Source organism: Hemicordylus capensis, chromosome 8 (genome assembly GCF_027244095.1).
Source record: "Hemicordylus capensis ecotype Gifberg chromosome 8, rHemCap1.1.pri, whole genome shotgun sequence".
Taxonomy (NCBI): domain Eukaryota; kingdom Metazoa; phylum Chordata; class Lepidosauria; order Squamata; family Cordylidae; genus Hemicordylus; species Hemicordylus capensis.
The window spans coordinates 14,041,137-14,099,719 of NC_069664.1; the positions used below are offsets into that span (position 1 = coordinate 14,041,137).

The following is a 58,583-nucleotide window of genomic DNA, read 5'->3' on the forward strand; positions in this document are numbered from 1 at the left end:
ATTTGGAGTACTGTGTTCATTTCTGGTCACCATATCTTAAGAAGGACATTGTAGAACTGGGGAAAGTGCAGAAGAGGGCAACCAATGTGATCAGGGGCCTGGAGCATCTTCCTTATGTGGGAAGGCTATAGCATCTGGGGCTCTTTAGTTTGGAAAAGGGGCAACTATGGGGAGACGTGATCGAGGTCTATAAAATGATCCATGGAGTGGAGAGAGTGAGCAGAGATAATTTTTTCTCCTTTTCTCACAACACTAGAACCAGGGGTCATCCCTTGAAACATATGCGGCTGCGCTGTAAGGCTCTCTATACAATGCACAGCCAGCATTTCACAGTGCAGTTGCAAAGGTATCTTTGACCTGATAAGAAAATACAAACAATTATTTTCCAAGTATAGTATATATTTAACCAGAAGAACAAACACTCCCTTGGCATTTAAATCAATGAAGAACAGACTGTTGTAGAATAAATGAACTCTGCGCAGAGCAGAGTCTTCAGAGATACACAGTAGGGAGTTCAGGAAGGGATTTTTGCTAGGACAGCAGTGAGTTGCACTAAGTCAGAGCTGCACAACTGTACTTCAACTCCCATCATCCCCCAACACAATGGCCAATAGCAAGGGGTGATGGAATTTGTAGTCCAGCATAATGGGGGGGGGTGGAGCCACAGTTGTGAAGTCCTGCATTCCTAGATTCCCAGAACCAGCATCCCAGCTTGATTGAATGAGTTGCCTTTCTGTAGACCCCACCCTGCCAAAAAAGGCAAAGAAGCTCCAGATTCTCAGACACACACACAAACACACCTCTTCTTCTTCTTCTTCTTCTTCTTCTTCTTCTTCTTCGAACCATTTTTAGTAGCCAAAACATGGTATAAGAAGACACCAGAGTCACAGCCTCAACCTTGGATCAGGGCTGCAAAACTTCGACCCTCCAACTGTGGTTGGACTACAACTTCCATCATCCTCAGCCACAGTCAGGGATGTCAGCTGTCAAACAACAGCTGGCAGGCTCAAGTACTTCACCCCTGATCTAGGGGTAGGCAGCGTGTGTGGCTCGGAAACCCAGGACTACAACTCCCATCATCCCCAGCTGTGATACATTGAGGCTGGGGCTGATGGGCGTTGTAGTTCCAGGCGGCAACCTCTGTAGATCCTGCAGCGGCTTTGCAACACAGGGGCGCCCTTTCCAAGGAGGAGGCGATTCCTCGCAAAAAAGACCTTCCAGCTACTCTACCAGTTTTAGCGTGCGCAACTCCTTCCTTTTGCAAGGGGGGGGGGCAGAGCAAGGGCAGGCCACGCCCCCGTCACCTAAACCCCCCCCAATCGGGGGCGGGGTCTGGGGAGGCCGGAGTGCGGCGTGTAGCTGCCGCAGCGCAGACACGGAGGATGCGGCGGGTCCCGCGGGCGGGGCTGGCGCTGGCGTTGGAAGTGGGGGTGCGCGTGCTGCTGCTGGGACTCTTTTTGTGAGTGCGGAGGGGTCGTGGTCGGGGGTCGTCGTGGTCCCTGGGCGGGATCGTAAAGCATTGAATACGCGGGCCCCGCATCCCTCCGCGGAAGCGGGAGATCCCCAACTGCCAGTGCCAATCTGCTCGTTACCGTAATGCGTGTAACCATCGGCCCCTGTCGAAAGGGGGTGCCCTGCCGCGGTGAATAGAAGATACAGGGGGGCCTTCCGGGATGCTCGTTGGCAATGTCCTTATTCTTCTTGCCTAGAATGGAAGCCCGCCTCTGCCGTATTGCATCTCATATACGGGCCGTATGCCACGTATGTGTCCTATTAATCTGAAGCCAAGGCTAGGTTTCCCCCCAGGTTCTTTGATGTAAGAAAGCGGGCGCGGGGGTGGGGGGGAGCACTCTTCCCTATAACAGGGATTCCCAGATGTTGTTGACTACAACTCCCATAATCCCCAAGCAGAAGCCATTGCAGCTGGGGGTTCTGGGAGTTGTAGTAAAGAACAGCTGGAAATCCCTGTTAGAGGGAACACTGGTGGGGCGTGGGGATGTCTGTCAAATCCAGAGTCCTCTCTTCCTTTTGGGTGAATACAGGTATAATCTTTTATTTTAAAGGGGCCGTTTTAAATTCATACTTCTATTTGGGTAAATAGGGTAGATTCCTCCCACCCCCACTCACCCCATTGAATGCACTATATGAGCCGGTTGGGAGAGTCGAGAATGACCTCGTGCATTGCATACAAGAGATGCCTGTCTCTGATGTATGGAATATCTGGGTTAAGATGGACTACCTAGGTGCTGCCATCTTGGGAAATTCCTTTCTGCTTCTGGTTCCTGGGCACTCCTCTGTGCATTGTACTTCCACAGTGCAAAGGAAATGCTGGATCTTTTAAGCGCCCGGAGAGGACTGTAACACAGTCAGATTGTATTTGTATCCAACACACCCCTTTGCACCTGGTGCTCTCGTTGTGCATGTCAGGTGAGGTCTACTCCGTCTAGCTTGGGGGGTTTCCAACCTTGGCTGGGTCCCTGTATGTTCTTGGGACTACATTTCCCATCATTCCCTGCCACAAAGTGGGGGCCATTGTGGCGGGGGTGATGGGAATCATAGTCCAACATCTGGGGACCTAAGGTTTGGAACCCCTAATCTACTCCCTGGGCCTTTCATAGATGGGCCTTTGTGTCTGGTTCCTTAAAAGGATGCACATCTTAGAAGGTTGCCCCCTAGCTGGCTGACGCTTCTATGAGATTAAAGCATAGGAACATAGGAAGCGGCCTTATACCGAGTCAGACCCTTGGTCCATTTAGCTCAGTGTGGTCTACACTGACTGGCAGCAGCTCTCCAAGGCTTCAGGCAGGAGTCTCTCCCGGCCCTACCTGGAGATGCTGCCAGGGATTGAACCTGCTGCCTTCTGTGTGCAGAGCAGATGCTCTATCACTGAACGATGGCCCCATTCCCAAAGCACCTGATCACTGTCCCTGTCCTGTGTGTTACCATAATGAAGGTAATAGATGCGCTGGTCTTCCTACAGTGCTGACGTTGTGCTAGCCATCTCAGCTGGACAGACTGAGGGCAGAATCCAAGGCGGATTCAGATTACGTGTGTCTCTTTTGTCTTCAGCTCCAAAAAAGCAGGCCTTGCCAAGGGGAGGACCTCCCTGTCTCTCTCCACCCGATCTTTTCTCTCCAGCTAGGCTGGTGAAAATGGAAACCAAATACCGATTCCTCTTGTAAATGTCTTGTGCTGTTAATCATTCTACTAAACTGCAAACATCTGTGGAGGTTTTATTGCATGCCCGGAGCACTGAAATGAGAGAAAGGTAGTTTATCACAGACGGGAGAGCAGAGATCAGCCAAAGTGTGGATCTTCTCTCTTATCAGGGGTTCCCAACCTGTGGAACTCCAGATGTTGCTGAACTACAGCTCTCATAATCCCCAGCTACAGTTTATTGTCGCTGGAAGTGATGGGAGTTGTAGTTCATCAACATCTGGAGTGCCACAGGTTTAGAACCCCTGCCTTACATGATCCTCCCCGCCCCCCTCCAAAAAAAAAAAGCCCACAGCTTGCAGGCCTGTTGGCGTGCCATGGCTGAAGGTACAGGGGAACAGCCACGCTGTGGTTTCCTCTCAGAAAACAGGCTGTATAGCAAGAAGCAGCTCGTGGAGATTCAATCGGAATAAGTCGCTGCGTCTACACAGGAGAGGGGAGTATACAGCTTGCCAAAGGCTCACTTGAAACAGAAGTTCACAAAATACCTGGGTGGGGGCGGTGGGAGAACTGCTATGTTAGTTACATCCTGCCAGTTAATTGTACAATGAGACCAGTGTTCCCTGTAACAGGAAATCCCAGATGTTGTTGACTACAGTTCCCAGCATCCTCAGCCCACTGCAGCTAGGGATTCTGGGAGCTGTAGTCAACAATATCGGGGATTCCCTCCTACAGGGAACACTGAATGAGACACCAACTGGGGTGGTCAGTACCATCTGTTGGGACAAATGCTCGCTGGGATTTTTTGACACGGTCCACAACCCTAGAGATGGGGGAAAGGTGATAGCAATGCAGTACTTTCAGTTTTCAGTGTGCTCTCACGTTTTTATTGTCCTGACCATTGGGCCAAATTTGCAATGGTGCTTTATTTATTTAACATTTATTTTTACATTTTTTATCCCGCTCTTCCTCCAAGGAGCCCAGAGCGGTGTACTACATACTTAGGTTTAAAGCTTTAAAAGCTTTTTTAAAAAAATTAAAAGCACAAAAAACTGCTATAAAGAATTAATGGTGTCAGAGGAATGAAATTGAAAATTGGGAGGAACGTTCTCCAAAGATTACTCCATGGAGAGAGTACTGTGCAACCATTTGTTCACTGTTGCCCTATCCCTTTCCTCTGTGCAAAAATGATTACAGTTTTACCCTAATCCAGGAATGCACAATTTAGGCCCCCCACAGCTGTTTTTGGACTACAGCTTCCACAATCCCCAGCCACAGTGGCCAATAGCTAGGGATGATGGGAGTTGTAGGCCAACATCTGCAGGAGGGCCGAAGTTGAGCAGCCCTGTCGGTTGGGAGTAAGGATAAAGAAGAGAGTCCCAGATGTTGTTGAATACAACCCCATAATCCCCAAGCAAAAGTCATTGCAGCTGGGGATTCTGGGAGCTGTAGTCAACAACATATGGGCATCTCTGTTAGAGGGAACCCTGAAGATAACCCTGAGAAAGTTGTAAGTTCAGCAATGGTCCTAGCTCATGGACTGCTTTCAGACTGTTATTATTATTATTTAGCATGGGATCGGGGGAGCAACAGTATCCCTGCATTGGCTGCTGGTGTGTGTGTGTTTCGATTGTGAGTCCTTTGGGGACAGGGGACAGTTTTCTTAATGGCTGTGTAAACTATTTTCTGCTTATTGTTCTGGCATGCCCAGCTCTTGGTCACTAGACTGTGCTTTTCCTAGGATCACCGAACTCCTGCCTCCATTCCAGCGGGTTATTCAGCCTGAAGAAATGTGGCTCTATAAAAACCCTTATGTAGAGTCTGACCATGTACCTGCCAAGCCTATGTTTGTAAGTACTCCTTCATTGTAGGGATGTCCTCGAAACGTGAGTTGTCCAAATCACAGCACAATCTCCGAATCGCAGCACCACCTCTTTAAAACCCAGGGCTTACACAGTCCCTTTATCATGGAGGAGAGCTTTATTTTGCTCAATAAAGAGAATTGCCCCTTTAAAAAGGTGCCTCTTTGCTCAGTTAGCAGAAGACACCTTTGGTGTCCTGGGCTTCATACTCAGGATGCTGGATTGTTCTAGGAGGACTTTTCCATTATGTAAGCCTTTGCAACAGGACTGCACAACATTGGCCTTCCAGTTGTGGTTGGACTACAACTCCCACCATCCCTGGCCACAATGGGCAATAGGGATGACGGGAGTTGTAGTCCAACAACAACTGGAAGGCCAAAGTTGTGTAGCCCTGCTTTACAAGGAGGGGGAGCTGGAATACCTACAGTGCTTGCTACTAAATATTTAGCCATTAGTAACCCAGCAAACAGTTACATTTTAGTTAGCTAATACAGGTAAAAACTTCACTGGAAAAGTGGCTTGATTTGCCTTTGAGGCTGTGAGCATTTGGTAGATATATTTCCAGCAAATGGCATAAATTATTCTCAAGACAACTGAACGTGTACCTGTTTCTTTGGTGAAACCTGTGGTTTTATTATGACCTGTGGCTGGACACCCTTGATCTCAGCCTGAAGTCCAAAAAGCAATGACTTAGGATTATCAAGGACACTTTGACAGACTTGGCTACAAATGCGTAGTGCTGGTGAACCAAATCAGTGGGAGTGATCTAGAAAAATAATTTTTAAAAACCTTAGGGAAAGAGTGTACTCATTATTCCTGATGTGTTTCCAGATTTGCTGTCTTCCCCTGCTGCCAAATATGTCTACATTCCTTGGACTCAAAAGATGGAAATTGTCAGAATACTGGCTGACAAGTTGACTGAATTGCTAGAGTTTATTGAAATGTATTTGTCTACGTTTTGAAATGTAGTTGCCTTTTTGAGTAACTCCTGAGAAGTACCATTGAGTAAGCTAGTCTGGATTCAGTGTTCCCTCTAACAGGGATTCCCAGATGTTGTTCACTACAACTCCCAGCATCCCCAGCTGCAGTGGCCTTTGGCTGGGGTTTATGGGAGCTGTAGTCAATAACATCCCTCCCTGTTAGAGAGAACACTGGTCTGGATGTAAGCCCGTCTTTTCCCATGTAGCTGAGGCTTTGCCTTTCTTGCAGTGCTGCTGATTCTAGTTTGTTTGTTTTATTTAGGCTGCATTCTCACAATCGCCAGGATCCTAATTAAAACGTTCATCAGGATTAGTGTGCCTGGTGGAGCTATTTGTGACAACGCGGAGAGGTCATTCACACAATCAAAAACTGTTCTGCCTGGATTTGGGAGCTGTGTGTTTTCCCCCAATTTCCAGTTGTGTGGAAGCAAGGTAGGAGGAAAACCTGGGTAGAAGTGATTATATGAAAACAAGGTAGGAGGAAAAGCTACCACACAACTGGAAATTGGGAGTGCACACAGCTCCCAAACTCAGGCAAAACACAGTTTTTGATTATGTGAATGACCTCAGAATTTCAGGACAATCTTGGTTATCAAACCACTCTAGTTAATCAGCATTTAACCAAGACAGATAACTAGAGTTCCTAGCAGTCTTCTCTCTATTTTCCCCCCCATCTGTGTGTGGAATGAGTTTTGTTCTGGGCGGCAGTATCAAGGCAGTGTGCGCGCACAGGCATTCAGAGTGGGGCCCTCCTGATTCAACCTGATTGAGATCTAAAATTAACTGAGCAGACATCAAAAAATGTGTGAGCACATGCACACTCATTAGAGGGAACAGTGGTTCCTAGTTATCTATCCTGGTTAAATGATGGTTAGTTGGATTCATTTGACCAGGATTGCCTTGAGATTCTGCATTCTCACAATCAACTCCACATGGCTCACTTGTCCTGCTGAACGTTTGAATCAGGATCCTGGTGATTGTGAGAACACAAGCTTATTTTAAAATACGTCTGTCCTGCCTTTTAGACCAAAGTCTCACAAGGCGGCTGACAATCATAAAGTAAAATAACAACCACGAATCTGTAAAACAATCTGTGAAACAGCAAGCTGTCAATTGCTTCTGGTACAAACCTCACCCACCACAGCCTCTTCTTTTATGCCGTGTATTATCGTTTGCTTAATGCCAGTGGGAGACAATAGCACCCCCCAAAACTGCGGTTCATATAATATGTGTTCTGAGCTTTGATGCACGGCACGCTAAATTTAGGCTGCTTTTTCCTCCGTGCGCGTTTACCACTTCATGAATTGCTCTCTTTCGTCTTGTTCCAGTTCATTTCCTTTTTGTCTCCTCTGGTCCTGATTCTGCTGGCCAAATTCTTCATGAACACGGACCAAGATGACACACGGGAGGCCTGCTTAGGTAAGCTAAATAGCCAAAGTAGCAGGAGTTTAGATTGCCACAGCCGTTGCTGTCGTGCTAGCTGGCGGTGTTGAGAATGACGTGTTTATCATTATTAATCACATGTGTATCCACCTCCCACCATATATTACATCTGTTATCTTAATTCTCCTGGGTGTGCCTTGGGATGTGCGTCCAAGAGCCCAGCTGATTGGCTGGGTGACAGACGTGCCTGATTGGCTGAGGCGCACCCAGGAGGATGGGTTGCCGCTGTAGAGGCCAGAGGTGGTGGGCCCGGCCCGGCCGTGGAGGCAAGGCCTGGGTGGGGGGGAGAAAGTGGGGGGGGAGGGCAGAAGTGGCAGTGGGGAGGAGAGGTGGCTGGGCCCGGAAGAAGAGACTGGGGCAGAAAGTTGGGGGGAAAGGTAACCGCTGGCCCGAAAGAGCGCACAGATGCTCTGTGCGGGGTTGGCTAGTCAAGTTAAATAGCTTTAAATATCTAGCGATCTGTGTTTAGGCTCTGGCTTAAAGGGTGGTAATGATTCCCCACCCTTTAAGGCCGCCTCGCCCTAAAATTTCTGGATATGGGTTTGACCGGGATTGGCTCCGTAATGATGCTGAGGATGGTCTCCTTTGCTCTGTGGTCTTCTCTCTCCAGCTGCCAGTTTGGCTCTTACCCTGAACGGAGTCTTCACCAACGCTGTGAAGCTGGCAGTGGGCAGGTGAGAAATCTGATGAGCGATTTATTCCACCTCTGCCATTTTTATTCCTGTTTTCTTTTTCTAATGAGCCCTGCTCAGGCATACAGATCATGTAGCTACAGAACAGGTCTATATCAGAGGAGGGGACATGATCTGTGTGCATGTTCATCCAAGCTTCTGAAAGGAGCCCCAGATGTGCAGCTGAAGATGTGGAGTACTCTTTCCATGCAATCGGGAATCTTACCCTTGTGTCCCAATGTGAGCTCAGATATAGAGAGGTTAGAGCTTCCTCTGCTGATCTAGGTATTTTCAGTATTCACACGATCTGATTGTGTTAAGGCAGGGCTTCTCAAACTTGGGTCCCTAGATGTTGCTGGGACTGCAGCCAGTTTAATGTAAAGTTGTGCCGTCGAGTGGGTGTCGACTCCTGGTGACCACAGAGCCCTGTGTTGGCTTTGGTAGAATACAGGAGGGGTTTACCATTGCCTCCTCCCACTCAGTATGAGATGATGCCTCTCAGCATCTTCCTGTATCCCTCTTGCCCGATGTAGGAGGGTCCCGTATTCTGGGAAACACACCAGCGGGGATTCGAACCAACAGCCTCATGCTTCCTAGGCATATTGCTTCCCCGCTGTGCCATGGCATGCCTCCTATCTTCTGCAAGGAACTTTTGCATAAGGGTGCAATTCTGAAAGTCTCTGTGACACAGTCTTCTTGCAGATGTGTAACTTTGTTCATTGTGCAAGCACTTCATTAATCGGGGTGTTGGGTGTGTCTGTTCTGGTATTTCTGCAGCCGGCTCACTATTACACGTTGCCGCCCGATTGCAGAGAGTCGGGCCTGGTCTTCCCACGCAGTAGAATGAGGTGGCAGAATCCTGAGAGCGATGGCAGAATGGATTAAACCACTTCAGACTGAGGGGGTTGCCATTTTTGTAGGCTCTCCCATGTAGAAACTTCCTGCAAATTAAAAGGGGGGTGGGGGCGGGATCTAGCCCAACCTTAGCCAGCTGTACTAGCTTTCTGTTTGCAGGAAGTTGAGTTTATAAATAAATAAATAAATAAATAAATAAATAAATGTTTTATGACCAACATGGCTGCCTAGACGCCACTTGACTTCACTGACTTCCTGCGGCATTATAGACAATACCATCATAATCTTCCCACAGTCTTCCGTTAGCCTTTTCTGGACCACCAGTAACCCGGAGGCGTTTTATTCTCTGAAGGTGTCCTCTTCTACAGAGTGAGTGTCCGTCAGCCAAACAAGACCCGAGGATAGAGTTGCCATACCCCCCGCCCCGAATTCCGCCTTTCACCTGGATTTTAAGCATCTGACCCAGATTGCTTAAGCCCATCCAGACTCGCCCAGATTTCATATTTCATTTTTTTAAAAAAAAACAGCTAAGCTCCAGCCCTTGTGGAAGCAGAGTTATGGAGCAAGACGCGCAGTCACGATTCTGCTCAGAAATGATTTTCAAGCCAGTTTACATAATATGCCAATTAGGCACCCGGATTGGGAAAGCCGGAATATGGCAACGCCACCCCAGGAAGGTCCCGTGCTTCCGGAGCCTGGGTGGAAGTTCTCCATCTCAGGCTGTGAGCCTAGGAGCAGAACCGAGGAGCCCACTTAACTCACTCCCCTTGTGGCCTCAGTCCCTTCCCCCCACGGATCTCACTGGCACTCTGGAGAGCCCTCCTTTGTTTCTCTTCCTCTCTCCATCCAGGCCTCGGCCTGATTTCTTCTACCGCTGCTTTCCGGACGGACAAGCCTCCCTTCCGCTCTTGTGCACGGGTGATGCACAAGTGGTGACCGAAGGACGCAAGAGCTTCCCCAGCGGACATTCCTCTTGTGAGCATGACCTTGATAGCTTGCAGCCAGGAATGGGAAGGACCTGGGTCAGTGTGGCAACCAGCTTGTGGGAAGATCCAGAGTTTGTTCCTTAGTCCTAGATCCGTGGTCAGATTATATCTGGAGAGCAGGGGGTGGAGGGGGCGGTGATGGTTCGCCCTGCCGACTCTCACCATGTTCCCTCCTCCCTTCCAGTTGCCTTTGCTGGCCTCGCCTTTGGCTCCTTCTACATCGCAGGGAAGCTCCACTGCTTTGCGCCCGGAGGCCGTGGACAGTCCTGGCGGCTCTGTGCCTTCTTAGCGCCGCTCTTTGTGGCGATGCTCATTGCTTTATCCCGCACCTGCGATTACAAGCACCACTGGCAAGGTGAGTGAGGCTTGAAGGAGCCAGAGGGTGGAGGGTGAGCAGAGCAAGGGTGTCCCTCATCCCCTTTGACCGCTGTGGCTGAGGGTGATGGGAGCTGGGAGTCCAGCACCATCATGCGTTGTTGCTGCCCAGCCCTGGCTGAAATGAACCCTGTCCTCTCTTCTCTTCCTAGATGTGCTGGTCGGCTCAGCTATGGGCTTTGTGTTTGCGTACCTATGCTACAGACAGCATTACCCTCCCTTGACAGACTCCGAATGCCATCAGCCACTGCAGCGGAAGTCCAGACTCTCGGGCCCAGAGAGGCAAAAGCTGACCCTCTCGGGCTTCAGCTTAGATGTATAAAGTCCTAGTAGGATCCTCTGCATGTGCCGTGACCTGGAAGAGAAAGGGGAGCACTTCCTCCTGTGTGACCTTGTTTGTGGCTGGAGGAGAAAGGAGCCCCGTATCTAAAGTGCCAGCTGCTTCGTCAAGACTTTGGACATCCTCCTCTTGTTTTCCTTTTGAGCCTATGGGCATGGAAGAGAGTATTTCATTTTGCTTGTGTTACCGTGATGGAAGTTGCCAGCCTGAAATGCAGGAACAGAGGAAGCTGGCTTATACTGAGTCAGACCTTGGGTTCATTCAGCTCAGTATTGTCCACTCTGACTGGCAGCAGCTCTCCAAGGTTTCAAGCTGGAGTCTTTCCCAGCCCGACCTGGAGATGCTGCCAGGAACTGAACCTGGGACCTTCCGCATGGAAAGCCAATGCCCTGCCATGGAGCTATGGCCTCATGCCCTAAATATTGCAGCTCGATGGGTAGGTGTCTTCTATAGAGTCAGACCATTGGTCCATTTTGCTCAGTATTGTCTACTCTGACTGGCAGCAGTTCTCCAAGGGTGCAGGCGGGAATATCTCTCAGCCCTATCTTGGAGACGCTGCCAGGGAGGGGACTTAGAATCTTCTGCTCTTCCCAAAGTGGCTCCATCCCCTAAGGGGAAGCTCTTACAGTGACACATCAAGTCTCCCTTTCAAATGCAACCAGTGCAGACCCTGCTTAGCTAATGGGACAAGTCACGCTTGCTAGCCACAAGACCAACTCTCCTCTTCTGCATGCAAGCAGGTGCTCTGCCACTGAGCTCCAGCCCAGTATGCATTTCTCCTCGAATCATGGCATCGTGATGGACCAAAGACAATCCAATCCAGTTCCTTGCTGCAAAAGCAGGTTGTCTGTGCTGCAGCTCACCATTCCACAAATCAGCCATAATGCAGTCTCGGCTGGCAGACATGAGCGGTGCACGGTAGAAAAGGTGCCGGTGATGCACTAGCTGCTGCTGATTTAAGCCAGACGCTAGCCACATGCTAGAAGGGTCATTGGAACAATGTAGATCTAACGTGGCTTTAGCACGTAGGTCAGAGTTCCTGTTCTGCATTGGCTGCCTCCTTAGCTAGATAGGAACATAGGAAGCTGCCATATACTGAGTCAGACCCTTGGTCCATCTAGCTCAGTATTGCCTACACAGGCTGGCAGCAGCTTCTCCAAGGTTGCAGGCAGGAATCTCTCTCAGCCTTATCTTGGAGAGGCTGCCAGGGAGGGAACTTGGAACCTTCTGCTCTTCCCAGAGCAGCTCCATCCCCTAAGGGGAATTTCTTACAGTACTCACGCATGTAGTCTCCCATTCAAATGCAACCAGGGTGGACCCCGCTTAGCTAAGGGGACAAGTCCTGCTTGCTACCACAAGACCAGCTCTTCTCTCCTCTCTTAGGGTCTCTAGATCCTAACCCTTTTCCACACCCAGCTCTATTCCCCTGCCCACTATCCACTCTCTTGCATGCACACATCTGCTGTTATTAAAGTCTAGCCTGCAGATGTCTCGCCATCAGAAAGAGCCTTGGAGTGATGCCCTAAAGACTTATGGAAGCATCAGCTTTGAGGGCTAGAGGCCACTACACCAGAATCATGAAGTGCCACTTGCAGCGCATATACCGCTGTGAGAGCACAGCTCTCTGGCCAAGGCATGTGCTTTTTTGACGTTCTGTTGCTATGCAGCCCGAAAACGCCATTCTTCATGGCAGAAAATTGATTGGTCCAAACAGTTTGGATGTATTCTATCCACGCTTCAGAAAAATCTGATGAATTGTGGCCATGTTGCGGTCCTTTTTAAAGTTTGCTTTCAGCTCCAGTTTTCACACTCTGAGAACATCGGAACGGCCCTGCTGGATCGGGCCCAAGGCCCATCTAGTCCAGCGTCCTGTTTCACATGTAGACGCCCCACAAAGTCTCTCCTATGCAGTCATATGGGAGGATAAGAATTGTGATTTGTACAGACCTGGAGCCTGATTTGTTCACCACTCCCGCTATCAAGGTACAGGAGCATAGTCTGGATTTTCACAGGGTTTAAAGGCATCTTAATCTGGTTTGGCCTTCATCTGTGTGCACAGCATATTGTGTGTATGTAAGGCAACAGTGGCTTAGATTGATTTGCGCCTGTGCTGTCATCGATGTTCCCTCTATTTTTCCCCCTCTGGACACGAAATGAGTTTTGTTCTGGATGGCAGTGTATATGCACGCGCAGTATCAAAGTAGTGTGTGCACACATGCATTCAGAGTGGGGCCTTCCTGATTCAACCTGAGCAGGATCTAAAATTAACTGAGCAGACTTTTAAAAAAAGTGTGTGCACACAGACATGCACAAGCCTTAGAGCAGGGTTTCTTAACCTTGGCCCCCCAGATGTTGTTGGACTACAACCCCCAGAATCCCCAGACATTCCCTAGTATAATCCCCTTATACTATAGGTTTGTATAAGGACATTAAAATATTAGCATTTTTTAATTTTTAGTCCCCTTCCTAATGAGCCCTAGCATGGAATTTGCCTTTTTCACAGCTGCCGCACACTGACTAGACACTTTCATCGAACTGTCCACCATAACCCCAAGATATCTCTCATGGTCCGTCACTGACAGCTCAGATCACATCAGTGTATATGTGAAGTTGGGGGTTTCTTGCCCCAATATACATCGCTTTATACCTGCTTCCATTGAACTGCATTTGTCATTTTGTCACTCACTCCCCCAGTTTGGAGAGATCCTTTTGAAGCTCCTCCTCACAAACCTTTGGATTTCACTTCCCTAAATAGTTTAATATCATCTGCAAATTTGGCCACCTCACTGCTTACCCCAACTTCTAGATCATTTGTGAACAATTAAAGAGCACCAATCCCAGTACAGATTCACGGGGGACCCCACATCTTACTTCCCTCCATTGTGAAAACTCTCCACTTATTCCTACTTTCTGTTTCCTGTCCTTCAACCAGTTACCAATCCACATATGAACCTGTTCTCTTATCTCATGACTGTTAAGTTTACTCAAGAGCCTTTGGTGGAGATCTTTGTCAAAAGCTTTTTGGAAGTCCAAGTATACTATCCTTTATCCACATGCCTGCTGCCAAAAAACTCCAAAAGGTTAGTGAGGCCAGACTTGCCCTTGCAGAAGCCATGCTGGTTTTCCTTCAGCATAGCCTCCTATAAGTTTAACCATTTTGCCCTTAAGAATGCTTTCCGTCAATTTATCCAGCACAGAAATTAAGCTAACTGGCCTGTGGTTTCTCGGATACCCCTGGATCCCGTTTTGAAAACCGGAGTTACATTAGTTATTTTCCAGTCCTCTGATACAAGAGTATGACTGTAGAGACAAGTTATATATTTTTGCTAGGAGATCAGCAATTTCACATTTGAGTTCCTTCAGAACTCTTGGGTGGATACCATCTGGCTCTGACAATTTGTTAATTTTTAGTTTTTCAGGACAGTTTAGATAATCTCTCATCGTCTCAGATTGGCTCAGTTCTTCAGCCTCCAAGCCTAGGTCTGAAGTGGGTATATGTTCAGTATCCTCTGCCATAAAGACAGATGCAAAGAACTCATTTGGCTTCACTGCAATCTTCTTATCCTCCTTAATAATCCCTTTCATGCCCTCATCATCTACCAGATTTTCTGGCAGATTTTCTGCTTCTGGTAGATTTTGAATAAGTTTTTGTTATGCCCCTTGACTCTTCTAGCTATATGCTCCTCAATCAGAGGGATTTTACTTTTGCATCCCTTCTTGTCTCCTTGCATTTCTTTTGCCAGAGTTTATGTTCCTTTCTGTTCTCTTCATTTGGGCAGGACTTCCATTTTCTGAAGGAAGTCTTCTTCCCTTTTATAGCTTCCCTGACTCTACTTGTTAGCCATGCTGGCATCCTCCTGAACTTGGTGGTACCTTTCCTCTTTCTTGGCATACATTCCAACTGTGCTTTTGTTATTGTGATTTAAATAAGTCCCATGCTTTCTGGAGTGATTTGAAGCCCTTGACTTTCCCTATCAGATCCTTTTTATCCATCCCCTCCTTTTTGAGAAGTTTCCTCCTCTGAAATTCAACACATCTCTGTGTTGGACTTCCTTGGCAATGCTCCACTCGCATATAAGCTGAATTCAATAGCCACTGTTGTCTGAACATCTTTACAGTCAACCCATTTTACGCCTGCTCTTACATTGGCTAGACTTTAAGTCTGTGGAAGGATTGTGGCTATTATTATAAAGATCACACACACAGTTTTTCATTTATAATATTTTGTACATTTATAGTGGCCAAATCACTGTTGTCTGAGTTTCATTGTTTTACTGTTGTGTTCTTGGTTTTAAAATGTCCAATAAAAATGCCAGTACTTTGAAGAACAAGAGTTAAGCCTTCTTTGGTTCTTTAACTAAGGACCAGTCTCTCTGCCCATTTTGCGAACATGCCATATTGTTGCAATTGAAGGATAAAGGAGTGTTGTTTTTTAAATTATAAATATAAATGTCAGGTTGCAAGAAGTATGAAGCAGTAAGACATAGCATTTGTATTGTGCTTTTGAATGCTCAAAGTGCCTCAGCTGTGTTCGCCTGTACTTGGGTGTAGGTGTGTGTCTGCCTTTAAGGGCGGGGAAGGGTATACTTACTCCTCCCTCCGCTTCACTGGCGCTCGGTTTTCTCAAAGTTCTTTGGGACAGCAGCATACCTCCCTGCTGCCCTGTTGCCCCCTTTACCAGAAATAATGAGGAATATTCAATGCATCAGGCGCACAGTGTGAGCAACGTGCACACACTTATGCGCACAGAGACATCAAGTACTTCCAGGAAAGGGGGCAATGGGTGGCAGGGAGGTACACTGCCGTCCTGATGGACTTTGAGAAAACTGAGCACTGGCAGGGAGGGGTAAGTGCACCCCGCCCCTTCAAATGTGCTCAGTTCTGTGCACATCCCTACAAAGTAGGTGTGGCTAGAACTAAGGAAGAATGTGTTGCTTAAGGTAGCGTTTCTAAAACTTGGGTTCCCAGATATTGGACTACAACTCCCATCATCCCCAGCCATTTCCAGATGGTGGGTGTTGTAGTCCAGTGGCAGCTGGGGACTCAGGTCTGAGAATCCCTGGCAAGGCAGCCTTTTGATTTCATGGCAGAAGCTAGATCCAACCAAGGGACTTCCTAGGAGCATAGGAAGCAGCCTTATACCGAGCCAGACCCTGGGCCCATCAAGCTCACTATTGTTGACTCTACACTGACTGGCAGCAGCTCTTTGAAGCTTCAGTTGTGCGTCTCTCCCAGCCCTATTATGTGGCAATGTCAGTGATTGAACCAGGGAGCTTTGGCACACAGAGCTGATGCTCTTCCACTGAGCTATGGGCCCCATCCCTTAAGGTGAGTATCTTGGGGTGGGGGGGATATGAAATATGCGAGCCAGTGTTTGCAGGCAGTTGCCCACCCAAATGCAAACCAAGGTGAACCCTGCTTAGCAAAGGGAGAGTTCATACTTGCCTCCCACAAAACTGACTCTCTACTCCGCAACTGAACCGGCTCACCACTATTATTATTACATTTATATCCCGCTCTTTTTCCAAGGAGCCCAAAGCGGTGTACTACATACTTAAAATGCAGCTTTCCTGTTTTTTCTCAACTAGACTCACAACCTGTGTCCCACTAAGAGTCAGCGATTCTTCATGCAGAGAACAAAAAATGCACCACAGCCAGATAATTACTGGAAAAACTTAAATACCATTTTTAAAATAGACATATTTTACAAAGTGCATAAATTTCCAACAGCCATTTGTGATCTGACCAGCCAAGACCAGCCTCTTCTTATGTCCACCACTACTACGGAGGTTCTCATCCAGAACTTGGTCATCCCAAATGGCACTGCTCAGAACTACGGCTGCAGGTCTGGTGGGTGAGGCGAGGTGGTTGAATGCAGCTGGGGATGAAGAGTGTTGTGGCCAAGAGCATCCAAGAACCCGTTACAGGAAATGCTGACTGTGGGACAAGGGGAAGGCACGGTGTCAACCTGGAGTGTGTCTCCCGACTGCCAACTGGGCACCCTGCCTCCTGGGCCTCTTTGGCGAGAAGGGACTGCCTGCCTGGGTGGGATGTGCACAGGACAAAGGTTGGTCTCTACTGCCATAATGGGCTCTGAAATGGGGGTGTCCTGAAGGCCATTAGGGGTGGGTGTGATAGGAGTGGTCGACAACATCGGAGAACCCAGTGTATGCTAAAGCGATTTAGAGAACAAAACCTAAGCAGCACAACTTCAGCCCTCCTGCAGACCTTGGACTAGAACGCCCAGCATCCCCAACCACTGGCCACTGTGGCTGGGGATCATGGGAGTTGTAGTCCACACACACCTGGAGATTTTGAAGTTGTGCAGCCCTAACTAAGGTAGATAATGCCTTAGATTAGAGTGGTCCAAACGTGTCTGGCAGAGGCTCGCCTGGGGAGAAACTATGCAACAGGGCTGCTGTGGGGCATGCAGGGCTAATGCCAGAGTGCTAACTGCAGGAGAACAGGAATTACTTGGGCCCGCCGGGGCCAGAGGGGGCGGGCAGGGCCCGCCGGGGCCAGAAAGGGCGGGCGCGGCCCACAACTCTCCTCCAGCTAGAGAGGGGCGGGCGTGCGCGCACATGCGCGACTACCCTCTGGCTAGAGAGGGATGTGTGAGTGTGTGACTATCCCCTGGCTAGAGGAATGAGAGTGTGTGTGTTTGTGTGTGTGAGAGAAGTTGCAATACCAGCAGTCTAGATGTGCACTAGACATCACTAGGAATCGGTGCTAGAACGTCACATCTCCTCTTCAGTTAGAAACCCTGGTACAGGAGAGTGGCGATGTCACACTGAGTGAGCTCCAAGGGGGCTGAACTAATATAGCCCCTGTTCTGTGGCATCGGAAAGCGAATTGCTATTCGCCCAGCAATTACGGCTGGGCATATGGTCATATGATGGCATGACTATTCGACCCTGTGCCCATCTCCAACAGAGATCTCCTTCACGTAACATGACCTCTGAGACCTGGCACCTGTGAACTGGTCCACAGTCTCCATAGTGACGCTCTTGCATCCCTCTTCCTACAAAGATGACAGTTGAGCACTCCGTTCCTGTTCGGGACATAAGCATGCTCTCTCCTATCTGTACTTGTGTGTATCCTCTAGCTAGAGGATAGAGTCCAGATAGTCAGGGAACACCAGGAGTCTGATCGGCAAGAACTAAAGCTCTGGAAGCCCTTCCCTTGCACAGGATGTGGGCGGGAAATCCTCCAGTGCTCCAGGCAATGGGAAGTGAAGCATGCTGGGCAGCTCAGCAACAGATGAGAGAGAGAAGGTGGTGAACGGTGAACAGGAAGTCCCGATGATTTTCCGCACAGGAGTAAATCTAAGGAAGCAATGGGGGAAGAGAAGAAGAAGAGGTCAGCCACTCTAGAAGAATGGAGAATCACTATGAAGCAGCCCCTAATAGCACAGCTGACGTAATATGGCCCTGGGGGTTGATCTATCTGCTGCATAGTTTGTGGGTGTGGACCTTGAAATGACAATTCTTCCAGAGAAATATGCTAAAAGGAGATTTAGAGTGTCAATTGTGCTGAATTAGACATTCTGCATGAGGCTTGACATCATCACCAGTGTTCTCTCTAATTCTTTTCATCTGTGTGCAGAATGAGTCTTGTTCTAGGTGGCAGAATCAAGGCAGTGTGTGCGCATGTGCATTCAGAGTGGGGCCTTCCTGATTCAACCTGTGTGGGATCTAAACTTAACTGAGTGGACACTAAAAAAAAAATGTGAGGAAGCATGTGCACACGGACATGCCTTAGAGGGAACACTGATCATCACAGCAGGCCTCAGTCAAGACAAATATATACACATCAGGTTACAGTTAACTTATCATTGCTAGCGCCACCTAATGGCACAGTAGGGAAGCAACCGGCTTAGAGAGCAGGAGGCTGTTGGTTCGAATCCCCGCTGATGTTTCCCATAATAATATGGGAATCTCCTATGTCGGGCAGCAGTGATACAGGAAGGTGCTGAAAAGCATCATCTCATACTAAGTGGGAGAAGGCAATGGTAAACCATTCCTGTATTCTACCAAGAAAACCACATGGCTCTGTGGTCGCCAGGGGTCGACACCGACTCGACAGCCCAATCTTCCTTCCTTCCTATCATTGCTCTCGCAGTAAGTTATCAGTGGTGAACTGTCACTATGTTTATCTTGTAGCCTTCTAAAATACTCACAAGACTTGCATGCAACTTTGTGTGTGCATGTGCGCACAAGCACGCACCTCCTTACTGTGGATTTCACTTCATGCTTCTGATGAAGTGGACTGTAGTCCACGAGGTAGGAACTTGGCTAATTCTTATTTACTTTTTCATTCGATTTTTATACTGCCCTTCCAAAAGGGCTCAGGGCGGTTTACAATTAAAACAACCATTAGAACAGTAAAGAGCTAAAACAAAAACTAAAAAACAACATAACAATTAAAAACATTTTAAAACAACGATTTATTTATTTGATTTAAATTCTTGAGGGAATCTGCTTCCCCGGGGGATTCGACTGCCCCCTACTCTTAATCTCTCTCTCATACACACATTTCAGGAGGCTCTCTTGGGATTTTAGATTGTGGTTGCATCATTTCTCAAATATTTTTTTAAAATTCTGTGATTTTCTTTTTGTGGTTTTAAATAAGATTTAGCTTGAACCTAAGTTGGAGAAAAGTGGGATGGACTCTTGCTTTAGAGACTAACACAACTACTCCTCGGTAAGTTGTTACCAGTTAAACTTGTGAACAGAGTTCATGGGGAGTTGAATGAGCATGCCAGTGTGCAACAATGCCTTTGTCATCCCGTCTCCAGCTCTCTAAAAAGAACTACTGTTCATCTCCAACCTCCTTCTTCCCGTCAAAGCTGACAGCTCCTTCCACAAAAGGCACACACCAGTTTACTGGCAAAATTCCCACAGTCCAAGGAGACAGAGGGACAAACAAGCCACAACCAGGGAGATTCTGTGATCAGATCTCCCCACATTTCTCCCCCTTACTTTAAAGTGGCTGTGCTGAGCTCTAGTTTAATGGGCTGATTTGCTTCTGAACCCTCGGTAGCTGCTGGTATTTTGTCTAACTGGTGAGCCAATAGCCAGAACAACAACAACAACAAAAGGAAAATGTCGCTCAAATAGCAGAGGCTGTCCAAGGAACAAGACGACTTACATTTGCTAACCAGACCGGTGCAGCTCGTCAGTTTGCCATTATAAGAGAGCCTGGTCCATATTGATGCCCTTTGTCTGGTAAATCTCTTTCAGCAGTAGCAGCACTGTGTCCTCCGATTCCCTAGAGTGATAAATACAGAATTCATTCTAAGGCTATTAGAAAAAGCATGCCAGCAACTCCGCCCAAGGGGCATAGGACAAACAGGACAGTATGTATGTATGTAGCATATTTATATACCACCCAAAACGCAAGTCTGTATGCAAATCTGCATGCAGTGTATGCAATATTCTGTATGCAAATCTGCATCAGAAATGGCAGCATTCACAAACCACTGGGAGAGGATTTTAATCTTGCTCAGCTGCAACTGGTGACCAAAAGCCATTGGTCTAGGGATGGTGGGAGTTGGAGTCCAATAACATCTGGGGACCCAAAGTTGGGAACTCCTGATCTGGATGAAAAATCATGTGGCTACCAGCGTTCCATGTAATGGCAATTCCTAGATGCTGTTGCCTACAATTCCCAGCGTCCTTGGCTGCCATGGCCTTTGGCTGGGGATTATGGGAGTGGTAGACAACAATATCTGGGAATCCCTCTTACAGGGACCACTGGTTGCCCCCTCTCTCTTAATTCAAAACAGCAGAAACACCAACAGGGGTAAACTGGCAAGGTTTGGTAGGCTGGATTCTGTTCACAAGTTATTGGTCCCTAACAGAATTGAAAGTGCTGGTTATTACCTATAAAGCCCTTAATGACTTGGTTCCAGGGTACTTCAGAGAGCGTCTCCTTTGTCATGAACCCTCCCACCTATTAAGATCACCTGGGGAGGTCAAGTATGGCCCCACCAACTCTTTTGGTGGCTACTCAGGACCAGGCCTTCCCTATGGCTGCCCCAGGGCTCTGGAATACACTCCCTGTCAAAAGAAGAGCGTCTCCATCTCTGGCTGCTTTTAAAAAGACTCTTGAGACATACCTCTTTTCTCAGGCTTTTAGTTAACTAATTAATTTTAACCTGCTTGTTTGATTTTGTAAAATTGTTTTAATCATCTGATTCCATTTTATGCTTGTATTTTAAATTATGGAAACCGCCTAGGGATACATATATCAGGCAGTATATAAACTTGATAGGTAAATAAATATGCTGCTACTGACAGCATTCAGTAATTCAAACACACACACGGCTTGTTCTCAAGCCCCTCACATGCTTCCAAAAAATGCCCAGCAAAAATGCAGGTAGAACGAGGGGGAAGCGATTGTGTGCTAGCTGAGATTGGGGTAGGACAGCATGGGGCATGCTTGGGCTGCCCTCGATACAATGCAGTGCTGGGTACACGGTGTCACTGGGCTGTCACCGCGCCCAGATCGCAACTAGCACACCATCATTGCTGACACATGACCATTTCTTAGGAGTGCGCCCAGGATTTGCAGTTCTGTAGGAATACATGCATATGCTTTACATCCAAATACTTTAATATGCTTTAAGTTAGATTTTATCCCATTTCACAGCAGGGAAATGCTTGGCTAACAAGCAGAAGGTTGCCAGTTCAAATTCTCACTGGTATGTTTCCCAGACTATGGGAAACACCTATATCGGGCAGCAGCGATATAGGAAGATGCTGAAAAGCATAATCTCTTACTGTATGGGAGGGGGCAATAGTAAACCCCTCCTGTAGTCTACCAAAGAAAACCACAGGGCTCTGAGGGTGCCAGGAGTCAAAGTCGACACGACAGCATACTTTACCTTTACAGTTCAAAGGGTGTTACTCCTTTAGTTTTAGTTCAAAGTCTATTCTGCAAATAAGTTGCAGTCATTCCACCTTCTCCCCAGTATCTTTCCAGACAGGGACGTAGCTAGGGTAGAGAGGGGGCCTGTGTGCATCCCTCCCTCTGGCAGCCCCCCAGAGTGAGGGAGATAATGAAGATAATAGGAAAGGATGGAGCTGGGGCACTCAGGAGCTGGGGGCCTGAGTTCTTTGAACGCTTTCACTCAATTATAGCTAAACCCCTGTTTCCAGACCTGAATCAAGGAGCAGACTCCTAGACATTTCAATCCAAGTTCTGTTCTTTCTCCCTGCCACTCCATTTCGCTCTGGAGTATAGAGTATCATTCTCTTGTGTTTAATTCCTTGTTCTTTTAAATATTGCTCAGTATCCTTCCCAGTATATTCCCCACCATTATCAGCGTGCAGCGTCTTACTTTAAAATGTTGCAGTTCTAAATGTTTAGATTTCAAAGTGTAGTTTTCCGCTAGAGAGAGACATTGATTTGGCCTGGTGTTGAGGCACGTGTGATGCACGGGACATGCCTAAGAGACCTAAATTCTAAGTTCAATGGTGAACATGGCCAACATCCTACACCGCACTTGCACAACAATCAAAACTGCGCTCACACAAGATCACATAGCAGGGCAAGACCAAGGGGGGTTTCGAAACTGCACTACTGCACAACAGCTCCCCTTTAAAACATGAGGCGTGCCATGGACTGTGCACCTGTGGTGCAAGTGCAAACACGTTTGTGCTAGCACAACACTGGTCTAGAATGCAAGCTCCAGACCACACAGAAGTAGCACTGGAGAGGCAGGGTATAAATATTTTAAATAAAATAATGCAGCAAGCTACCTGAAATAATGTTGACAAGGTTTCTTATTACAAAAATATGCCATTTTCACATCCTAATAGTTAAGTAGTGGAATCTGCTACCTTTCTATTGGTGGTTGGCGCCACCTTGGTGCCAACCTCTAAAGCAGAGGTTCTCAAAGTTGGGTCCCCAGATCATGTTGAGCTTCAGCAACCATAATCCTCAGGGGATTATGGGCAACTCTAACATCTGGGGACCGAACAGTCAACAACGTCTGGGGACCCAAGTTCGAGTACCCTTGCTCTAGTCTGCTAGGAACTCACCTAAAGCAACGCCCGCCTTCCTGAAGCCATTCCTTACCAGTAGCAAAGATGGCCTTGCAGTGCAAACAGATACTCGTTAAAGCTTTCAATCGGCTTCTCTTGCAGCACATAGTCAATGCGGTGGCCTCCGTTCAGCATTCCCACGTTGATGGGAGGAGGCTCTTCTTTCACTGGCGTGGCTGGGTCCTCAGGTTTTCCCTCTGCATTAAACAAAAGGGGGGAGAGAAGCAACAGAGCTACAAATGAATATGTTGGATAGCAATAGCAGATAGGAATAAGGAGATCTGGGTTCAAATCATTGCTCAGCTACCGTGTTCCCTCGAACAGGGATTCCCAGATGTTGTTGACTACAACTCCCAGAATCCCCAAGCAAAAGCCACTGCAGCTGGGGATTCTGGGAGTTGTAGTCAACAACATCTGAGGGAACAATGCTCAGCTTTGAAGCTCAACTGACCCTGGGCTAGCTGGGTGTTCTTTATCGTACGGCAGCCCTCATCAACCCTAAGTGCAGCTCCCCGACTAACTGTTTACTGGGCCTGTGTGGAGCTGTTTTAAAAGGAAACAACTTACACTTTACACTGCCTTAAGCTCCTTAACAGCAAAACAGAAAAGGGCGAGTGGAAGGATGAGATCAAGGCCCACCTAATCCAATAGATATGGCCATTACAAGTCACCTTTTCTGCCTAAGGAGATGGTAGAACCCATGTTATATGCTTCAGGAAGTCTCTTCTGTAGGCCTCATCGCCCCACTGAAAAGGGATCGTTCTCTCAAAAAGAACTAGATTGCAGTTTTAGAGAGAGAGCTATGATGTTTGTGGCCTGGGCTTGGAGGATGCAGAACACAAACCTTTAGGGTTCAGAGCCCTGGATAGCAAAACACAGTCCATATTTGGTAGCAAGGAAAACTAAATGCAACTACACATTATTATGCATTTGCATCCAACGAACTACACATATTTGTTCAGAAGCCAAACTTGGAGTGGCTCCAGGACCAGAAGCAAAAAGGCACCCTTTCCCTCTGCTTGAAAAAGGCAGGATGGACAAACAGATGCTGCCAGGATGCATCCCACACCTTGTTCTCTGGCTCGCAAGCTACACTTAAGCCTGCACTCTCTCTCACTCACCCGTTTGCTTCTCTGAGCCAGCTTCAGCTTCCAGTCCGTGCTCCGTGTCTCCAGGGGCTGCTGCCTCCACCGCCGGCAACGGAGTCCTGGTGAAGGACTGCCAGGCTATCCTCAAAGAGCCCAGCAGGTTGTTTTTGAGGTCTGTGCTCATCCGTGTGAGGCCCTCCTTGAGCTCTGAAAGAGAGGATTGGAGCGGCCTTGCAAAGGGGCACCTTTTAGCAGGCTATTCTGAACTGGGAAAGTCAAATACGTGAACGTGCCAGGAAGCACATCTTTTTGCCACGGACAAGTGCATTTTCAGAACCTGAGGAGGGCTGGTCTTGGGGTAGCAAGCAAGCAAGCATGAATTATCCTCTTTGCTAAGCAGGGTCTGCATGTGAGCACTGTAAGATACTCCCCTTAGGGGATGGGGATGCTCTGGGAAGGATATCTAGGTTCCAAGTTCCCTCCCTGGCATCTCCAAGATGGGGCTGAGGAGAGATTCCTGCCTGCAATCTTGGAGAAGCAGCTAAGGATGTGCCTGAACCACAGTCCGAGCACCTTTTGGGAGCGGTGTGGGGGAGCTTGAAGAAAGAAGAGATCAGGCCTTTACCTGCTCTCCGCTGCCCCATGCAGCTTTCTGGCCCAAGTACCCCCATGCGGTGCCAGCACACACTTGGCATCTGTGCATGCACAGGCACCACCTGCATGGTGAGCAACATCATGCTCACCACACAAATGGTGCCTGTACACGTGGATGCCATGTGCGTGCTGGAGCCGCGTGGGGATACTTGGGCTGAGCTGCAGGGGTAAGGACCGACTCTCCTCTTTCTTAGATCCCCCACGCTGCACCCAAAAGGTGCTCGAACCACGTTTCAAACTGCTGTTCAGGCACATTCCTAGAAGCCACTGCCAGTCTGTGTGGACAGTACTGAGCCAGATTGACCAATGGTCCCAGGAACATAGGAAGCTGCCTTATACGGAGTCAGATCGCTGGTCCATCTAGCTCAATATTGTCTACCCAGACTGGCAGTGGCTTCTGCAAGGTTGCAGGCAGGAGTCTCTCCCAACCCTATCTGGAGATGCCACCAGGGAGGGGACTTGGAACCTTCTGACTCTAACATGAGAAGCTGCCTTATACCATGTCCAAACTTACCATCACCCAGCTCAATGCCCCTCCTCACATCCTTCAGCCCTGTTCCTGTTTCTCAGCATCCATAATGCTTCTCTGCGCCTCCAGCTTTCCAGCAATGCTTCTCCAATGCGCCAATTTCCCCGAGCCAGTTCAGACCTAACGTTTTGCATCCATGAGATGGCTGGCAGTGTTCCCTCTATGGCATGTGTGCACTCACACTTTTTTTTTGCCCGCTCAGTTCATTTTAGATCCCACTCAGGTTGAACCAGGAAGGCCCTGTTCTGAATGCATCTGCGCGCACACTGCTTTGATACTGCCGCCCAGACCAAAACTCATTCCGCACACCGATGAAAAAAAATTAGAGAGAACACGGATGGCTACAGGAAATCACTGATCAGAGGGAGGGGTGCAAGTGAGTGAGTGTAAGATGGCAGGCATTATGTCTGAAAGGATGTTAAGAGGCTGAGGATTGATGTAAATGGACCCTTTGGAAAAACTGAACAGAGACCTCAGGGATGAAGAGTGTGACCTGGGAACTGGATACCCATCATTCCTCATCTCCAAGATAGGGCTGAGAGAGATTCCTGCCTCCAACCTTGGAGAGGCCGCTGCCAGTCTGTGTAGACAATACTGAGCGAGAGGCGCCAATGGTCTGACTCAGTATACAGCAGCTTTCTATGTTCCTAAAAGCCAGCATGTAGATTTTTAAGTTGGAACTGGGACTTTCTGGATTAAGTGATAGCCCAAAAAGGAGCAGAGGGCTGTGTGTGCGTGTGTTCATTACAAAGGAAGCTACCAGAGCAAGCAGCTTGCCTTGATGAGTAGCCTCATTGCACTCAAGTGGAACAGAGGAAGCAGGCCTGCCTTATACCGAGTCGGACCATCGGTTCATCTAGTTCAGTATTGTCTACACTGACTGGCAACAGCTCTCCAAGGTTTCAAGAAGGATTCGGAGTCTCTCCCAGCCCCACCAAGAGACGCCCGGCATTCAACCGGGAACCTTCTGCATCTTGCAAATGCTTTCCCACTGAGCTATGGCCCCATCCCCTAACCTTACAAGCAGACGGTGATCCATCCAAATGCAAGCCAGGGCAGACCCTGCTTTGCAAAGGGGACAATTCATGCTCACTTCCTCAAGACCAGCTGCCCCTGATATTCCATCACCAGACAGAAATGATGAGGGGTTTTTGGAGCATGCTTAAACCCAATGGTTGATGTTGGGGGGCGGGGAAGAAGGAAGAAAGTCTCCATTCTACCTAAATGCATCCTCTTCCTGCCCTTGTGATGAGGAAGCAGCATGGGCTCAAATTCCACATCCGGAACAATCAGGGGTTCAATCCTGTAGGCTACTGGATCAAACTGCAAAAGGAAGAGAGGGTGTGCATCACGATTGCCGATATTTATTGATTTATATACCACCCCTCCAAAAATGGCTGAGATTTATGACATCTCGTATCCATCTTTTGATCTCCAAGGTGGTTTAGAAACATGCTAAAAACCAATACAGGTTGAGTATCCCTAATCCGGACATCCGAAATGCTCCAAAATCCAGAAACCACCACGGGGTGCACCCGCAGCACCGACAAAACATTATTTTCACATGAAATCTGAATTTCATCTCCACCTAAAATGCCATGTTTGAGTCCAACATGACCAGCAACATTATTGCATTGAAAATTCTTGCAATTAGCTTTCATTACATTTACAGCTACCTATAGTTATTGTAAATTCAATGCTTATTTGTTTTTATACTTTAAAATAAAACCTAGAAAAATAAAATACAGTGTACAGTAACCTTTCGTGTTTAGACTTGGATCTCATGCCCAAGATATCTCATTACAGTATGCAAATATTCCAAAATCTGGAAAAGTCCGAAATCCAGAACACTTCTGGGCCCAAGCAGTTTGGATAAGGGAATATTCAACCTGTATATAAAACTATTAACACAAGTGTTTAAAAAATAAAAGCAAGAACAGCAGTACACAGAAGAAACCCACTCAATCCCAATTTCGAATCTCAATTTTATCAAAAAGTCATTTGATTAAAAAAAATCTAGGAGCAGCATCATAGCAACTTTCTCTGAAGGGTTTTTAAAAACAGCCATTGCTTTCAACAGTTCAGCCTTCCTCGGGAGGGTACTGCAGAGTTGTGGCTCCACAACTCTAAAGGCATTATCTTGCAGGCTCACCAGCACCACCTCCAACAGCAGGAGAAGGCAGAGCAAGACCTCAAAGGGTGACCCAAGTACATATGGGGCTATGTATGGGGAGGAGAGCTTGTCTTGGGGTAGCAAGCATGAATTGTCCCCTTTGCTAAGCAGGGCCCAGTCTGGCTTGCATTTGAGCTTTGCTAGCTAAATGGCTCCTTTCTCACTGCCGATCTGCATGATAAAATCCGGGCGCACCCAGAAGGTCGGGCAGCCAGGAGATGGGGGAGGGTGATGTGTGCGAAGGAGATGGAGGCTGACCATGCCCTGATGCTCGTGTGGGCATGGCCAGCAACATCTTGACTCTGCCTCCATTCAAGTTTTATTTTACGTATTGGATTTATAAGCCACCTGTTTTAAAATCTATTGGCTAAACCTATTCTTCTAAACCTATTGGCTGCCAATAGGTTTCCGGACAAAATACAAAGTGCTAGTTATAACTTACAAAGCCCTAAAAAGCTTAGGCCCTGGGTATCTAAGAGAGCGAATTCTTCACTACGAGCCCCACCGCCCACTGAGGTCATCTGAGGAGGTCCATCTCCAGTTACTGCCAACCCATTTGGTGGCTACACAGACGGGCCTTCTCCGTCACCCCCCTGAGATTGTGGAATGCACTCCCTGCTGAGATACGGTCCTCCCCATCTCTGGCAATTTTCAAAAAACACCTGAAAACCCATCTTTTCGTCCAAGCTTCCTCAGCTTCCTAAATTATTTAGGTTTTACTCTCTGGTTTATTTTTAAATTGTTAAATTGTTGTTAAGTTTTTTGTATATGTTTTTAACTGGTTTTATGCTATTGTTAACTGCCCAGAGATGAAAGTTTGGGGCGGTGTACAAATCAGATAGGTAGACAGAAAAACACAACACACAACACATCTACAGGCAGTTTACATAAAAATTTAAAACCATTAAAAGCAGTTTAAAATAGGCCTGCTAAACTTTGGCCCCACAGCTGTTTTGGGACTACAGCTCACAGTGGCAATAGCCAGCGATTAAGGGAGTTGTAGGAGGGGCGAAGTTGAGCAGGCCTGGTTTAAAACAATGACAAAGTTGGTGCAGATATTAACACATATGTGGTGGCCACTCCATCAACTCCAGCTTGGCCCCGTGAACACTAGCCTACAACTAGAGTCCCCAGCAAGACCCAGGAGAGGCAAAGGCACTTCAGCAGTCTTCTCGCATTTTACCAAAGTCCCAAGTTCTATGATCGGAAAAGCCAAACTCTGTGTTTAGAACAAAACAGTGGAGGTGGAGTTAAACTGTCAAGGATATTTTGGGCTCCTGCTTGACATTATTTTAGTGGGTGCACACTATCTTTTTTGTTGGCTGCAGATTTGGTATGTGCATGGGTCCTGGAGTGGTTAGGGCTGAGGGGAGAGGGAAGCATCAGGGTCCCTGTATTAGACTGCCCTCATTTGGGGTTTTCTTGTTTGTTTATTTGTTTGTTTTAAGTCCCAACATAATCTTCAGCTTCCCATTAGATGAAAGCTAGGATTTTCAGGTCTCCATATCTAAGTCTATATTCTACCACCTAAGTCTATATTCCACCACCTGCTAACTGGGCAAAGAGGCACCTTTTACCATGGTGATTCTCTTTATTTAGCAGGGGGAGAGTAACTGGCCCTATCTACCCCCAGCACAGTACTTCCAGTGACTGTCACTGGTGTCTATCTTATGTTTCATTTTAGAATGTGAGCCCTTTGGGGACATGGAGCCATCTTACTTACTTATTTATTATTTCTCTGTGTAAACCGCCCTGAGCCATTTTTGGAAGGGCAGTATAGAAATCGAATTAATAATAATAATAATAATATGGAGAAAAAGGAAAGGAAAAATTGTGCCATCGAGTCGTGTCGACTCCTGGTGACCACAGAGCCATGTGGCTTTGTTAGTAGAATACAGGAGGGATTTACCAATGCCTTTCTCCTGTGCAGTATGAGATTATGCCTTTGCTGTTGTCACTGAAGTGAGCATCTGCCTTCAGCACCTTCCTATATCGCTGCTGCCCAATATAGGTGACTATAAATAGATATTTACTAGGCACAGTCTGGGAAGCACACCAGTGGGGATTCGAACTAACAGCCCCTTGCTCCCTAGACAAGCTGCTTCCCCGCTGCGCCACCGCAGCTGATATATGATGAAGTCACAACCCAAATTGCTAGACAGCTGAACCTTAGGGGAAGGGGGCAGCAGGGAGTAGTGTTGCTGCTCATACATACAGGATGGAAGACATGAAAGAATCCTTTGCAGGTAGGCAGGCTGTAGTTTGGATCAATCCGTTTCACTCCTCGAACAGTGAGAAACATCCCAATCGGGGAGCCAAAGGCAAAGAAGATCTGAGGTTTGTAGATCAGCTGAGGGTAATTTGCAGAGACCTGGGAAAGTAGAAATAGCACAAACTGTTTGGCCAGATATGCAGTTTACAAGTCCTTTACTTTCACAGGGAGCCTGCGTGGTGTAGTGCTTAGACTTGGGCTCCAGTGGGACACACTTGGCCATGAAGCTCACTGGGTGACTTGGGGACAGAAACATTGGCAGACTTACCGTGAAGGGTTCTTTTTCTGGGTATGGGGAGGGCATCCTAACGTGACGGGTTATCAAGCTCTGCATGCTCCGAGACAGGACCAATCAAAATTCAGGTTGGATATGCCTACCCTGGCAGCTGTCACTCATCCCCAGTTCCAGGACTGTAAGGCACAGAAAAAACAGAAAACAGGGAAGAAAAAACTAAACCATAGAGGTCAATTAGAATAGTGAAAGTGACAGTAAAGAACTAAGTCACCCCACCTCCCTGAATATCTGCCATAAAGCATTCGCGGTGGGCCGGATGCCCTCCTCATACCCAGAAAAAGAACCCTTCATGGTAAGTCTACCAATGTTTCTTTTTCCTTGGTATGGGGAGGGCATCCTAATGTGACGGGACGTACTAAAGCAATCCCAAGGGCGGGAGCGGACGATTAGACAACCTGTTGCAGTACCGTCCTTCCTATGGCCGCTTGCACAGTGTGGAAGGACAGAATCTTGTAATGTCTAATGAAAGGAGACACCGAAGCTCAAGTTGCCGCCTTACAAATTTCTTCTAAGGGGGCGCGAACTGAAAAGGCCGCAGAAGTGCAGGCACTTCTGGTGGAATGAGCTGTAGTGTCACATGGAATGGACAAATGTAGAGACTCATAGGCCAAGGTTATGGCCGCCCTAATCCATCGACTCAGGGAAACCTTGGAGGCTTTGGCCCCCCAAGATGAAGGCTGAAAGGAAACTAACAACGAATCCGTCCTTCTAAACGTCTCAGACCGTCTAAGATAGCATTTAAGAGCTCTGTGCACATCTAAGGTGTGCCACGCCCGCTCCTTTGGATGTGTTGGTCTAGGACAGAAGGAGAGAAGGACCAAATCTTGGCTCCTATGGAACACGAATTAACCTTAGGCAAGAAGGTAGGGTCCAGTTTTAAAACAACACAATCCTTCTGAAAAATACACAACTCATCGTGCACCGAAAGGGCAGCTAATTCAGATACTCTTCGCGCCGAAGTGATAGCCACTAAAAACAACACTTTAAAGGACAAAATTCTCAAAAGAGCTGAACGCAGAGGCTCAGATGGAGCCTTAGTAAAGGCATTTAAAACAAGGTTCAAATCCCATGAGGGGAATCTGTGAACAGGAGGAGGGGCCAAGTTGGTGGCTCCCCTCAGGAAATGTCTGATATGAGGATGCAAGGCAGAGGAGCCTGACATCACTAAGTCCAGTATTGAGGACAAGGCAGAAGTTTGTCTTTTCCGAGTGCTAGGACGAAGACCCTTATCGAGGCCTGCTTTAAGAAAACCCAGTACCTCCGGAACCCCCGCCGTGGATGGAGAGAAATCTTGCTTTCGTCCCCAGGCGCAGAAGGCCAACCAGGTGACTTGATAGATCCGAGAAGTAGACGAACGTCTCGAAGCCAAAATGGTGTCTTGAACTCGGCGGGAATATCCCTCGGATACTAATTTCTCACATTCAACCTCCAAGCGTGAAAGCGCAACCAGGCCAGGTCCGGATGATAGAGAGGACCTTGTGACAGTAGGCCTCTCCTTAGAGGAAGAGGCCATGGCGGTTGGACTCAGGAGGTCGGAAAACCAAGGTCTCCGAGGCCAGTAAGGAGCTATCAAAATGACATTTGCTTCTTCTAGCAAAAATTTTCTCAGAAAGGAGCCTCGGATCGGAGTCGGGGAGGAAGCATAGAGTAACCCCCACGGCCAAGCAGATGTGACAGCATCCACTCCTTCCGCGTGAGGGGATAGATATCTGGTGAAAAACCTCGGCAGCTTTGTGTTCTCCTGAGAGACAAAGAGATCCAGCTGTGGACGACCCCACTTGAATGCAATCTCCTTGAAGACTGCTGGATGTAAGCTCCACTCTGCTGGATCCACCCACTGACGGCAGAGCCAATCTGCTTGTAGGTTCTTCTTGCCACTAAGATGCTCCGCTGTCACGGAGCACAGATAAATCTCTGCCCATGTGAATAGAAGGTTCGATTCCTGCATAAGGGCTCTTGACCTCGTGCCACCCTGGCGATTTATGTGAGCCTTGGTGGTCACATTGTCCGTTCTTATCAGAACATGACTCCCTATTAACAGATCGCTGAATTCAAGAAGGGCCAATCGAATGGCCTTCAACTCTAGCCATCTGATATCGTTCTCCAGGTCCTTCTCATCCCACAACCCCTGCTCATGGCAGGTAAGGCAGTGAGCCCCCAACCAGAGAGACTGGCGTCCATCGTCACCACAATTTTCTGGGGAGTTTCCAGAAGTATTCCTTTCTCTAATGCTGGCGAAAGCCACCACAGAAGGGATTCCCTGACCTTCCGTGTTAGATGAAGTTTCATTTGTCTTTTTTCCATAATGGCCACCTGATGAGGAAGTAGGAACCATTGTAGCGTTCTGGAGTGCCACCTGGCCCAAGGTGTACAATCCAGACAGGCGATCATCGAACCCATGAGTTGGGCCAGAGACATAAGAGAACCCCAGCTTCTGGACATCCAAGGTCTGATGCGTTCGACAATCTTTCGTCGCCGGTCCGGTGGGAGAGAAACTGTTCCCGCTCTCGTGTTGAATACAACTCCCAGATGTTGGAGCACATATGAAGGTACTAGGTGACTCTTGGACCGTTTTATTACAAACCCGTGAACCTCTAGTATCTGTACGACCTGGGCTGTGTCCCTGGATGCCTGGTGGTACGAGAGAGAACGGACCAGCAGGTCATCCAGATACGGGTACATGTGAAGCCCCTGCAGGCGCATGTGAGCAATCACCGCCACCATCACCTTGGTGAAAACCCGAGGAGCTGAGGACAACCCAAAGGGAAGGGCCTTGTACTGAAACTGCCTGTGATTGTAGGAAAACCTCAGGAATTTGCGAGAGGCAGGGTGAATGGGCACATGTAGATACGCTTCTGATAAGCCGATCGATGAAAGGAAGTTGCCCGGGTGAACAGCTGCCTTGATCGTTCTTAAAGACTCCATGCGAAATGGGTGTTTCTGAACAAACCGATTCAATCTTTTCAGATCCAGGATTGCTCGCCAGGAGTCGTCCTTTTTTGGCACCAAAAAGAGAAGAGAAAATACTCCTGCGCCAAATTCCATCAAAGGAACCGGATCTATCGCTTGGATGTCTAATAAATGTTGAATGCTCTGTTCCATCAACAGTCTTTTGGATCTCAACTTGGAGACGGGAGTTATGAAAAGAAAATCTGGAGGAGTGTCTACAAGGTCTATAACGTACCCCTGACTCACTGTTCTCAACACCCATTGATCTGTGGTGCTGTGCACCCAGGCTTCTGCAAATTCCAGAAGCCTGCCCCCCACCGGTATCGCATCACTGCTTACGGTTTTGATTATTGGCATAGCCTCCAGCGCGAGCTCTGCCTGATCCTCTGCCCCTGTTGTTCCAAGGCCGACGCCAAGTGGCTCTGAAGAAAGATCCACGATCATCTCTCCCTCTGAAGTTGTCTCTAAACCCTGTGTTGGTAGGTCTATTGTAACTTCTAAAGGGACGAAAGGAATTCTGAAAGGTGTTATTACCCCTGAAATTCCTCCTTGATTCCCCACGCCCAACCGGCATGGCTTTCTTTTTCTCCTTAGTGTCCAATAAAATTGGATCTAAGAATTTGCCAAATAACTTACCCCCCTGAAAAGGAGCAGCAGCCAAGGTGACCTTGGACTTGGCACCTACACGCCAATTTTTTCAACCATAAACCTCTACAGATAGCAACCCCTGCTGCCATGGCATGGGAGGCGTGCTGTATGCAATCTAGCCCTGAGTCTGCCATGAGTGCAGACGCTCTGGCCAACTTATTTAAACCTTAACGGAGTTTAAGATTTTCTGGAGATATTAGTTTAATGAGCTCCTTAGTCCACAGAATGGAAGCTCTGGCAAAAATAGAATTCGTAGCAGCTGCCCTAATGACAGTTGCAGAAGCCTCGTGCGCCTTACGTAACAGGTGATCCGCCTTCTTTTCCTCTGGTGTCTTGAGGAAGTCATCCCCCTCCTTGTTCACCAAAGTGCCAGTGACCAGTTGGGCCATTGGCCCGTCCACCACGGGAACAGCCAGGAGAGCCATAATGTCAGAGGACAAGGCATACAATATTTTGGGAAAGGATAATGCAGACTTAATAGCCACCGGTACGCCCCATTCAGCCAACATAGCATCCATGAATAATGAAGGAAAGGGTACAGTGGCTGCTGAAATAGAAGTGGATGGAAAAACTTCCTGATCTAAGCCAGAAATTGAAGGAGTGCCAGTCTCCTTTGAGACATCTTTAATTGCCCTTTTGGCCTTGGCAAACACCACCTCAAATTCAGCCACGGAGAAAAGGCTAGCGGTATGGGGCTTTTCTATAGGAGTCTGTTCGTCAGAAAGTTCTCTTTCCTCCTTTTCAGACTCTGAGGTCTGTGAATCATCAGAGGGAATCACTGGACGTGGTAGCACCGTCTGGGAATGCCCTGGATTAGGCAATGCCCTTTGAACATTCTGGGGTCCCGGTGTTGAAGCAGCAGGAACATTAGAATGAATTAGTACAGGAGCAGAGGGAATATCATGAATAGTACGTTTAGCTACCTTAGTACCTTCCTCAGAGGAGGAAGAAGGATAGAAAACAGCCTTCCTCTTCCTACGATGCTGCCTAGGGGGCTCTAACAAATTGAGGCGCTCTACCTGAAGAATAACCCGTCTGGCCAGGCTTGAGTCTGGTGACGAAGAGTAGGAAGGACGCCTAGCCCTACGGGAAGGCACATCCAACCGAGGCTGCGCCTGAGTACTGGAAAGTGGTATGGTTGTTTCTATGGCCCCAGAGACCAAACTGTTCCTCTGTTGGGATGGCATACTCATAAGTCCAGCCGAGCTAGACTGACCAGCCAGAGGAGAGATCAGTGCTAAGTATTGCCATTTGACAAACTCCCCCAACCAAAGCAACTCACCCGGAGACGGCTGATCACCGCCTGGCAGGGGAGGCATGTCAGAAAGATTCAACTCGGCCCACTCATTGATGAAAGGAAGTTGCCCGGGTGAACAGCTGCCTTGATTGTTCTTAAAGACTCCATGCGAAATGGGCGTTTCCAGACAAACCGATCTGTCCTGTCTCGGAGCATGCAGAGCTTAATAACCCGTTACATTAGGATGCCCTCCCCATACCAAGGAAAAACTCTATCTTTCAGTTTGGCCTACCTTTTCAGGTAGTTGTGAGACTAAAAAAGATGAGGAGGAATAATGTGCATTGCCCTGAGTTCCTCGGAGGCAGGGTGAAATGTAAATGATTTTGCTTAATAAATGGTAAATGAAAGTGTGTCTGCTGAAATTAACAAACAGCAAGAATGAAATAGAAGAATCCCATCCCCCACACAGATATATGTTGCATCTGACCTGTGGAACTTACTTCTGTGGCATGCTGTGATGGACAATTCTTTAAAAAACAAGATTGAAAAGATTGTGATCCCTTTTAGGACAAGGAATTATTTTTGCATATCTTTTGATATGTAAATTGCCTTGAGAACTTTCATCATCCTTGAAAAGTGGAATGGGGTTTAAGAAGAGATTAATCCAAGCCTATAAAGAATAAGATCAGACTATTGTGTGTGTGTTTTAATCAGTAAGAAAACTATAATTTCTTATAGGCAAATTCAACTCTGCCTTGAGACTCAGAGAAGATTCTCAAGCAATCTCCCTTGTAGCCAGTGGCCAGGTTCAAGCAACTTAAGATGTAAAGGCTCAGATGTTTATAATCACCATCTATAAAAGAACAAGATACCAGGGAAAGGAAAGGAAAAACAACACCCTACAGACAATTCTCACCCATCCATCTCTTCGATTTGGACAAGCCAAATTTGAGAGAGATACGATTTGGCTTGTGGTCAGGGTGCATGCTCTCTTTCAAGTGCTCTTCTTTAACATTAGACTGCTGAAAGCTATCAACAGGGATGAAAATTAACTGGCCATCTGGCATTATCTATGCATAAATAATATTTTTTAAAAACTAGCTTCTGGCCCACATGGTATTCTAGGGAAATGAAGCACGGACCCAGGAAGGATGTTCTGAACAGATCCACAGTAGCTCAGACTGGCCTGGTTCACACAATCATTTGAACCTAGGTTTATTGTACAAATCAATGCCAAGGTGGTTTATAGCCTGAGATGAATCAGATTCCTACCTTGGCATGAGGTTCAAACAATCACGCTAATGTCAGTAACCCATTTTAAATCCAGTTTCAAATTATTGTGTGAACCAAGCCAGCGTCTTTCCATCACTGGTGCTATTAATGAGAGGCTGGCATATTTTAGGGGGAAAGGTTAGAAGGCCGCTTGGTTATTTGGGAGGGGGATGTTACCTGCCCCATAACAACATCCAGACGCCGGAAACATGTCTCTTCATTTGTGGCTTTTACAACATTCTCCTGCATGGCATCTCCATCTTCCCCAGGAGCTGCAAGTGTCTGCCCTTTACAAACCTGTTTATAAATATATATTTTAAAAAATCAAAACATTTCCTGTAGTCTTCTTTTCAAATGCTGTGCTGGCACAACTGCCTGCCCTATCAGGCTGCGCAGAAGGTTCGTCTTGCAAAGGTCCCAGTGCAACACAGATACTACCATTTTGCATTTTGACAGTGAAAACAGTGCATTAGACAGTGTGTGCTTGCATTAGCTGACGTCACTCATTGCACAAGCTATCACGGCAATTATGTTCTATCCATCATATTCCAAAGACTTGGAGCTGTCAGTTCCACGGAGAGAGAGAGGGAGATCAAAATCCAGCTAAACAGCTAGATTATTAAATAAATGCAAACGCTCAAATCCTCTGCCCTGTTTCTACATCTAGATGCCATTCCTTAAATTGGATTCTTTTTTTAACCTGAAAAACAGGCCGGAGGCGAAGTGACAGACAGGGAAACGATTAAGCATCCCTTTCTCTCCACCTGCTAAAAGACGCGACCTTTTAACAACAAATATTTATACACCGCTTTTCAACAAAAGTTTCCAAAGCGGTTTACATAGAAAAATAATGAAGGAAGAAAAGGAAGAAAAGAAAATATAAGATAGACACCAGCAACAGTCACTGGAGGGATGTTGTTCTGGGGCTGGACAGGGCCAGTTACTCTCCCCTGCTAAATAAAGAGAATCACTTTTAAAAGGTGCCTCTTTGCCCAGTTAGCAGGCTGCTTTTCATTCAACACACACACAGCAATCACATGTACTATGCTGCTCAAGAAACATCAGAAAGTAGGACAGTCACGGAGGAATTCCAGTCATGCCTTCTATCATTAAACCAGTACTACCCGTTTCCTTCCTACATTCCTTTGCACAGAAGGTGTCCCAATGAACACTAGACCATGTCCCCAGTGCTCACCCCCACCTCCCAAAAAACAACACAAACCTGTTTTCAGACACCACACAGACACCCATGCCCTACTGCTAGCTGGGCAAAGAGGCACCTTAAAGAGGCGATTCTCTTCTATTAATCAGGGAGAAAGCAGCTGTCCTTCACGCACCCCAGCACAGCACCCTTCCAATGACTGTAGCTGGTTCCTACTTTGGGTTTATTTTCAGATTGTGAGCCCTTTTGAGACTGGGAACCATCGTATTTCTTCTTTATGAACCATTTTTGTCATTGAAAAGCAGCATGTTGTTGTTGTTAGTCCAACAATGTAAATGAAAATCTCACTGGGTTTTCAGCATAGTTCTTCATCAGGCTTGTAGAGCATGGTTTGTTTCCAGAATTATTATTTTTTTAAAGGTTTCAAGCAGAAACAAAAACCAAGACTGCAGGAGCACCCACAGAACACAGTCATGTTTTAGCAATGGTGTCCTAGACAGGCGATGCAACTCCCTTCTACTGATATAAGAGGGTGCAAGCCACACCCCATTGTTCACAGAGAACATACACATCTTATTAAGGAAGATCTTTTCATGGAACACACAAGGCAAAGCTAGCATCAAATTTCCCAGGCACAACAGGTCGTGCCTATCTGCAATTCCAGGATCTTCCACTGGCAAAAAATGGGAGGGGAAAAGGTAGAGGACAGGGGATTGAGGTGAGGTGCTCCAAAGAGATTCCAAGCAAGCCTCTAAGATCTCCCCTGCCATTGTCAGAGGGTCAATTGGATAGATCAGAGTAAATGGACACAACACTACAGGAATCCCTAGGAGTCACCTTAAGTGGCGCAGCAGGGAAATGCTTGACTAACAAACAGAAGGTTGCCGGTGCAAATCCCCGCTGGTACTACATCAGGCAGCAGAGATATAGGAAGATGCTGAAAGGCATCATCTCACACTGCCCGGGAGGCGGCAATGGTAAACCCCTCCTGTATTCTACCAAAGAAAACCACAGGGCTTTGTGGGTGCCAGGAGTCGAAATCGACTTGATGGCACACTTTACCTTTATAGGTATCCCAATTTATGTGGCCCTTCTTTGGGGGCTGGGAGGGAGGTTAACCCTAATTAGAATCCCACGTTCTTTATTCCTGTGGGAGGGATCTTCCTTGGTCCTGCCCATTTATATTTTTTCTGGTCACTTTATGTAAAAAAATAGACTTGCCCTCAAAAATAAAATGAGTGCTAAAGATCATTTATTGAGTCTATAGATTATATATACCTATAGTTATATACTATACACTATATATAACTTGAGTTATATACTCAATATACTCTACTGAGTATATAATTATCATATATAATTTTACTACAAATTTAAAGAATGGGTTGGGCACAAAAGAAATATATTTACTAATTCAATTATGATATTAAAGGCGAAATTGACAGTAAAAAGCATACCTGATAGCGACACTTGTTCCTCAAATAGTGCAGGATTTTCATTCTAGGTCCCAAAGGAATTCCCATCTCTTTAAGTTCCTTTTCAGTGCACAAGGCCTGCACAATAAGAATCCCAAACACATGTATATGAGCTGCTACTACAGAAACAGTGACTGACATACAGAGCAGCAATGCACCAGTGCAGCGTGGGAACAACCTATCAGAACTTATGGCAAATACTAACATTTATATACCACTTTTCAACAAACGTTCCCAAAGTGGTTTACATACATATAGCCAACCTAGCATGGCTCCCTGTTCCCAAAGGGCTCACAATCTAAAAAAGCAACATGAGATAGACACCAGCAACAGCCACTGGAGGGATGCTGTGCTGGGGATGGATAGGGCCAGTTGTTCTCCCCCTGCTTACTGCACTTCCCAAATAACTGCACCAGTGCAGCAGGAGAGTGGCAATTTTTGATGTCCCCGCTTCGCCAGGAAGCCTGGTGGCACTTGAAAATATGTCCCTGAGGGTTGAGCAGCCCTTGGACATATGTCCAAGGGCTGCTCAACCCTCAGGGACATATTTTCAGGGGGCACAGAGGGCTTTCTGAGGAAGGTCAGGGCATCAAAAATAGCCACTGCACCAGTGCAGGTAGCTGGGAAGTTCTGTTAAGCTGCTCTCTTGCTGCACCAGTGCATCTTCGCTCTGTCAACTACCGACTCAAACAGAAGGGGACATTGGACTCTTGACAGCTTCTCTTTCACTGTTCTCCTTTGACAAGGGAATACAGTTGGTTAGTTACGTCTCAGATTTCACAGGACTGCTTAGCTCTACAGGAACAGGCTTCTTAAATGCAGCCTCAGGACTCTCTGAGGCAGAAAATATCCCAACATCATCACAACCACCAAGACTCACGCAGCAGTTCACCACTATTGCACCCGTAATACGAGAGAAGCAGGAAGCAATTCCTTATTCTTAGGCATCTACTATCCAACTCATATCACAGGTGTATTTCTCACAAATGATGCCAAGCAAACACTCTTGAAAGAGATTTGCTCATATCTTGCCCTCCCACCCTCAGTTATCAATAAAACATCTTCATGAAGGCGCCTCAATGCTGAAGTAATACACATAGGTGCAAAGCATGCAGCCCAGAAGTTCTAGGCAAGAGCAGATATCCATGCTGGTTTACCAGTGCTCGTCTGTCCACTTGCTCCCTCTCAAACACAGAGCAATATTCAGAAAGCTCCAGGTCTTTCAATATGTCATTCACTGACTCAAAGGCTTCTTGACTGGTTGCTAGTGCTTGGGGTGCCTGTGGGGAAGGAGGATAAAAAAATAAATTACAGGAGTGGTTTTGTATTTTAAAAAAAATGAGAGGCTATACTGTGATCAGGGTACTCCTGGAGACATTAGTTGACATCCAGACTAAGTAACTCAATAGTACTACTCAGGAGTTATTCTAAAGGACTACTTAATTTCAACTGGACTTCCATCAAGTAAATGAGTCAGAACGTCATCAGCCACTGATTGGACAAGAGCAGGGCAGGCAACCTTGGCTCTCTGCCTGCGCCCGGTGGGGTGGCGGGGTTTAAGTACACCCTGCCCTGTCCTTAAAGCCACCCCCGCCCCACCATCGGCTCAAAAGGAGCCAGTTCCGTGCACATCCCTATTGGATGACCCATGACAAGTTCGCTGTTTATCATACACAAGCATACCTCATTTTTATCTTCTTCCTCAGATGTGCTTTTTTGATTTGTGAGGAGATCAAACAATATAAGCGATCCTAAGAAAAGTACATCAGTAGGTCAGCTGATTGCAAGTCCCTTGCTAGAACAAATCATGAACATGCACTTGGGATACTGAATTACAGGCTGCATTTTGAAGGACCGGGCATAGCAGGAAGGGGATACTTAGCACTTTCCCTACCAAAAATGCCCCCTGCCCCAACCTTAAGCTACACTTAAATTTTAAAGGAAAACATATGTTCCTAATTGGAGGTAAAAATAACAGTGGGGTTTTGGTAGGAAGATGGGCCAAGCTTAAAAGCCCCTCTCCAGGCACGTCAATGTCTCTCTTCAAATTACAGCCTCATTTTATAAAACAGAGAGCCTTTAAAAAGTAACTCAAAACTACATAACATGTTGTTCTGCTTTTATACTTTCATTTTACAAGATAACTATAAAGAGGTTCCAGAAAAACATTAAAAAGGAAGCCACAGTGGAAGACTGATTTCTGCACTAGCAAAATTTCCCAGTCCCATGATCCATTAGGCCCTGACCAAAAATGCCCCACAAAACATTTACATTCCAGATTTAGGGGAGTGGGGATTGTAGTGCGAGGTTTTAAAGAAAATACTCAGTGCATATATGCCCAGGTTACTTAGTTCCATATTACAGGGTTTCTGACTGCAGATTTCAGAACAGATTATAACAAAGAATTCTAGAGCCTTGAAGATAATTCAGCCTGCCAAAACTAGAACACGCATGGTGGCTTGTAAGGCTAGCTGGTGTGTTTAGGTTAGGAATGTGCACGAACAGGTTTGGAGGCCCTTTTACAGGCCTCCGATGCAACTTGAACCCTGCCCAGCTCGAGGGTTCGATGCGGGGGGCGGGGGGGCTTTCGGAGCGGGGGAGGATGCATTTCCCTACCCGCAGCATTTCCTCTGCTGGCGCACGTTTCCCCAAAAGCCTGTTGGTGCCACAGCGTACCTCCCTGCCACCCCACTCTGACGTTATTCAGAATTAACCGGACGTAGTAGCTGCGACTGCTCGTGTTGCGTTCAGGTGTGCGCGCATCAGAAGCGTGCGCGTGACATGTGCGTGCAATGCGCAGAGACACAGCTACTACGTCCGGATAACGTCAGACAGGGACAGCAGGGAGGTATGCTACTGCCCCAATGGGCTTTTTAGGAATCCCTATACTTAGCCGTGATTGCCACAAAAAGCACTGCGGGGGGCTGCCTAGAATGACAACTTGGTGCTAAGGAGAGAAATGTATTTTAGGTGGAGACTGCAGATCAGAAACAAGAAGGAACAGCATTTGCAAGTGGCCAAGGAATGCTGCATTCTAAGACACAAATAATTCTGTTCAATTAAAATGTTTATGCAAGAATGGGGGGGGGGGGGGGCGGAACGGGAGAAGGGAACAGTATGTTCTTCAGTGATGAGTGATCTGCTCTGTGCTGCCCACAAATATCAGAATAAAGAAATACAGATCTCAAAACAAAAGCAGAATGGTTTACTCCAGAGGTTCTCAAATTTAGGAACATAGGAAGCTGCCATAGATGGAGTCAGACCATCGGTCTAGCTCGCTCAGTACTGTCTTCACAGACAATACTTGAATCCCCAAATGTGAAATGAGAGGTTTATACCTAAGCTGTGCCCTGCTATGGAGACCCCGCCTTTGAAGTTGGGGTTCCTCTGCAAGAAGAGCAGGTAGAGCCGGTTCATTTCCGAAGCAACGGTGTCAACAATGGTTTGGCAGTAAGTGGTGCTATTATAAAAGAAGACGTCCAGGATAGTGTCATTGATGAAGTGACGCAGGCGGTTGATGCTCGGCAAAGTGATTCTTTCCAAGTCTCTGGAAACAAAGCAGAGAAGGGCATTTTGAGGGAAGAGTGGTGGTGTTTTAATAGCGGACAGTTCTCATTTCCATTTAGGATTCCAGCACCCAGACACTGAAATGTACAGACAAGCATCATTCTAAAAGCCGAGTAAAATACGAATGTGCCCGCCAAAGGCAGGAGGTACAAACGCAGCCCTCTATACTCCAATATAAGGGGTTCAACCTGCAGTCCTCCAGCCACTGTTAGATTACAGCTTCCATCCTTCCCAGTCAAGATGGCCAGTACCAGGAACGATGGAACAACATCCACTGAAGAGCTGCACTTTGGGACCAGTCTTCCCGTAACAGGGATTCCCAGATGTGGTTGACTACAACTCCCAGCATCCTCAGTGGCCTTTGGCTGCTGATTATGGGAGTTGTAGTCCACAATTTAGGCACATAGGGATATAAGAAGCTGCCATATACTGAGGCAGACCATTGGTCTATCTAGCTCAGTATTCTCTTCACAAACTGGCAGCGGCTTCTCCAAGGTTGCAGGCTGGAATCTCTCTCACACCTGTCTTCGAGATGCCAGGGAGGGAACTTGAAACTTTCTGCTCTTCCCAGAGCGGCTCCATCCCCTAAAGGGAATCTCTTACAGTGCTCACACTCCTAGTCTCCCTTTCATATGCAACCAGGGTGGACCCTGCTTAGCTAAGGGGACAAGTCATGCTTGGTACCGCAAGACCAGCTCTCCTCTGGTCTTCTAGGAATCCCTGTTACAGGGAACACTGTTTGAGACCCCTGATCTAACAGCTCAGGCCTGTGTGTGTTTACTCGTAACCAAGATCCACTGAGTTCAGTGAACTTCCTAAGCATAGGCTTAGGTTGCAAATCTCCAAATTACACAGATTGCCATGCAGACCTCACTGTATCTACAGCACATTTCCTTTGCAATGTCTGGGGTATTTCAAGAGCTCCTCCCACCCCTTTCCACCACTAAAGGAATGTTTCTCAGGATGGGACATTCAGCATGGGAAGTTTGAGGGGAAGTGAAGTGCATTATAAACACATCTTTGCTAACTAGCAAAGAGCCATCTTTTAAAAGTGGTGATTCTCTTTATTTAGCAGTGGGGGAGCAAATGGCCCAATCCATGCCCGGCACAGCATCCCTCCAGGAGCTGTTGCTGGTGTCTATCTTATGTTTCTTTCTTCTCTTCTTTTCAGATTGTAAGCCCTTTGGGGACAGGGAGCCATTTTATTTATTTATTCATTCCTGTGTAAACTTTAATTGAAAAGTGGTATATAAATATATGTTGTATCATTATATCTACATCCCTATACTGGAGGCTGTCGGGATTAAACATCTCAAGCAAGCCAGTCAAATCACACACTGCTGGGAAGGGTCCTGGGAAATATATCAGCTGCCTGGCTCTCATGTTAGTCCTGAATGAAAGCAGATTCAGGCAGACAGTAAAGTCGCAAGAAAATTACACCTGATGCTGGAAAAATTTGGTGTTTGGTTTCCAACCTCTAGGCCAGGGGTTCCCAATCTTGGGTGCCCATAAGATGCTATACTACAACTCCCATCATCCCCAGCCACCCTAAATTTTGGCAAGTGATGCTGGGAGTTGTAGTCCACAATCAGTGGGGATCCAAGTTGCCAACATCCCTACCTAGATAAAACAGGATGAGCACGGTATGTCTCAGTCTCAGGGGGAGAAAATGGAGAGGGAAAGAAAAGCATCCGGCACCAAAAAAAAGAGAGCCAAAAACCTCAAGCTAGCCAGGAAGCCAAAGGGGAGAGCTGACTGGATCTCAATGGCTACAGAATGTTCCCCAACTCTTCTGTACTGTGACAAGGTTTGCTTCCTGCAGGAAGTCTGTCATTAAGTTCAGTGACAACTCAAGTGGTCACTGCAGAGGCACAGCACGGATGCAGCAGCCCCAGTGCAGAGTAGTACCTCCCCAGTCAAGGACAAGAGGCAAACCCCTGCTAACTTGGCAAAGAGGCACCTTTCAACATGGTGGTGATTCTCTGTATTGTGCAGGGGGAGAGTAACTGGCCCTATCCACCACCAGCACAGGACCTCCAGTGACTGTTGCTGGTGTCTAACTTGTGTTTCTCTTTAGACTGTGAGCCCTTTGGGGACAGGGAGCCATCTTATGTATTTATTCTTTCTCTGTGTAAACCGCCCTGAGCCATTTTTGGAAGGCGGTAAAGAAATCGAACTAACAACAACAACACCACATTGTGTCTGCGTTTTCTGCCTCTCTCACTTGGAAGAGACACAAAGATGTGAAGGCAGCCACAGCACACAGCAGGAGATTGCTCTGGTGTGCTATGGCTTCTCTCTCCCTCTCCAGAAAAAGAAATGAAGCATGGTGTATGTTCTCGTGGCTTCCTGCCTGGCAGACAGGAGGGGATGGATTCCTCAGGTGTGGGTAGAGTGGAGAGAGAGAAATGGCCAAGCAGAGGAATCTCAGGGTGTGCCTCAGCATCGCCCAGGTGAGTGGAGCAGAGGATGGACAACCCTCTCCCAGTTTTTCGTTTGTACAGCCATGCTCGAGTGGGGCTGGACCGATTCCAGGCACAAGGAGGTCATGGCACCTGTAAATTTAAGCATGGCACCTTCCCCTATTCAATCTCTGTCACTGAGGTTCATTTTGTCAAGTGTCCATGGGACACTTATGGGAAAAGAGCTTGTGGTAGCAAGCATGAATTGTCCCCTTTGCAAAGGAGGGTCCACCCTGGCTTGCATTTGAATGGGAGAGTACATGTGAGCATTGCAAAATATTCCCCCTTAGGAAACGGTGCCACTCTGGGAAAAGTATCTGCATGCTTGCATGCAGACGGTTCCAAGTTCCCTCCCTGGCATCTCCAAGATAGGGCAGAGAGAGAGAGAGAGAGAGAGAGAGAGAGAGAGAGAGAGAGAGAGAGAGATTCCTGCCTGCAACCTTGGAAAAGCCGCTGCCAGTCTGTGAAGACAACACTGAGCTAGATGGACCAATGGTCTGACTCAGTATAAGAACAGTTTCATATGTTCCATTGTCTGCCACCTAAATTTTTAAACTGGCTCCTAGATCTAAAGAAAATTTGTCAAGGCCTGTGCTGGGGGTGGGGAGGAAATGAGCAGAGATGTTAAAATCATCTTTGCCGGGCATACTGTATAAAATTAAGGAACACCAAGCAACTAGAATATCCATTTCCCATTCTGCTTCCTTGCATTTGGCATCACAAAAACCAGGACAACATCAGCAGTTTACAAAGTAGTCTCAAGTTCATCTTGATACTCCTGCCACCATGTTCCAATTGGCAGACAGTGACAGGCAGGACTCACTTACACGTCCACCCCGGTGTGTAAAGTACTGTGCCAGTTCACTGGGAGGAATTCAACCCGGCCAATCTGTTGCTGCTCCTGGGCTTTCTTGAAGTGTGCAGGCAGCATGCTCAAGGAAACGTTGCGGAAGTCATTGACTGAAAGAGAATTTCAGTTCTCCATCAGAGCGATCAAACCACCACCATACACTGAGATACTCGTCCAGGTGACTCAATTTGCATAAGGAACCTGAGCCAACTCCTGCATCCCAACAGTGTCTGTTAACCAGTCCCAGATTCACTCCCTGGCATCTCCAGCTACAGCTGGAAGAGACTTCTGGCTGAAACCTTGGAGAAGCCACTGCCAGTCTTTGAAGACAATATTGAGCTAGATGGACCAAGGGTCTGACTCCATATAAAGCAGCTACCCTATGTTCGCAACCTTCCTCTGTCATGCAACTTGCCAGGATGTGGATTAACATGCTTAAACACCACAACAATATTTTCTGCCTGCACAACAAATGCACATCAGACCTTTTGGGAACACAGAACAAGCATCTTCGCTTCAGCATGCTTACCACATTTGAATTTTTCTGGCCAAGAAGATACATGTTATGTAAAGCTTTTGTTATCAGATACTAAGCCTGCTTTCACTCATAATGTGGTTAAATTTTGTGTGACAACAATCAAAACCCATCAGCAGTTAACAACAGCTAACCAATAGTCACAGTTAAGAGTAAATAAGGTTTTTTGGTGCTGGGAACCTGGGTTTTACTGTAGCACTGTAATACTGGTTTGTCTATGATCAATCCGATCATAATACGCAGATTGGTTGATGCTTACCACATTGCACAATACTTCGGAACCGGATGTCACAGGCTGGTCCAATTCCATGAACAACAAAAACCAAATGATCTATCTGCAGAGGCTCTCCTGAAATCAGAGAGAGTAGCTTTAAGTGCCTGAAGTCAAAACTGTTTCCAAATGGGTGTGGCAGGTCTTTAAACTGATTGAAATGTTACCAAAGTTCCATGTAAAAAGAAAGAAGTGATGGGATTATATACTAGATTTGGATCAAGAATTATGCCATATTGTAAAATGTAATGGGAAGGAATCCATTAATAAATAGTAGATCTTGCAGAAACAGCTATTTCCACATTCCCTTCAACTTTAGTGTGCCGTCTTTCAGAATTTTGTACTGTCCTTCCCCCTGCCCCACAAAGTACTAGTTTGTTCCCTAATTTTGACTTAGTCACATTACTTTAAATTAGGGCTGCACAACTTCAGCCCTCCTGCAGATGCTGGACTACAACTCCCATAATTCTTGGCTATTGGCCACTGTGTCCGAGGATGATGAAAGCTGCAGTCCAAAAACAGGTGTGGGGGGGCGGGGGCGGGACTGTGCAGCCCTGCTTTAAATAATAAACTGTTTCAGTGAAGAAGCCCTGTGTAAAAGTCATAAACAAAGATGAGTTCAAAATAAATTACTGAGAAGAAAACATGCAGTTACCATTGGGAATTTCAACAGCAATATTTTCCACTCCTCTCTTCACAGTTCTCGGTCGGCCTTGCTCTGTGGGGCTTGAACCCCAGTCATCCGAGATTGCTACTGGATGGTAATGTACCATCAGCTTGGAAGAACCACCAAAAGAAAGCAGGTTAGATGTGCAAAGTCTCAGCGTGGAGATAAGCAATTTCAAAGGCTTCCCTCACTAAAATATAAGCCTAAAGAATGAACACACACTGCTGGCAGCAGCCTTCCCCGCTACTGATCCCTCCTAGGATAAACATAACCATGTTAAAAAATATATTTACTGTGTGATGTTACAATTTACAAATAAAACAGGTTTTAAAACAGGTTAAAAGCAAGCAATAATAAGAAAACAAACTTCCAACTGAATCCAGTTAATTCACAAAAACCTGGAGGAATAAAGAGACCAACAAGAAACATAAATGAAGCTCTCAAAAGAATACATCCCACAACTCCGGAGCCACAACCATGAAGGCCCTGGTTGCGCCGGAACAGCCAGCATGCCAAGATAGCTGGGAGGAGCGCTGGTGATTCAGGAAGTGGTGGCAAGAAACGGGGGAACAGGTATGCAACTACTCTCCTCCATTTTAAAGGCACAGGGGAAGTGTTACGAATCGCCCTTCGAATCGCAATTCATGCACATCCCTATTAATCATAATTATTTGGTCCCATTGATCTCAACGGTGCTTAGTCATCACTAACTAGCTGGATGTTGCCAGCGTATTTGCCTGCCATAAGCACACACATGCACAGTCAAGATTCTAATATTCATTGGTTAGGAAGCAAAGATACTCATTTGCAGGAGCCTTGGAATTCCTGAAATAAAGTCAAAACTGTTTATCAGCAGTTAAAACGGTGCTTGTAAACAACTGAGAAAGTAGCAACACAGCAAACTTTTCAGGGAGGAAAGGATGTCAATTTCACTGTACCTTTGGGTTATGCAATATGATTATTTCTCTGGTCGGAGACTCCAGTTTCTTTTTCCACTCATCTAGAGTGACACAAATCATATACGTCTCCTGAGAGGGTGAAAAATAAAATGTAAGGAGTCAAACTTATTTCAAGAGGACCTTCATTTTCTAGTTATTTACAGTCCAATTCTGTTCATGATTACCCCAAACTGTATACAGATGTTCTATTTTTAAAAGGCTATATTCATGTACTGCCGTCAAAAGCGGGGGACAGAAGTCACCTTTACCCAATTACCCTCACTCCAGCTGTGGTGCTCACAGTTACTGTGGTCATCTGAACTACTACCAGCATTTATATATCACTTTTCAACAAAAGTTTCCAAAGCGGTTTACACAGAAAATTAATGAAGATGTCCCTGAAGGGCTAAGTGTCTAAAAAGGAACATAAGGCAGACACCAACGGCAGCCCCAAGAGGGATGCTGTTCTGGGGTTGGATAGGGCCCGTTGATCTCCCCCGCTAAGTATAAGAGAATCGCCACTTTAAGAGATGCCCTGTGAAGGTGAGTCCTGTAAGTTTTATGGCAGGGGCTTCCATGATGGCAGCCTAATGTGCCCCACACTGCTGATTATGGAAGTGCCTGCCATCAAGCTTACAGCAGTCACCTCTTCAGACAACCACAGTAAGTGTAAATGACCCACTGAGGGGGGAGTGAGTGACCCACCGGATGGGATTTCCAGCACTTTTACAATGAATGCAGATACAGTCATTCACAAACACATGTACGAGGCCACAGACAGCAATCCACTCGTACAACATAATGTCTGAACAGGGGCCATGCCTGATGTCCTCCTCAGTCACTGTTACCTCCAACTGTTCACTGAAGTTTTCCGAATACGGGATATATCTGTTATCCTTGTCTCCCTTGTAAAACCAAGTGCAGCGCTTCACTTCAGATTCAACTTCCTCCCAGTAAACGGCATAGCGCAGCCTCTTTTTCAGGTGCACGTCATATCGGCCCCCTTCTGTTGGAACCACCAGCTCCTCACAGTGCTTACCTGCACAACACAAGGACTACGATGAAGCAGGAATTAAACTGAAGACATTAACGGAGGAACCAGCCACACTCTAACAATGGGGGTTCATAAGACAAGATTACCTGAAAGCAGGCTCTACAAAGATGAGTGGCTTACAAATAGACCGCTTGCATTTCATTTTCTTCCATGCTGAGCAGAGAATATCACCCCTACCTATCAGAGATGTGGAATTGAAAGTTGCCCTATACTTTATTTTTCCGTGGAAAATTGTCCATGAAAATTGTCTCTGTTTGGGGTTTTTTTTAATGAAAAAACCTGGCAATTTTCAGTTGATTTGGAGGCATTTGGGGGGTTCATCGCAATTCGGGGGGGGGAGCAGCTAAGATGGTAGGCAGATCTCCCCTACAACCAACCCCCCCCGCAAAAAATATGTTGGGTTTTTTTTTTACCATTTTCTTCAAACAAGGAACCTAAAGCCCAATTCCCCATTGGCCTAATGCCTCTATATTTGTGGTTTCCGTATCCGTGGTTATACTGTGGAATGGAATCGCCGTGAATATCAAGGTCCTTCAATATCGAGTATCGAGGTCAAACATGCCAGGTGGGATCACAATCTATTTAGAGCATCAGAAAAAAACTGCACAGTAAAATTTTCCGCATAGTAAAATTTTCTAAGAACGTTTTTAAGCAGATGAAGAAAAAAAATTGCACAAAAAGATTTCCAATTCAAACATTTCCAGGAAGCCCACATCCTTACTACAAATAATTATCAAGTGGATAGGCATAATTCTAGGCCTATCGATTTGGCAACGAGACAGGACGACCCACAGGAATCACTTTTAATGCTGCCAGCAGCCAACCATCGGGGCTAACATTCAGAACTCACCGTGTCTCTTTCATTTGTTTTGAGTATTCTAGGATTTCACTTGGAAACGTACCACACAGCTGGGTGACAAGAAGTGAAGGGAGATACTTTTCAAGTTCAGTTCTGGGGAGGCTCCTGAATCCCACTAATGCAGGATAGGATGCCAGGGGCGGCCCCCTTGTGGCACCTGAAACAAGGGGCCAAATGCTGCCTTGCCCCATGACCCTGCTGGTACACAGCCCCTTTTCAAAAGCCCCCTTGCTAGCTTTGAGAGTGGTGCCGAGGGCGGATGGCTGCCAGTAGCCTCCTCATCTCTCCTTGTGTTTCTTGCAAGCTTTGCCAAGAGTCTGAGGAGAGATGCTCCTTTCAAATCCTGCAGGCGTCAAATGGGTCTTGAAGAGCTGCTCTGCAGGCAGCAGCAGGGGCCTCTTGCTGCCCTGCTGGCAGCCCAAAAATCTGCCACCGCCTTGCCTCGTGAAAGGAACACCCGCTGGCCATGAAGGTTCCTAAGCTGGAATCCAGAAGGATCTCCCCTCTCCTGCCTCCATCCCAGCGATGCAATTCAACTTACTGGATTGATGGGCATTTTCTAGCTTCTCCGAATCTTGTCCGCTGAAGGGGATCCACTTCTCTCTGGAATCCACCACCTTGCAATAAAACCAGTGGGGGGAAACAGGCTCGTATTTGTTTCCTGCCTCCGTTTCTACTACCTCAGAAGAGCCGGAGGAATTGGGTGATGGAGAAGCCTCTGTCGGTCGCTGTTCTGCTGCCGACATTGCCCTGCCTGAAAGAATACAAGGAGATGGGACAGAGCACAGTTGTTAAACAACGAAAACCTGCCGTTTGTTTACTAGCACTGAATCAAGTTGACAAAAGAAATAGAAGTGACCCTTTCCAGACAGCAACATTTCCAAAGAAACATGAGAGAGGGGAGTGGAAACGGCTACAGATAAGCAAATGGCAACTGTACAGATGGCTTCGTCTTTTTCAAGCCTCTCAAACCAAACAAGAGCACAAATATGGATAAAGGACTACACTATTAAGGGCACTCACTAGGAAGTAACTCCCAATGAAAGGCAATGAATATTCTTAGAAAATATGCTTAGAAAAGAGGTCCCAGTCTTGGATCCCCAGATAACGTTGGACTACGACACCCATCACCCCCTTTTGACCATTGTAGCTGGGTTGATGAGAGACGTAACCCAACAACGTTTAGGGACCCAAGGAGAACCCCTGGCTTAGGGCTGTGCTGGAAGAGTGGAATGAAAAGAACAGCTACACTTCTAGCTCAGTTAATGGTCACTCCCTAAATCTGATAGGGATCGTCCGATACACTGGCAGCAAAATCACTGACTAAGATTTGTCAATAACCTGAGAAAGAACAGCCTGCCTGACAACCAACAAAGTAGAAAATACAAAGCAAGATGCTTAAAAAAAAAAAAGTTCGGAAAATAGGGACTAACGCTCTGCTTTAGACTTTATTTTATCCATCATATACCTTTGCCCCAGTGTACCTTTGATTCGTACTTCTACAGATTCCACATGCATAAAGACTGAGAAATCATTTGGAGGTAAAACCGAACCATCATTTTTCATGATGTCTGAACTATCACCACCTGACAAAACCATGGCTTACAATGCTGAACGACAGACCAGGATCTGAAGCCAATTAATTCTTCACTAACGTTTAAGCCACCTAAGGGCACAGAAGGGGAATGACTTGACTAGCAACCCAGAGGTTGCCAGTTCCAATGCCCGCCAGTATGTTTCCCAGACTATGGGAAACACCTATATCAGGCAGCAGCGATATAGGAAGATGCTGAAAGGCATCATCTCATACCGTGTGGGAGGAGGCAATGGTCAACCAGTCCTGTAGTCTACCAAAGACAACCACAGAGCTCTGTGGTCACCAGAAGTCGGCGCCGACTCAACAGCACGCTTTACCTTTAACAACATTTATATACCGCTTTTCAAAAAACATTTCCAAAGCGGCTTACATAGAGAAATAAGTAAATAAAGCCACAGTTTGAAGCTAGCTTGTCGCCCACTGTTTGTGCAAGTTGTGCAAGTCCATCTGAACCCACCCACTATCGCCTTGGGATGCTGTTTCATCTTTAGTGGTTACTGCAGGGCTTGGCGGTTCCCAGGCACCACCAGCTTGCCATGGCACCTGGAAATTTAAGTGCCATGCCTGAGCTGGGTGATGGATGGAGACGTCCAGGAGGCGGCAGGAGCAAGCAAGGCGGGGAGTGTTCCCACCAGTGTGAACCTCTAAGACGTGCGCATGTGCACACACACACTCACAAGTTGTTGTTTTTAAATGTCTGCTCAGTTAATTTTAGATCCCGCTCAGGTTGAATCAGGAAGACCCCACTCTGAAAGCACATGTACACACACACTGCCTTGATACTGCTGCCCAGAACAAGACTCATTTCACACAGAGATGGGGAAAAACCAGCGGGAAAACTGCTGCCTACGCCACCATGGAGTAGAGGGCATTGCTCGGGCAAGCAGCGAATCCACACACACCGGCGCAGAGAGCAGTCTGGCTCCTAAATTTTGGGGCTGGATCCTAGAGTCATAGAAAGTTTGTTGAGGCATAGGGTATCCTCCAGAATAGAATCCAGGGATTCTCAAGGAAAGCGAGCAAAAAGTGAAGCCGCACAAACTATGACTTGCCCGTTCATGTGGAATGCAAATGATGGTTTGGAGTCTAAGTTATACAATCCCAAATGTCAGTCTCTGGGCAGTTTACAACTAGTTAAGAGAACAATTAAAAAACAATATAACAGCTAACAAATTTAACTATCCCTGGAAAACATTTTGAGATCAAACATCTAAAGGCCCACAGCTGCGTAAATCCCTCATCCCTGAAAGTTGTCTTCCTCTTTCCCAGGTTTATGCTACCATATTTACCCAAATAGATGACCCTGAATTTAAGACAAACCCCTTTAAAAATATGGGTTACATGCAGTGTTCCCTCTAACAAAAAATCCCAGATGATGTTGACTACAACTCCCATAATCCCCAAGCAAAAGCCATTACAGCTGCGGACTATGGGACCTGTAGTCAACATCTGGGAATCCCTGTTAGAGGGAACACTGGTTACGTGTATGTCACACTATTCACCCAAAAGGAAGAGGACCCTAAATTCAAGATAACCCCCACCCCGTTCTAACATCAAAGAACTTGGGGGGGACACCTAGTTTTCCTAAAAGCACTGTTCTAACTTCTCTCAAAGGACTCGCTGAAATTCTATAATCTCACACTCTTGATCTGAGGACTTCAAGATCAAGAGCAATTCTAAAAGCATCACTCCCAAATAAACACAAACATCTCCACTTTAAGGACATGAAAACAGTCTAAGAGAGATGCATATAGCCACCGAATCCTAACTTATCACTATAGGATAATATATCAGTTTATATACCCTGTCTTTTGCAATAGTCTCAAGGTGACTAACATGAAGACTTTAAACTCCATTAAATCAACTCAAAACACACAAACACCAGAGAGAAATAGAGGATGTATTTAGTGCCTCCACCATGGTCATTAAACCAGCTTGCCTCTAATATTTTTATTTTTTTGCTGCTGCAGATTACAGCTAGCTTCCTATATTCACTTTCACACCAATTTTGACTTTGCACCACTGGAACATGTTAAGATATAGTGATATGACTGCTCTTCAGAAGTTCACTCTCTCTCTCTCCAGATACTTCTAGTGGAGACAATTGTTTGAGCACACATTATGTGGATGAATCATTGTGTTATGTAAAGCACTCCCAACAGCTTCTGACATGCACGCCAGTGGTAACTGGTTAGTTGATTTCAGCACCAGAGGGATGCCCAGACAGGAAATGATCCTGGCCATTGCAAAATATGAAGGGAGAAATTAATGAGCCACATGAACACTGTCCCACATTGATAATCCAGGGAGTTATTTCAAGGTCAGCAACACAATGACAAATGGGTCCTTTTGGAGAAATGCCACTTCCCTTTCAAGTATAAGCTTTGATCACCAACACCCAGTCAACAAAACCAATACCCTCCCACCAGCTTGCTTACTAAATCATTTGACAGCATGCTTTAAATACTGCTCCCAATTTCATCACACTGCCTGATCCCAGGAGCAGACTTCTCCCCGCCACCCCAGGGGGAAAGCGCTGCAGAAGCAACCGTCACAAAAGGCTCACAGAACTATCCACAGCCATTGCTGACGTTACGGATGCCACGTTCAAAGCACAGCTGTGCCCTTCCCTTGTAACCCACTGGCACGCTTGTTCGCTGCACACACTTTCCCCAGCATCTTCTCCATTGCCTTTACCTCGGAATGCTGGCCACCTGCTAGCAATCCTCATGCCCTCTGTAATCCCGGTTGCTCTTACCTGGCGCCAACCTTGAAGAGCATCCGACAGGAACAGCGCCACCTTCCCAGGTACCGCTCCTGGTTTTCCTTGCCATCTAACCAGTCCCAGCCTCCTCTGTTCAGTGTTCTTCCTTGGGCATCGCTGCCTCCCTCCCCATGGTTTTGACTGAGACCTCCCTGTACCCCAGCATATCTAGAGAGGGGTGTGGGGGGGTTATGTGAGTTTGTGTGTGTGTGTAGGTGAAGACCTGTGTACAGGCAAGGCACTATGGACTCATAGGCACTGAGACCTCCCTGTGCCCCAGTATATCTAGTGGGGTAGGGGGGTGTGAGAGAGTGTAGGCAAGGCTCTAGGGAGTTGTAGGCTCTGAGACCTCCCTGTGCCCCAGTCTTTCTAGAGAGGGGGGTGGGTGGGTGTGAGAGCGAGCGAGCGAACCAACACCTGTGTAGAAGCCAGGCAGCGCCCCCAGCGCCCCCCCCCCATCCCTGCCCCACCTCGGACCTCCTCTTCCCCAAGAGCAGCCTCTCCCCCGCTCCCCATCGCGCCACCCCCGCAGTCCAAAGTGCCCCTCTCCATCTTGCCAGCACAGCCAGCCGCCGCCGCAGACATCCCCGCTCCTCCGCCTAGCAGCCACGCGACCAAGGCACGCGCCTCCCCAACACGCGCCCAGCGGCGGCTCCCCCCGGCGCCCCTGCCCTCCTAGGCGGGCTGCCAGCTCCGTTCTTCCTGGCATCATCACCGGCACAGGGCGGGAGGGAGGGCGGGCTGGCTGGCCGGCCGCCCCCCCCGGCTCTCCCTCCTTTCTCCCGCAGGAGGATGCTGCTGCCGCCACCCCGCCAGCTCAGCTGCCCCGGAGCGACCTGGCCCGCGCCCAGCTCCAAGCCGCTCTCCTCCTCACCCTGAGCCCGGGCAGCCAGGCCGCGACGTCTCCCGCTGGTCCTGGGAGCGGGCGCCCGCCTGCCTCCGCCGCCTCCTCCTTCCGCCCCTGCTGCCAGTGCCCGGCCGACGCTCCTCCCTCGGGCCAACAGCGGAGCGCTTAGGCGGGGCCAGCGCAGGGGCGAGCAGGGGCGGGAGGGGAGGACGGAGGGGCGGGGCGCCGCCTCGGCCGGCCCGCCCACCCCCCTGGGCGGGGCCCAGCCCGAGCCACAGGGAGCGGGGAGAGCGGCCTACTGCGTCAGGGACGTGACGGGCTGCTGCGGTGCCGTGGGGTGGTCGTGCTGCAAGAACAGGCAGGGCTGCCGCAGCCCCAGCGCCACCTCCCCGTGTTTCAGAGAGGCGAGCTGGCCTTGTGGTAGCCAGCGTGACTTGTCTTCTTGGCTAAGCAGGGTCTGCCCTGGTTTGCATTTGAATGGGAGACTTGATGTGAGAGCATGGTACGATAGTCATATCAGCGGCTGGGGCAGCTCTGGGAAGAGCATCTAGGTTCCATGTTCCTTCCCTGGCAGCATCTCCAAGATAGGGCTGAGAGAGACTCCTGCCTGCAACCTTGGAGAAGCCGCTGCCAGACTGGGTAGACAATACGGAGATAGGTGGACCAGTGGTCTGACTCAGTATATGGCAGCTGCCTACGTTCCTATGTCTCAGCAGGGATGCCAACAAAGCCCTTGGCTGGCTTTCTACATCGAGACAATGTTCCATGCAGGAACAACATAGGAAGCGGCCTTCAACTAAGTCAGACCATTGGTCCAGTTACCTCCATATTGCCGACACTGACCGGCAGCGGTTCTCCTCCATGGTTCCAGGCAGGAGTCTTTCCCAGCCCTTCCTGCAGGAGATGCTGCCAGGCATTGGCGCCGGGGACCGTCAGCACGCAAATCCTATGGTGGACTCGTGTCGGGGCATCCTAAAATGAAGGACAGGGAATGCACGGCTTGCCTTCTTGTAGCAGTCACCCAAATTATTGCATCTATCTAAGTGAGGGGTATGACCATTAGGAGTGGCGTGGCCATGGAGCATGGCTTTCAGGGTAGGTGTGGCTATGGAGGTGGTCATGGAGTGCACCTGCACTTCTGAGTTATCAAAGTAATTCAGCATAATCAACTTGTGGAATTCTCTGCCACAAGATGTGGTGACAGCCAACAACCTGGATGGCTTTAAGAGGGGCTTGGATAACTTCATGGAGGAGAGGTCTATCAACAGCTATAGGCTACCTCTAGCCTCAAGAGGCAAGATGCCTCTGAGTACCAGTTGCAGGGGAGTAAAAGCAGGAGAGAGGACGTGCCCTCAACTCCTGCCTGAGGGCTTCCCAGTGGCATCTGTTGGGCCACTGTGTGAAACAGGATGCCGGACTAGATGGACCTTGGGCTACCCAGCAGGGCTGTTCTTATGCATTTGTGACTACAGCATTGCATGGCATAGGGACATAGGAAGCTGCCTTCTACCGAGTCAGACCTTTGGTCAAGCTAGCGCAGTATTGTCTACACAGACTGGCAGCGCCTTCTCCGAGGATGCAGCAGACAGGAGTCTCTCAGGCCTCTCTTGGAGAAGAGGATGATGAATAACCTGCCAATAGGTTTCCGGACAAAATACAAAGTGCTAGTTATAACTTACAAAGCCCTAAATGGCTTAGGCCCTGGGTATCTATGAGAGCATCTTCTTCACTACAAGCTCCTTCTCCATCGCCTCCCTGAAATTGTGGAATGCACTCCCTGCTGAGATACGGTCCTCCCCATCTCTGGCAATTTTCAAAAAACACCTGAAAACCCATCTTTTCATCCAAGCTTTCTCAGCTTCCTAAATTTTTTAGGTTTTAATCTCTGGTTTATTTTTAAATTGTTTTTAAGTTTTTTGTATATATGTTTTTAACTGGTTTTATACTATTGTTAAACGCCCAGAGACAAAAGTTTGGGGCGGTGTACAAATCAGATAGATAGAAAATCACAACACAACACACAACACATCTCCAGGCAGTTTACATAAAAATTTAAAAACCATTAAAAGCAGTTTAAAATAGGCCTGCTAAACTTTGGCCCCACAGCTGTTTTGGGACTACAGCTCCCCTAATCCCCAGTCACAGTGGCAATAGCCAGCGATTAAGGGAGTTGTAGGAGGGCCGAAGTTGAGCAGGCCTGGTTTAAAACAATGACAAAGTTGGTGCAGATATTAACACGTATGTGGGGGCCACTCCATCAACTCCAGCTTGGCCCCGTGAACACTAGCCTGCAACTAGAGTCCCCAGCAAGACCCAGGAGAGGCAAAGTCACTTCGCCAGTCTTCTCGCATTTTACCAAAGTCCCAAGTTCTATGATCGGAAAAGCCAAATTCTGTGTTTAGAACAAAACAGTGGAGGTGGAGTTAAACTGTCAAGGATATTTTGGGCTCCTGCTTGACAATTTTTTAGTGGGTGCACGCTATCTTTTTCGTTGGCTGCAGATTTGGCATGTGCATGGGTCCTGGAGTGGTTAAGGCTGAGGGGAGAGAGAGAGGGAAGCATCAGGGTCAGTGCGTTGCCCTGAGCTCCTCGGAGGCAGGGTGAAATGTAAATGATTTTGCTTAAGAAAAGGTAAATGAAAGTGTGTCTGCTGAAATTAACAAACAGCAAGAATGAAATAGAAGAATCCCATCCCCCACACAGATATATGTTGCATCTGACCTGTGGAACTTACTTCTGTGGCATGCTGTGATGGACAATTCTCCGAATACAGCACTTGAAGCAGGCATAACAAACGATGGTCTATGGAGGAAGTGCCTAGTTTTTCCCAAAGCTTCACCCTTGAAATAGAATCAAAAGCTGCCTTCAGATCTACGAAGGCAGCATATAAAGAGGTTGTACCTGGAGTGGAATATTTCTCAATAAGGTGTTGCAAAACTAAACATTGATTGATAGTAGATCAACCCTCCCTAAAGCCAGCCTGTTCATCAGCAAGAATGATCTCACGATCTAGCCAATCCTTTAACTTTTCAAGTAGATGTTTTGCATACAGCTTACCAATGATGTTCAGTAAGCTGATTGGTCTATAGTTGGCCGGATTAGCACGTGTACCCTTCTTAAAAATAGGAGCAACAACTCAACCCTCCACGTTTTGGGGATTTGGCCAGTCCTGTCTATATAAGTGAAAAGTGAGGCCAGGATTGGTGCCCACCATTCTGGATTATTTTTAATTACCTCTGGGGGAATAAAATCTTCCCCTGGCGCTTTGCCAGGTCTTAATTCCTCAGCGGCCTCTGGCCGGTGATTATGGGAATTGTAGTCCACAACTTAGGAACATAGGAACATAGGAAGGTGCCATATACTGAGTCAGACCATTTGTCCATCTAGCTCAGTATTCTCTTCACAGACTGGCAGCAGCTTCTCCAAGGTTGCAGGCTGGAATCTCTCTCAGCCCTGTTTTCGAGATGCCAGGGAGGGAACTTGAAACTTTCTGCTCTTCCCAGAGCGGCTCCATCCCCTAAAGGGAATCTCTTACAGTGCTCACACTCCTAGTCTCCCATTCATATGCAACCAGGGTGGACCCTGCTTAGCTAAGGGGACAAGTCATGCTTGGTACCGCAAGACCAGCTCTCCTCTGGTCTTCTAGGAATCCCTGTTACAGGGAACACTGTTTGAGACCCCTGATCTAACAGCTCAGGCC

General features: G+C 47.3%; 2 protein-coding genes across 4 annotated transcripts; one reads left to right on the forward strand and one right to left on the reverse strand.

Moving 5' to 3' along the window:
* The first annotated feature begins 1,215 nt into the window (after positions 1-1,215).
* PLPP5 (phospholipid phosphatase 5) lies at positions 1,216-15,001 on the forward strand. Of its 2 annotated transcripts, none has more exons than XM_053269135.1 (7): positions 1,216-1,459; positions 4,898-5,006; positions 7,327-7,417; positions 8,052-8,115; positions 9,818-9,942; positions 10,138-10,308; positions 10,481-15,001. In XM_053269135.1, exons 1-7 carry the CDS (start codon positions 1,383-1,385, stop codon positions 10,648-10,650), a joined length of 807 nt encoding a protein of 268 aa, XP_053125110.1. In that variant the 5' UTR covers positions 1,216-1,382; the 3' UTR covers positions 10,651-15,001. The 2 variants fall into 2 exon arrangements, with proteins under 2 accessions (XP_053125110.1, XP_053125112.1); XM_053269137.1 differs by lacking the exon at positions 1,216-1,459 and adding an exon at positions 1,467-1,761.
* Positions 15,002-16,330: 1,329 nt separating this feature from the next.
* Positions 16,331-55,090, reverse strand: DDHD2 (DDHD domain containing 2). Of its 2 annotated transcripts, none has more exons than XM_053269128.1 (18): positions 54,911-55,090; positions 50,217-50,429; positions 48,611-48,801; positions 47,763-47,852; positions 46,813-46,933; positions 46,146-46,235; positions 45,329-45,461; positions 41,811-42,019; positions 40,156-40,223; positions 39,630-39,752; positions 38,455-38,550; positions 36,013-36,132; positions 29,378-29,533; positions 26,210-26,312; positions 23,840-24,013; positions 22,753-22,915; positions 19,819-19,938; positions 16,331-17,993 (listed from the first exon to the last, which is right to left on the reverse strand). In XM_053269128.1, exons 2-17 carry the CDS (start codon positions 50,419-50,421, stop codon positions 19,857-19,859), a joined length of 2,124 nt encoding a protein of 707 aa, XP_053125103.1. In that variant the 5' UTR covers positions 50,422-50,429; positions 54,911-55,090; the 3' UTR covers positions 16,331-17,993; positions 19,819-19,856. The 2 variants fall into 2 exon arrangements, with proteins under 2 accessions (XP_053125103.1, XP_053125102.1); XM_053269127.1 differs by lacking the exon at positions 54,911-55,090 and adding an exon at positions 54,031-54,195.
* Between the last annotated feature and the right edge of the window lie 3,493 nt (positions 55,091-58,583).

Coding starts and splice junctions, on each gene's coding strand:
- PLPP5 (XM_053269135.1), top strand. CDS start 1,383: ATGCGGCGGGTCCCGCGGGCGGGGCTGGCGCTGGCGTTGGAAGTGGGG. Junction 1,460..4,897: donor CTGCTGCTGGGACTCTTTTT/GTGAGTGCGGAG, acceptor TGCTTTTCCTAG/GATCACCGAACTCCTGCCTC. Junction 5,007..7,326: donor TACCTGCCAAGCCTATGTTT/GTAAGTACTCCT, acceptor GTCTTGTTCCAG/TTCATTTCCTTTTTGTCTCC.
- DDHD2 (XM_053269127.1), bottom strand. CDS start 54,106: ATGGCAAGGAAAACCAGGAGCGGTACCTGGGAAGGTGGCGCTGTTCCT. Junction 42,020..45,328: donor TTACACACCGGGGTGGACGT/GTAAGTGAGTCC, acceptor CTTTGTTTCCAG/AGACTTGGAAAGAATCACTT. Junction 29,534..36,012: donor TGGATGTTGTTATGGGGCAG/GTAACATCCCCC, acceptor CTACTTTCCCAG/GTCTCTGCAAATTACCCTCA.